The sequence below is a fragment of the Colossoma macropomum genome, unplaced genomic scaffold (genome assembly GCF_904425465.1).
Source record: "Colossoma macropomum unplaced genomic scaffold, Colossoma_macropomum, whole genome shotgun sequence".
Taxonomy (NCBI): Eukaryota; Metazoa; Chordata; class Actinopteri; order Characiformes; family Serrasalmidae; genus Colossoma; species Colossoma macropomum.
Window position 1 is genome coordinate 16,372,992 of NW_023494790.1, and position 72,089 is coordinate 16,445,080.

At 40.3% G+C, this 72,089-nt stretch overlaps 3 protein-coding genes across 3 annotated transcripts in view; 2 read left to right on the forward strand and 1 right to left on the reverse strand.

Moving 5' to 3' along the window:
• Positions 1–1,187: 1,187 nt before the first annotated feature.
• Positions 1,188–32,817, forward strand: nsfb (N-ethylmaleimide-sensitive factor b). Its single transcript, XM_036572366.1, has 22 exons — positions 1,188–1,292; positions 6,348–6,433; positions 7,178–7,277; positions 8,567–8,606; positions 9,778–9,944; positions 10,056–10,163; positions 10,602–10,677; positions 11,094–11,249; positions 15,356–15,555; positions 18,632–18,797; positions 19,092–19,166; positions 19,282–19,469; positions 22,032–22,127; positions 22,343–22,499; positions 23,539–23,672; positions 23,769–23,835; positions 24,257–24,336; positions 26,407–26,541; positions 27,812–27,925; positions 30,271–30,326; positions 30,450–30,522; positions 31,524–32,817. Exons 1-21 carry the CDS (start codon positions 1,281–1,283, stop codon positions 30,478–30,480), a joined length of 2,244 nt encoding a protein of 747 aa, XP_036428259.1. The 5' UTR covers positions 1,188–1,280; the 3' UTR covers positions 30,481–30,522; positions 31,524–32,817.
• Positions 32,818–38,002: 5,185 nt separating this feature from the next.
• wnt3 (wingless-type MMTV integration site family, member 3) lies at positions 38,003–59,851 on the reverse strand. Its single transcript, XM_036572367.1, has 4 exons — positions 59,758–59,851; positions 46,478–46,719; positions 42,023–42,288; positions 38,003–38,772 (listed from the first exon to the last, which is right to left on the reverse strand). Exons 1-4 carry the CDS (start codon positions 59,835–59,837, stop codon positions 38,293–38,295), a joined length of 1,068 nt encoding a protein of 355 aa, XP_036428260.1. The 5' UTR covers positions 59,838–59,851; the 3' UTR covers positions 38,003–38,292.
• A 7,615-nt stretch (positions 59,852–67,466) lies between these two features.
• ormdl3 (ORMDL sphingolipid biosynthesis regulator 3) overlaps positions 67,467–72,089 on the forward strand; it is a 13,877-nt gene continuing 9,254 nt past the window's right edge. Inside the window, exons 1-4 of the mRNA XM_036572369.1 lie at positions 67,467–67,764; positions 68,325–68,570; positions 69,022–69,173; positions 70,072–72,089. The exon at positions 70,072–72,089 is cut by the window's right edge and continues 9,254 nt beyond it. Coding sequence (XP_036428262.1) covers positions 68,397–68,570; positions 69,022–69,173; positions 70,072–70,207 — 462 coding nt within the window. The 5' untranslated portion in view covers positions 67,467–67,764; positions 68,325–68,396 and the 3' untranslated portion in view covers positions 70,208–72,089. The remainder of the gene's footprint in view (positions 67,765–68,324; positions 68,571–69,021; positions 69,174–70,071) is intronic.

Sequence of the window (72,089 nt, forward strand, 5' to 3'; positions counted from 1 at the left end):
AAAAGATAAATATCTTTTGAAAAATGAACTTCGATTTAATTATTTTCTTTTGCTTTCGTAATAAATATTTTTACATTTTGACTTTTAGTATCCTGCTTGTGGATTCTTACAATTTTATTAAAAACTTACTAACTCAGATTACTTTATAGTGGCGGTTATAGGAGCCAGGGGTCTATAACGCAAATTTTACTTACTATCCAAAATGACCAACGAACTTATCTTGAGTTTTTATAGTTCATGTTGATGATGGTAAAATAGTGGTAAATATGAAAAAAAAATTATATATATATATATATATATATATATATATATACATATATATATATATATATATATATATATATATATATATATATAATTTTTTTTTAATATATATACATATACACCGATCAGGCATAACATTATGACCACCTCCTTGTTTCTACATTTTATCAGCTCCACTTACTATATAGGTGCACTTTGTAGTTCTACCATTACAGACTGTAGTCCATCTGTTTCTCTGTAGCCCCCTTTTACTCTGTTCTTAAGTGGTCAGGACCCCCATGGACCCTCACAGAGCAGGTACTATTTAGGTGGTGGATCATTTTCAGCACTGCAGTAACACTGACGTGGTGGTGGTGTGTTAGTGTGTGTTGTGCTGGTATGAGTGGATCAGACACAGCAGTGCTGCTGGAGTTTTTAAATACTGTGTCCACTCACTGTCCACTCTATTAGACACTCCTACCTTGTCAGTCCATCTTGTAGATGTAAAGTCAAAGACAATAGCTCATCTGCTGCTGCACAGTTTGTGTTAGTCCTTCATCAGTGGTCACAGGACGCTGCCCACAGGACGCTGTTGGATGGATATTTTTGGTTGGTGGACTATTTTCAGTCCAGCAGTGACACTGAGGTGTTTAAAAACTCCAGCAACACTGCTTGCTGTGTCTGATCCACTCAGACCAGCGCGACACGCATTAACACACCACCACCACATCAGCATATCTCATATATCATATATATATATATATATATATATATATATATATATATATATATATATATATATATATATATATATGCCTTTTTTCGTTTCTTAACGATTTCATTCTGCAGATGTTTTTAGATCGGTGCAACTCCCCTCTAACTCTATTAGAGACTCTTAGTTTGAATTACCGGCTGATGCTTTTATTTTGACATTCATTCGGTGTTCCGGCTTGCTGGCAGGATCAGAGTCACCCCGCCTGTACGTGTTAGCTTGTGTATGTGTACAGGAGCTGCTGATCAGCAAAAACACTTTAAACATGGCCGGCCGGGTGCGTACTCTTTTATCACTTTAGTTCACTTTCAACAGGTGCATTTTACAGAGTTATATTTACAGTACAGCTCGGTCCAGACGGGGCCTTTAGCTGAAGTTGGCCGTTAACAGTCGGACCAATTCATTGCGTATAAGATGCCGGAAGGCGAGCAGTGCAGCGGTCTTGTGACTCTCCGCCTCTACTTTATTGGCGTATATTACTTTAGTACTGGGTTTGACAGCACTGGAACAGCCAGCGCTATTTTATGAGACTTATTTAGACACTGAAATGAAAGCTGCCACAGTAGTTCTCTCTCGAGTCAGCTTCAGTGACTCCCTGTAAACTCTTCCTGTAGTGAAGCTGCACACTGTCATCCTGCAGCTCCGCAGTCAGACAGCAGCGCTGTTGTTAGGGAGCTGGACTCATGATCAGAAATGTTAAACAGGGCACAGTGTGAAGCTTTCGTGAAAACATGTCAGTATTTGGTGTTTTATATGCCACAAACAGCCCCAATTCCTTTTTACGTGATCTTTTTCCATTTTTGTTTGAGATGTAAACAAAGTCATTAAGAGTGTTTTGATGCGAAACGGTTCACTGTAGAGAAAACTGTTACCATGAATTGATTTAAAAAATGTTTTAAGCCAAAAGCTTATTGCAAAACCATCGTGAAACAATGTCTCAGACAATGTATTCACAACATTTACATGTAGTAACCTAGCTTTTAGGGCAGGGATGTGCAGTCTTATCCACAAAGGGCCGGTGAAGCTGCAGGTTTTCATTCCAGAAAAGCAGGAGATCACCTGCCCAGCAGTTTGAAGACTGAAACCAACTGATCAAACCAGGGGAATCAGGTGTGCTACAGCTTGTTTTGAGGGAAAACCTGCAGCAACACTGGCCCTTTGTGAATAAGATTTGAAACCCCTGTTTTAGAGGCATTAAACTCTTCAGACGTTTGGTTCCTGTCACCACCACTGTGAAATATTCTGACTAGGTACATTTCTCTAGAACGGAGCATTTCACATCATATCGAACTGAATGACTTTGTTGACGTCTTAATGATTTAATTATGCAGAATTAAAACAAAAGAATAGTGTAATTTCTCTTTAAGGGTGCATATATGTAAATTTCCTACATTTTGATTGAATGCCCTGTATTTTACTTCATTTAAAAAACAGTTCTGGCTGAAACCCTCCTAATAACAGAATTGCTGAACAGCGATAGGTGAATTTATATGTACATGTGTTGATTCTTGTGGCATCACAAAAATTAAATTGTTTATGCACCTTTCATTTCCATATATGGACCACATGGACTGAAGAGTAAATGGCACAGTTTTTAAAAATTGTTAAAATACTACATCAAACTATTTTATTCCCATTATTTTATAAGTGACTAACCTTAAAATTTCCATCATATCAGCCCTTTAACAGGAAATAAATGTCTGATCTGAGGACCTTCCTCAGTGCTGAGCGCTGAATTGACTAAATAACTGCTTATTGGGTCAGTTCACAGCAGAGGATGTCTTCTATCTGGCGTATGAGATCACTTGGACTGATAGTAATGTTGTCGTCACAGGACTTCATGCTATTCATAAAGATTATCGATGTTTTACTTCGCTCTCTCCTGGCTGCTACTGAGTTATAGCCTAGTCTACTCAGTGAAAGAGCATCCATCACGTTTCAGATCAGAGTTTCTGCAGGTTGCCTCACCAGTAACAGTACAGCCGGTATGCCCACAGTAAAACCTTCGCATCTGTGTGCTGAACAGGTCCGTGTCTTGCTCATTATAATGTCATTTAGCTCTCATAGTAGTTATATCAAGTGGACAAGGACAAAGGCAGTTGGGATGAGGGTGGCTTACGTGTTTGACGTGGCAAAATTATATGCTGTGGCAGTTTATTAGGGACACAGTGATCTTGGAATCATATCTGTATCTGTATATAACTAGCTAAAAAAATCAGTCTCAGACAGATGTTTAGATTTGACTGATTTTAGATTTGACTGATATTTCAAACCAATATTTGATGATGTATTTATTATATTATGGAAAAACAGAATGTTTAGGCAACGCTGGATTGTTGTGCTAAAATGTCTGCATTTTATTTGTTGTACTGCTTTTGTAAGCCTACGTAAATAGATGTTATGCTAATCCAGTTCCCATTTCTACATTTCTATATATATATATATATATATATATATATATATATATATATATATATATATATATATATTATGTATTGGCAATGACAGATACAGTACTGTGTTAGAGACTTTTTAAACCGAACTGTGACATACTTCTTCATTTAGGGACGAAACAGTAAAAGAAAATAACCTAGGGTTAGAAAGGTTTTTGTTTCAACTGGAATGAGTTCCTCATGATGTCCGGAAGAGTGAAAGTGAGTGGAGAAAGCCTGATTGGTTAAATGCAATATGAGTGACGGAAGAAGATTTGAGTAAGATCATTTGAGCTGTCACTTAAAAACGGTGTTTACTTGAAACATTCTTCCTCTTCCTCAAAATGCAGTGGATTTTGAACTCTAAGTCAGGTACCTCCTGCAGAGTCTACAGCCCTGATCTAATACTCCAGTTTTTGCACTGAAATAGTCAGATTAAAAAAATTATTATAAATCTTCACCCTCATCTAACTTGCCTTATAATGTCCCCTGTTGACTTTAATGTTCTCAAAGTGAAAGTCACCTTTCCCATTCCTTTTCACCACAGACATGTGTTCAGTAAGGAGCGAGTAACGGTTCCTCTGAAACACCGTTCTACATTTACCACAGAACAACAGTAGAAATAAGACAATACAGTAAATACAGACAGTGCGCCATACAAAGCACTACACAATAAACTGTACAGCTGTGAGGACAGGACAAAATAGACTAAACCATTGGTTCCCAACCTGGTCCTCAGGGCCCCCACAGACAGTTCACCTGTTCGCTCCAACTAAAAACGCAACACATAGGCATGGGGGAAAACTGTGGATTATCTGGGGGGCCCTGAGGACCAGGTTTTGAACCACTGGGCTAAACAGTAGACCATGGATAGATAGGATGAGGGGTAAGATAAAATAGGCTGCTTGTACTTTGCCTTATTAAAAAAAACAGACTGGGTTGAAATATTTCTTGTAATTAAATGGCTAAACTGTTGTAGGCTGAATATGTGGATATATGTTATATCTGCAATGAGTAATTATGTATATATATGCATTATTATCAATGCATACTGATGACAGTAAGCATAATAAAAGTCCTTAGAAGCAGGTGTACTGTTTGTGCAGAATGAAATATCTGGTGTATATACAGTTAACTGTAATATAGGTTATTGTCTCTCATGTGCAGTGACCAGATGCATTAGGCAGAGTGCAGAGGTGTGATGATCCACCAGCACTTTGTAACATAAAAAATAACAAAAAGTATTGAAAAACATTCTTCCTCAAAAGGTTCATGTCACTTTAATAGTGTTCAGAGTTCAGGTAGTTAAGAGTCATAAAAAGTCCAGTTGTCTTCTTAATTGTCCCTGTTTTTTTAGCAGTTCTCAGTGTTATTAGCTGATTTATTGTGCTCTACTACTTGTATATTTTTATAAGCATCATCCAAAAGTTGCCAAGTTAACCATTCTTGCTCCCTACATCCCCTGGAAACAAGCTTGCAATATATCAGACATTTTTTCTTCAAATTTGTGGTTATAAACATGCTAGCACTATGTGTACAGTTGAAGAAATACAGAAATGATGCTTATAACTGAAAACTACACGCAAACATGTAACATTTGAAAAAGAATTGGCACAAATTAAAACTGTAGTAGATCTAGGCGTATAAATAGATATTAAAATGTATCTTTATGTATTTGTATTTTAAATAAATGGAGATGTGATGCCATAAACAAAAGACATCCATATCTTTGAACACTAAAAATAGTCTTAACAGTCCTGTAGCATACAGTCCTAATATGGACTGTCATCAGTTTGATGGTCTGAACTGTAGAAAAATGCAAGACCATGACTTGCTTTAAAAACTGTTCCATTTAAAACTGCTGCCAGAGCAGGTGGACAACTGAATAAAGAAACTGCGTTCCTTTATTCTGCTCTTCCTTGTGCATCTGTGATGCACAGACTTTTCCCCCTGCAGCTTGTGTGCTGTCTGCATTTCCATTATTATATTTAAGTCTGAAGGTGATGATTAGTAGCAATTAAACAGTTCCTCCTACTTGTATTTTGTTATTACAGTAGCTGCTGCAGGCCTGGGATATAATTGTATAATTGTATATTTATAATTGTATATTTCCTGCTCCTCTGTCTTCTGTTTGTATATTTCCTGCTGCTCTGTCTTCTGTGCTGCTGTAACACCGCAAATTTCCCCGTTGTGGGATTAATAAAGGATTATCTAATCTAATCTAATCTAATTGAGTAGATGGTGAACTTACTTTATGGGCAAGCTGCGCTTGCTAAGTATTTCGCTTTCTGCACTGAAGTGTTGTATGAGCACGATGCAGGCTTGTTGGATGTCTAGTGGAAGCAGCCTAAAGGTCAAACAAGAACAAGCTGAAAATTGCCGTGTCGGTACCTTTGAGGACCAGCACACTCTGACATCACTTACACAGCATTATCTACTGCATTGCTGTAATGAGCCGTTAGAGAGATGTTTCCATTTCCAGAGCTGATATAGAGTAGAAATGACATTTGAACATCACAGACATTTAGCCTCCATGCCACACTGTGCTCAGCAAGACCATTAATAGAGCTCTCGCTGTGTCTGCCTGACTGACGGTGGCTATTGTAGCGTAAAACAGAACGCCTCCCGATTGTAAAGAACATTTTCTCTAAACTGTTCTGCCCTTCTGATGTGGATCTGACTCTTAACTACTTTAGATATAAAGTTACATCATATAAACATGATTGCCTGTTTTCTCATTTAAAACTGTCTTTTGCTGATTGAGTGGCTTTGTGTCTTCGATTGTCCAGTAATTGTCCAGTAAAGGACACCCAACGAATATTAAAGGTGTTTGTGAGGTGTTTAATTTTCATTGTTTCTTTGTTTGTTTTGTTTGTTTTTTCAAATTTTCTTCTCTAAAGATCATGCAAGCGGCGCGATGCCCGACGGATGAACTGTCACTGACTAACTGTGTTGTAGCACATGAGAAGGACCTAAAGTCTGGGCAGTGAGTATTTTATGTGTTAAGATAAGCTATTTGTAGTTATTTGTCATGTTTACTATTTTCACCACACATGATATGTTGCATGCTAACATGCTAACATGCCAGTTGTTTTTCTCTAATGCCCGGTTCTCATCTGTTTGCTTCTGTTTTGTTATCTGTTTCTTTAAGGAAAATTCCATGAATTTTTCAAACTTTCTGCATAATTAAATAGTTACTATAAGTCATTTAGAGTAGTTTGATGCGAAATGCTCAATTTAAGAAAAACTTATTCAGGGTCAGAATTGTTCTCAGTGGTGGTGTTAGAAACTGGACGTCCAAAGTCTTTAATGTCTCTAAAATGACATCACAAAATTTGAAATGCTTACAAATTCATTGACTGATGCCTGTGACATAGTTTTACGATTGTTCTGTGATCAGGTTAAAATGTATGTTTTTTAAATCCTTTTAGAATAATCTGATAAACAAAACGTTCTAAGGCAGAACAGTACCCATTTACCATTATTTTTACCATTATCGACATATAAAACCCAGAAGACGTGTGGGTTCACTGGTCATTTTGGATAGTAAATAAAATAGCTACATTTTGTGACCTCTGGTTCCGATCACTTCCACTAAGTTTATAATAACTTAGGCTATGATATATTTGTTTTTTTAATCTGTTTTTGTTCATTATTATTATTATTATTATTGTGATTATTATTAATTATTATTATTTCTACTCAACCAGTTTTATGTCTTATTTTCCAGGCATGTAAGCATCAAGACCTCACCCACCCATAAATATGTGTTCACTGTAAAGACGCACCCGAGCGTGGTCCCTGGAACCATCGCCTTCAGTTTGCCCCAGGTACCATAACAATCGCTGTTTTTTTCAGGAGTCACCACATTCCTAGTCTGATTAGATCCGTGAACTTAGAAACAAATATTACTGCTGTGTTCCTGTCTACAATTTCTCGTCTTTAATTTGTTTCTGTCCATTATTAGATTATTGCCTTTTATCAGCCTGTGTGATAAGATTAATACAGTGAAGCTGGTTGACTGGATTTAATCTTTAAGCTTTTTTAACTCTTGGCTATTCAGTCTTATTCTGTGACATATCTGTCCTGTGTGCTCTTAGAGTGCAAAATTAGAGAGCATAGAGATCATTTCCCTTCTTTTAGGTAGTATGTTTTTCCTTTTCTGTCAATGCGGCATGCTTCTTTTATCTTATTATCTGTCACTTGCCTGTCTTCGCCTGCCTCTCCTTCGTCTGTAAACATGACAGCAGCCAGGCCTTTCAGGTACTGCAGTAACTTTCTCACACTGGTTCGGTTTTACAGCAAGATGTTATACTTTCATTTCAGTAGTGTGATGCACATAGTGCCAAGATCTGAAAACTGCAAATGAACTTGTTTTGTATTGATGCTATTGGATATTAACTCTTTTAAACATGTTGCTGTACAATAAGGCCAATAACTAAGAGAAAGTTACAACTGTGTGTTTGTGGAAACTTTTAGGTAAAGAAGACTTTTTCAACCTTTTTATACGTCACATATTAACGATTTAGCCCTCACATAGCCTTGTTAAAGGAGAGTTCCACTGATTTTTCAAAATTGCTGCAGTCACTAAGATGTGAAAGGAAGTAATGCAGAGTGGTTTGATGTGAAATGGGACTGTAGAGAAATTTATCATTTTGATCCATGATTCTTTACAGTAGTGGATAAGAACCAGGGGTCACAATGTCTTCAATGCAAATATGCCTTTATAATTGTATTTGCTATCCAAAGCAATCAGTGAACCAATAGGTTTTTTCTGATTTTTTTGTATGTAATGCTGTTAAAGGTAAAATATTGGGAAATCCAAATAAGCTTTCATTGGGGAACATTTTTCTTGAGCATTCTGAATGGAGATTTTCTATACCTGACCACATGTATGTGTAGTAACTTTCAGTGAGGGAGCTTTTACAGGCACTAAACATTTTGGACATCTGGGTCCACCAGTTCTGGCTGAAAAAAATTCTCTAGAATGCCACATTTCATGTAAAACACACTAAATAATTTTGTTTACCTCTTAACGACTGAATTATGCAGAATATTTGACAAATTGGTGGAATTCCCCTCTAAGTGTAAAGTAACTCTCTTTCATTTTCTTTCCCAGAGGAAATGGGCTGGTCTGTCCCTAAATCAAGAAGTAGAAGGTAACACTCTTCAAAATCACAAATGGCTCTTTGTCAGCATTATTTCTAAAAGTGGTACTTCAGTTCATGAATAACTTGTGTGTGTTATGGTTTCTAACTGTTTCAGATTTTAATGTTTTCTCTACTGATTGTTAAAAAGTCAAAGTTAAAAACCCAGACTGGGAGGTTTGTGACATTCTCGGTCCTGTGACGTTGATTTGGATTTGGTTAGACGATGCTGAAGCAGGGTTGGGGGTGATGAGTGGAAAATGAGGTTCCACATTGAAAATCTCTCACAGGATTGGACCTGGTCGATGTTTCAAGTTCAAGAGGCTTTACTGTCATTTCAGCTATATACGAGTACACATTGAAACAAAACAACATTCCTCCAGGACCATGGCGCAACACAAGAACACAAGTGCAAAACAATGCAATATACACTGTGCAGACGGTGCAGTGCAATAAGTAGGAAAGCTTACAATAACTACAAAACAGAACACAAATATATTGAAAAGTAATCCGGTAATGATGTTTGATACGTCATAATCACCATGTTGTGAAAAAGAACTGGCAGAACTAGAGAGGACTAATTTACATTTAAATATTACAATTACAATTAAATAGCTTGCTAAATATTACTTAATAATATGTACACATAATGTTTTTTTTTCCACTTTTACTGTCAAAACCTTGGGTTGTTATGGAGTAGAGTGAATTCTCTACTGTCTCTGATTAGGGTTTCCCAGAGTGTGATTTATTCATATAGGATTTTCTGAGAATGCATATGTTTGTAGTAACAACTAATAAAATGGTGACAGGTGAAGTGGTTTTCAAAAGATGGTTTACGCAGTTTTGTTTGATATGTGATTTTTATTATAAATTTTCATTAAAACAGTTAATGTTTTAAAAAATATGTAAACTAAAAATAGAACAGAAAGTAGGTCTAAGCTACAGCGGACTATGTGTATTGGTTGGGGAGGGAGGTGGGCAATATGATAGGTATTGCGAAAATATAGTGCTAATTATTTTAAATATCGCCCAGGCCTACACAGGACAGAGAGTGGACGAATAGAGTAATCAGTGAAATTCATCACATTACACATAACAAATGAAGTATCTTCTATAAAGTGTGTAATGAGTAATAGGGTGTTTCTGGCTTTTCAGCTCCATGTTTATTTTCCCTCTCTTGCAGTGAGCATTTACAATTTTGACCCATCAAAGCAGTATGTGGGAACAATGACTCTAGAGGTTGATTTCCTGCAGAAGAAGAATGCGGATAGCAACCCTTATGACACTGACAAGATGGCCATTGAGTTCATTCAGCATTTCAATGCACAGGCCTTTTGCCAGGGCCAGCAGGTATAGCAGAACAGTAAAAAGCAGTGACAGTAAGGCCTGATTATATGTATGAAATGCAGTGTATACGTGACTCACAACACCTGTTTCTTGACTCCATTTTTTTTCTTGCAGTTTGTATTTAGCTACTGTGACAAGCTCTTTTTATTACTAATCAAAGAAATTGAAGCAATGGACCCCAGCATTCTGAGGGGGGAGCAGGGCTCCAGCAAGAAAAGCAAGGTATCGGTCAATCAGTCAACTCCTCACAGCTGCGTGATCTAGATTTCAGTTATTAGAACACACTATTAGCAGATGAAAAACATCAGTAGTGTTTTCTGCATATTTAAAAGTAATTTGTTTGCCTTGATTTTAAACTAGAAATCAAACAGAATTAAAGCTAGTCTTTGGGCAGCTGTCTTTGTTGTGTTGATGGTTCTGATAATAAGAAAAGGATGTTGTTGAGAGCTATCAAATATAAAGCTATATTAAAAAAGTAATTTGATATTAAATGTTTTATTCTTTATCATCAGTTTTACCGTTACTATAGAGCATATAAATCAACTCTGCATTGCTTTCTGGCTCTTATCTAGTGAAAAGTGGAAGAGATTGGTTGTCCAATGTCTAATCTTAGTGTGAGATCTGTTGTTATTCTCTTGTCTTTTTCCTTCCTCTCTGCAGATTGACATTGGGTTGTTGCATGGCAACAGTCAGGTGATTTTTGAGAAAGCAGAAAACTCTTCAATCAGCCTGGTCGGTTAGTGTTTTTCCTGCAAACACACTGCAGAACATACACACAAACAGTGCAGTTTTGCTATTTTCAGATTTTCCAGAACCTCCCTTCTCTTCATAACTGAGTCATTTACATGTTTAAATGGTGCTCTTTCCCTGTGAATGACATAAGCAAGTAAATATGCCCTGCTGTCTTGGGCTTGTTTTTTCAAAAGCAAAAATTTGTTACAGTCCCTTTTGGAAAAACTATGTATTTAAGCCTGCTGTTTATTGGTGTGTGTGTTTACATAACCCTGCCACAAGATGGCAGTCCTTGTATGTAGTTTTGTCTTGCCTTTCCCTCACTGTGCACATTTAGTTTACAATAGCATAGTGTCTGCTTATGATGATATATTTTCAATGCTGGGGTTCACCAGTGGCTTTTTTCCTAATTTCCCCCAGGTAAGGCTAAGACTAGAGGTGCTCGACAGTCCATCATTAACCCTGACTGGAATTTTGAGCGCATGGGGATTGGAGGCCTGGACAAAGAGTTCTCGGACATCTTCCGTCGGGCTTTCGCCTCGCGAGTCTTCCCTCCAGATATAGTGGAGCAGATGGGTGAGTTTCAGTGACGTACACAATGTAACCTCACAATGATTCTGTTTGATGACATTTATGATCTTTGCATCATGTAATCTCATCATGAGATGAGGAATTTCATCATGAAAACAATACACTGAAGATTTTTGTTTTGTTTTGTTTATTTTTTTACATTTAACATTACACTAAATATTCCACTATTTTTTTTCCAAAATATGCATGGTTTATTGGATATTTTGATGGATTCTATGTGCTTGGTTTAATTGATATTATACTAATCAAACCTAATCAATAGAAAGGACAGAGTGAACTGATGGGCCTTTAGTTCAAGATAATGGCTCTTTAGTTCAAAATAATGACAACAAGAAACATTGCTAACTTTACCATTCATTATCAAAACGTAGAAGTGATAGAAAGCTTTTGTCTAATTGGATCAAATATTAGAATCAGCTGTCAAGACATTTTGACACAAATTGGCAATCATCAAAACAAGAATGAAGGAGCTTGAAAAGATCTTCAAATGTAGTGATATATCAGAATTGTCCAGCCAGTGGTCTTTTTTCTGGTTCTTTATGGATGTTAAAGCTGGACAGAAAAATTTGAACTTTGGTGTTGGTGAAGACTTTAAAGATACTTTAATGGCAAAAAAGAAGATCAAATGGGTCCTTTACCAAATCAAGCCTCATCTCTCACAAAAGCCCAGATTAAAAAATGGATTTTAGTTTCATTGGAAAGACACCTATGCTTGGAGCAGTAGAGAAAGAGCAAGACCAGCAACAAGATAGATGGATACAATCAGAGGAATCATGAAGTCATTAAGAATCGTGAAGACCACAAACAGAAGATAGGATATTCTAGTGAAACACTTCACATGGATGCCAGGAATTGGAACTGACTTGACTGTAGTCAGTAATAATAATAACTATGTCACAATTATTTGATGAAAATCAATTTTAAAAAATTATCATTTGGGTTCTTTTGGCACTCAAGTCACTTTTGTGTGCATCGGTGAGAAAGAAACCCACCCCAGCAAATGCAGCTGTGTGTAAATAAAATAGAAGTGTATATCTGTTACAAACTTACATATGTTTCAGATGTTAGTATTTAGGTAAAGCTGACCTAATTATTATTAAATCCTGTTTGAAAATAAAAGAATGCTATTGCTAGATTGGTGCTAATATTACTAGAGGAAATTAGCATTATTGTTGTGGATGATTATTAGCGTTGTCACTCCGGCTACTTATAAAATGAAGCCTAATTATATAAATATATGTTACATATATATGCATGGCAGGGACAAGTTAATGAAGTGATTTTGTCTAAATTCCTCAGTGTGGCATTAAAAAATGACTTAAAAAGCATTACAGTTAACTTGCTGATAGCTGCAGATATTTATTCACTAAGGCTATTTGTATTGTTTGACCTTAAAAAATTATGAATTGCATGAATTGATCATCAACATAGTAAATCACGCTATGACCAATATAACTTGGCAACCCTACTTCTAACATTTAGATTCATGCACCTCAGTGTGTCTCAGTCTCTCTCTCTATCTCTCTCTCTCTCTCTCTCTCTCTCTCTCTCTCTCTCTCTCTCTCTCTGTGTGTCTCATACACACGTCCTTGCAATCAGTGTCTCATTCTGTACGTGCCTCTTTTTTCTCTTTTTCTCACTCTCTTTGGCTGTCTCACATAAACGCACACATTCTCACAGGCTCTCTCTCGCTCTCCACAACTGCATATCTCTCTCTCTCTCTCTGTGACTCTCTGGGAACACACTATATATCTCTCACTTTCTCTCATTTCATGGCCCGTGCTATGTATTTAACTCCGACCGCATCCTCCCGGTGTATGTGCTCAGAGAGACAGAGTTAATACATGTTGTGGCCAGTATGAATCATGCTCCTCTATGGCCAGTGGATAGCAGATCAGGAGTGGCCAAAGTAAACAGCACAGTCTGAAACACTAAGCATCTCTGCAGTTCTCTTCTTAACCATTAATGAGCACAGGATGGAAGATAGCAGTCACCTTTGTTGAAGGCTTTAACATTAAAAGGCTATTTTTTTTCAGTATACTCACCCTGAATCTTAATGAGACTTTTATCATTTTATTTAGGTGCAAATTTGCTGTCATAGCCATTTTCACTCTCGATTCATTATCTCGACACACCTGAAAACCTTTATTTGTACCTAGTAGGGCCATTACAGTATATACTAGTGATACATATTGCAGCGGATATTCTGCATTCTATTGTTGTCACCAGTGGTGGACAGTCACTAAGTACATGTACTTCATTACTGTACTTAAGTACTTTATTCCAAGCATCTGTACTTTCTCAAAGCATTTTTATTTTTTTGAGACTTTTACTTTCACTCCTCTACAATTCACAGTAAAATAACCTACTTTTTACTCCCCTAGTGTCTGCAAGATACGGTGAAGTAAAAACTGAATTTTCCATAATATCCAAAAAAAATGATGCACTATATTAAATAAATCAAATCAATCATAAGGCACCTTTTCCTGAGTCCCACCCCTAAATACTGAATGTCCTATCATAGCTTAGCAACTCTAGCTAGTCCCAGGCACTTCTGATAAGCTATCAGAATTAAAGAAGATTCGACACATTGTGTGGGGTATATTTACATTAGATTCCGGTGATCCCAGGAGTTTGGAGGGGAAGTAGAAATTTTTCCATTTTCAAATTTGAAGGCATAAGATGGTAAATGTTGGATGGTTAGAATATCTCACAGTACTTTTACTTTTGGTACTTAGGTACATTTATTGCATTTTATTTTTTCCTCTGAGGTCCACTTATGATTTTTGCATGGTACCAAAAACAGCCATAAATAATTTTTACGGTACCATTTTCCAACCTCTCTTTATCCCGTAGTATTAAACAGGATAAACAGGTTGTTCTGTTACCGTGACTTTAAAACTAATATGTTGTTGCTGTCAAAAAAACAACTTTACAGGAAAAGATAAAACATTGTTAAGTTTTAATGTATCTTAATGCAAAAAGATTTTAGATTTTAGTATTTCTGTTGGTCGTTCATCACGTTTTGAAAGTTCAGTGTTTATGTGCTCCTTTGGACTCTTTAAAAAAAATTATATAGGACCTTTAATAGTAAGTACTTTAACTCAAGTAAATAATATAGATAGGGCAGTTATATTTTGACTTGAGTACTATTTTACCAAGGGTGTCTCTACTTTCACTTAAGTACTGCACTTTGTCCTGCACTGGTTGTCACGTCAGCTCTTTATCCTGAAGCTTTTACTATTTAGTACATATGATGTCAGCAGGGCTACCTTGATGATAGTTTGTTTGTCTACACGTGTATTCTGACGTACACATTCCGAGAAATTCTCATCTCCTGTGTCTCACATCTCCTCTTACAAATCACAAAGCCTAAAGGGCATCATGCTACCACACACCGAGTGATGTGCTGTGTGTGTGTGCGTGTGTATGTGATGACCTTTGTGAGCGGTGATGGCTGTGGGAGTTGGCCCCTGGCTCTGGCAGCTGCCTGCTCTAATGAGATGGCGGGCCCTGATAGCATGAAGGTGAGCTCCTAATTGGGGTGTGTTAGGGAACCCAGGTGCTGAGAGAGGGAGTGTGTGTGTGTGTGTGGTTTTCAGAACGCATCTGGGTGGGAGCACTGAGGACCTGCACCAGAATGCTCAGCTTCAGCTAAAACTCCCATCACCCTAAAGGTCAGTCAGTGAGGTAGGCAGGCAGTGGCGTCCAGCCGAACCTGCAGCGCTGCCCTTCGTAAAGCACTGTCTGTCAGCAGGTGTAAATGGCCATGCTGATTCTCATCTCTGGCCTGGTGCTTATCTGCAGCCCGTCTGCTCTCTGCAAATGGCAGCCAGCAGCTGCCGCTGGCCAGAAACGGGCCACTGTCTGTGAGTCAGCCTGGCCTCACTCACTCTTGTCCTACCCCCTGCCTCACTCTTGTGAAAACATTTGTATGAAAAGTCAGCCCGCTGATTTGGTCTGTCAAGGTAAATGGGCCCCAGTCTTATCTGACATTTCTTTAATGGTGTATTTTCCACTCTGATTTTAGTCAGTACAGGTGTCTGCTTTCCTGACTGTCTTGAGTTGGCGTTCTCTCTCTTTCTATCCAGGCTGTAAACACGTTAAAGGAATCCTGCTGTTTGGGCCTCCTGGCTGTGGAAAGACGCTGATGGCCCGTCAGATTGGGAAGATGCTGAATGCCAGAGAGCCCAAAGTGGTCAATGGCCCTGAGATCCTCAACAAGTATGTGGGAGAGTCAGAGGCCAACATCAGGAAACTGTTCGCTGATGCAGAAGAAGAGCAGAAAAGGGTGAGAGTGTGCTCAGAATGCACATACAGTTGTGTGCAGAAATATGAATACCCTTGGTCAAATTACATGTTTTGTTAAATCTTAAATATGATCTAAAATATAATGCTAAATATATCCCTCTACAATTTCTGTTTATTTCCTGACTTTAACGTATTGGAAAAAGAATAAAACGTTCAATATAAGATGTTCCATGACATGTTTACAGGCTGTATTATATGTATTATTTTTTCCAACATGTTAGATTCACCAAATAAACAGTATTTCTACATTAAAAAGTGCAATAGTGTGTTCTCAGTAGAGGATACATATTTATTTTCTCTAAGAAAATCAACAAAATGTAGTTTGACAAGGGCATATGACTGTACAGTCCTATGAATGTTAAATACAGTGTAGAGGAATGCACACCAATCAGTAATAATAAGTGCAATTTATATGGTGGCTTTCACAATCTCAAGAACATTTTGCATCAAGGCAGAGAGAAGAAAAAGATTAGCGTAAAGTAAATACGAAGGTCTTAAGTTGAGATTATGTTGAGAAAGAGTAATGCAGTCATGGAGAGGTTGTGGTAAAGAATGCTGTAGCACTGAAAGGTCTGCCACCCAGTAAGGTAAGTCTATCAAAGAGTATCGAAGAGTTTAAGAGTACAAGGAGCTACAGGGAGGGAATAAGTCAGTAAGATATGCAAGATCATTTGAGAGAGCTTTGTGGCCTTTGTAATATTCTAAGGAGGCCTTGAACGTTAATAACGTTTTATTAAAGTAAAGGTGCCAGAGAATGCATTTATTTAGTCAGTTGTTCTCTGATGTCTACATAGAAGATATGGGACTTTGGTCCAGTTGAAAAATGACCTGGTGTGGTTTTACACACCCATTTCCAACCCTATGATTTGGCCCTAGGATGAAACAAGCTGTTTTCCCTTTGTTGGTGGGCTCATGAATAATTTGATGAGCTCTGTTGGTTTACAGCAAGGCACCATGGCTCACGCAGAAGCAACATGTTGAAATAGAGACAAGCAGGAAAATAAAATGAATTTCTGTGTAAATAAACTAGGTTGTCATATTATTTAGTTGCTTGGAGCTTGCTAGTAGCTAATGTTACCTATACTAGCGATGTGCTTTTGATCTCAACAACAACACAAAGTAAATTAAAGTTGTTAGTTCACTATGAAGCTTTCAATTTATGATGATCTAGCTTCAACTGTTAAAAATGAGATATAGTCACATAGCTTGGCTAGCTACTTTCGGGTTGCGGTTGGGGTTGTGATTGTTTTCATAAAGTTTGAACTGCCCCTGTCTTGAGTGTCAAATGCTGAGCAAAGCCTGCTCGATATTGTCCAAGGTTTGAGAAACTATCTGAAGAGAAATGTGCAGAGCAAACTAATAGCTTTAAATTAAAGTTCTCTTTTTAAAGATGTGGGAGCTGTAGTTGGCTTCCTATTTGCCAGCTTGTTTGGCGAATTTTCTGGTCCTCCTTAAATGTTGCTGCGGTTACTTTCTGGTGCCTGTGCAAGTTGTAGCATTTAAGGTGGAACGGGAACATCAGATTGAGAAGCTGGCGAATAGGAAGCCAACTTCAGTATCATTTAAAGATGAACATTAACCATCCTTGTTGACAGTTCTGTTCCTAGGGAAGGATATGAGAAGTACCAACATCCCCTTCACAGCCTCGAATGGTACATTTGTGCACATAGTCTACCATTTTCATTGTGTTGCTCTGTTGTCGTTGTGTCGTTGTTTTGTTCTTCACAATACTTAATGGGTTACAATGTGGGCTGGTGTATGTAAATTTTTGGGGCATAAATATTATGTTAATATTAAGTCAAGACTGTTGTTTAACAGTTTAGGAATTTGGAATTGACACTCTTTTGCAAACACAGGATTTGCGTTTGACAGAGGAGGCAACAGTGTTTGAGGTTCACGTTGTGTTAGTTCCATGTGCCAAACTCTTCTTATTCAACTATGCCAACGTAAATAGAGGGTTTAATTCTATGGCACCTTTAAAAAATGTGTATATATGGTTTTTCGTCCCACAGTACATTTTCCTCACAATTTTGAAATAAGTGTTTGATGTAGTACGCAAACATTTTAAAGTTTTGAAACATAGCATTCATTCCTTGGTCTATACAGTCCATATATTAAAATGAAGTTGCAAAAATAGCCCTTTTTGAAATGATTGTTTTTGTGATTTTACAGAAACCAACACATTTTCATATATGCTTCTATTCAGCTTACAGCAGTTTAGTTTGACCCATTCGTGATGAACTTATATGGAGTTTTTCAGACTGGACTGCTTTTTTAATGAAGCACAACACAGGACGTCCATTCAGAACATAGGTCACATATATCAACCTTAATAGCACAGTAACAGAAAGAGGCTGTTCAATTCTAAGATATAAACAGAGGTGGGAACAGAGGTTGTGTAGAAATTAACTGTGTTTTTGGTTCATAAAACCACACATGTTAAAAGTGCACCGGGGAAAAGTACAGGAAAATGTAAAATATGAGCCATTTAAGCTTTTCTCATTGCTTTTAAGCCTTCTTCTAAAACAGACTTGAAGCAATTGAGTGTTGCTGTGGCTGTGGGTAGTTAGCATAGCCGGCTGGGTCTCAGCAGAAAGGGCAGTGGTGCAGACTGTGTGTGTGACAGTGACGGCCTCACTCCTCACCTCCTAATGAGAGTGTGTGCTATCACTGGGCTCTCACCCTGAGTCGCGGGAGGCCACGCCGAGCCCCTGACCTCCCCACACTCATAACAAGCCTGTATCTGTGTGAAATGTTAAGGCTCAGCTCTGCAACAGTCACAGATTGAGCAGATAAAGCTTAATTGTGGGCTAATGTTGCCATGATAACTTGGCATTGGCATGACCATGGACAGTCCATATAGGATTAGTGGTGGTACCTGGCATTGGGCTGTGGCACAGAGGGTTTGATGTCAGTTTTTTTGCAGAAGTAGCTGTGAATATGCAGTATTTCTCAGTACAGATTTGTACAAATGTATTAGTGAGTAGGAGAATAATGCAATCTTGTTTTTAGTCAGTTTTAGTTGATAATGTGCCTGTGTTTTTTTTCTTCTGAAGTTGGGAGTCAATAGTGGACTGCACATCATCATTTTTGATGAGATTGATGCCATCTGTAAGCAGCGAGGGAGCATGGCGGGCAGCACTGGCGTTCATGACACAGTGGTCAACCAGCTGCTGTCCAAGATTGATGGTGTGGAGCAACTCAACAATATCCTGGTTATAGGTGAGCACTTCATCTTAGCTTAGACCACAGGTTCCCAAGCATGCTCCTGGAGTACCCCCTGCTCTGCACAATGCTGTATGTTTTTGTACTATAACACACCCACACTAACTCAGGAAGGGCTTGTTAATTCACTGATTAGTTGGACCGAGTGTGCTGGGGGCAGGAAAAGCACTACAATGTGGATGAGGGCCTACATTTTGGCATTTTGTAGAGTGTCAGATAGAACTTAGATAGAGCTCTAATCATGCTTTGGTGATTGTTCATTTCATTTTTACCTATCAATCTCTTTTTCAGGTATGACTAATAGACCTGACCTCATAGATGAAGCTCTCTTGAGGCCTGGAAGACTGGAGGTCAAGATGGAGATTGGTAGGATTTGTCTCTGATTTCAGAGTGGCTGCATCTGTTCAGCACACTGTGGACAAAGTTTCATCTCATTGGTGGAAAGGAAATCATCATTACACATACTTGGTCTCTCCTTCAGGTCTACCGGACGAGTCGGGCCGTGTTCAGATCCTAAACATCCACACGGCCAGGATGAAGCAGTCAAACATGCTGGCCACAGATGTAGATATTAAGGAACTGGCTGTGGAGACCAAGAACTTCAGTGGAGCAGAGTTAGAGGGGCTAGTGCGAGCAGCTCAGTCCACCGCCATGAACCGTCACATAAAGGTCATAGCCTGCTCCTCAACTTACTGCTCAGCCTGGATTACTTCTCCTTTTCTCTTTCAGTCTCATTTTGGTTTAGGCAATGGTCAGAAGAAAGGCATATCCTATCATGTATAACCATGAAGGACTGTTAAGGACAGATATATTTATAATACAATTATAGGATGCCTTTTTCCCCCCACATTTTACATAGTCTGTAGAGCAGCTGTCACCAGCCCTGCTCCTGGAAATCTACTCTCCTGCAAAGTTTAGCTCCAACCCTTACCATTGTGACTGATTCCTGTATTTATGATGGAAGTAAAACCTACAGAAAGGTAGATCTCTAGGAAGTGTGTTGTTTCCCCAAGCTGTAGATTAATCCACACAACGTGTGAGGTACTGTAGTCTAAGGTTGACATATCGCTGTTGTCAGAAGAAAACCTTGTAACTCCAAAATGGAAACCTTACAGGAGAAGGAAAAAACCTACTTTACTTTTAATGTACATCAATGGAATCAGACTTTTTTCCGAGTCATTTTGGGCCAAATCTCTTTGGTCCATTCTTCATGAAATTTACACATAATGTAAAGGGTAACAATTTTCAAATTATGACAAAAACTGAAAAATGACAAAAATGGAGATACAAGGTTTTCTTCCCACAGCAGTGATATACTGAATATGAATAACCAGTTAATGCGTTTTAGTGCAGTTTGTTCAAGCCATTAGTCTAATTTACTTGATTTGGATTTAAGCCATGCTTATGTACCAAACAGTAGATTTTGATGTGTTTTGCCTGGGGCAGAGGTTGCTGTATTATATTTGCATACAGAGAAGCTAAGATTGCACCTTTTCAAAGCAGTGGTGTATTTATCACCATCTATCATGCAGGCCAACACAACAATATAGCTATGTAAGGTGTGCCGTTTTCCTGCTTTAGACAAAAAATGACAAACTTAAGCAATTTAATTGTTTTCCTGAAGAGGAGACAAGTGAATCTTTCAGAAAATATTTGTTGATCTCATAAAAGCACCAAATACACAAACATGTTGGTGAAGGAGACTAAATCCACCTCTTGTTCCCTACATTCCATGAGTTGATATTGCACAGCTTTCATGTATTAACAGGCTCTGTCTCTTTGCATTAATTCTTTTTGTCTTATTTGAAGACCACATCTGAAACCACATGGAATGATTTCAGATGCCACCCAGTGTGCTGTTTTAATGGGTTTTGAAATTAATGGTAACAACCTTGGATTTGTTACAAATTGTGCACCCTGCCCTATATTTCTTATTATAGATGCTTTAGTTAGCTTATTAACATGCAAGTGGGTATTTTTTTACAAAATCTGTTTAACAGCTGTTTTTTGTCCAGCTACACATTTTTTGCTGCACCATACCATTCAACGTTCCCTATATATTTGTATGCAAAAGTGGGTGCCCAGGTCAAATTAAACGTTTTGTTGATTTTCTAAGTGAAAATAAGTTAATACATCCTCTACAGAGAACCCACTTCTGCACATTTTCCTGCACAATTACAGTTTATTTGCTGAATATAACAGACTAGGTAAAAAAATAAAATGTAAGATGTGGCCTGTGCAAAAGTTATTGCACATTTTATATTTTATGTTTTATTTTTGTCTGATATGTTAATCCCAGAAAATAAATTAAAATGTTCAGAAAAATACCATATTTAATTTACTTTCCTGTAGAAAATGTGTTAGCTTATTTTTATTTAGATTAATCAGTAAAACAAATTTGGCATGGGGTGTTTAAACTTCTGCATATGACTGTAAATATCTAAAAAAAGATCTCTAGATGCAGTTGAATCCAAATGAGCGCAGACAGATCATGTTAAATTCTGTGCTGCACAAGCTATACCGCCAGTGGTTGTTTAAAGCTGGAGGGAGCGTCTTGTTTGTCAGAAACACAAGTACAGCTAATTGTAGCTTCGACATTAGGGGCTCTTCTTACTTTCTTCCTTGCGGGGTCCTATGCTATACCTGCAGTTCCCTATGCCTGTTCATAGGTGACAAGAGACAGATGTTTCCAGGCTGTATTCTCTTACCTCCCTTTTAACTATAGGATGCGACACATTCCACTGCTGAAATGTACACCTTCAGTCTCACTTGCTCAGTCACTTTATCTTAGTCAGGTTTTCTGTCCCCCCTTTCATTAGCCACTGTTTCTCTTTCTCCCTTGTTGGAATGTTTAATTCTTTATACCTTAAAGACTCTGAATTAAATTCCTTGTGCCACTTTAGTGAGATTGAGTAGGACTTTAGTTTTCATTTATTCAGGTGTTATGAATATCTCTGGCACAGTGTGTCACACGCACAGCTATAGCTAAGGTGTATGTGTGTGTGTGTTTGAGTGAGTGAGAGAGAAAGAGAGAAAAGGAGGGATAGAAGTGACTTGGCCCATTCACTCGTGTACGATATTTGATGGTGTTGAAACATATTGACAAGAGCTTATACAGGTGGGGAGGCACTAACTCTCTCCCTCACTGACCTTTCTTTATCATGTTAGGGATGAGTAATGTGTTTCTGTGTGTGTGTGTGTGTGTGTGTGTGTGTGTGCGTGCGCGCGCAGGCCAGTACTCAGGTGGAGGTGGACACTGAAGAGGCCCAAAAGCTGCAGGTCACCCGAAGTGATTTCTGGGCATCGCTGAATAATGACATCAAACCCGTGAGTTTACTCTCCAGTGCTACATCCCGTCACTCGCTTCATTATTTCCCATCCAAATGTTTTCTCTTGAGAACTCTTTCCATTGTCATATCTCATTACTACCTGGTATTGTTTAAAAATAGGTAATTAATTTAATTGTTTTTTTTCTTATATTAACGATTTAACACTAAAAGTCTTTGACTGACAGTCCTCACTGTCACTCTTCCGGTGCACAGGCCTTCGGGACCAATCAGGAAGACTACTCCAGTTACATCCTGAATGGCATAGTGAAGTGGAGTAATGCTGTGTCAGATATACTGGGAGATGGAGAATTGCTGGTGCAGCAGACCAAAAACAGTGAACGCACACCGCTAGTGACAGTGCTACTGGAGGGTAAGTCTCCCTCACAGACAAAACACTCCATTACCACATCCAGAATCTCCATTACCACATCCAGAATCTGCATTACCACATTCAGTACTAGTAGGTTGTAGACGGTGCTACTAGGTTGTGGATGTCATACACTCACACAAACACATGCATACTCATATGTACAGTATTGTACAAAAGTCAGAGACAACCCTTCATTTATTTAATTTCCAGTCAAAATGGTCATTAAGTACAAGTTATTCATTTTTCCCATTAAGTACAAGTTATTAATTTTTCATTAGATATTTCTGAGGAGATATACATTAATCCACTTGCATAATGGCAAGAAAAATAAGTGGGGGGAGAAAACAGGAGTTTCCAAAAACTAGTCATTAAAAGTAATTAATTAAAATTATGGACTCCTAAAAACTGTGTGAGACCTGGTAGACCACCAAAACTGTCAGCAGCAGATAAACAGCACTGAAAGCTTTCATCTTTGAGAGAGCGGAGAAAATCAAGCTCCACTCTTGCTTCAGATCTGAAAATCCATGTGTTTCTGTCCATCCTTTCACTGTGAGAAGACAACTCAATGCTATGAGTCTGAGAGGATGTGTAGCTGTCAAGAAGCCCTTGCTGAGAAAAGAAAATAGTCAAAAAGAAGACAAATTACAGGCCTTAGCATCATTGAATGTGTTTGAGATAACACGGGTTGTAAGAAGGAGGAAATGCAACCAACTTCTAAGGCTGAACTTTGGAGGTGTGGAAGTTTATCCCTGCAGATTTCTTCAAAAAACTGAAAGCAAGTCTCCTGGAAAAGAATGAAAGCTGTTACAAAGGCAAAGAGTGGACACACTAACTACTGAAAAAATTGTTATATTTATTTGTAATATATTTATTTGTCCTGTGTGATTTTCTGTGAAAAATATGTTATCCATTTTTTCCCTTATGCTGAAAAATTAATACCTTGTATTTTTTGACTGGAAATTGAATAACAGTACTGTCTAACAGTGATAGCACAGTACTGTATAAATGCATGAATGCAACAAAATTGCTGCTCCTGCAGGTCCACCTCACAGTGGTAAAACAGCATTGGCAGCGAAAATCGCAGAGGACTCACAGTTCCCCTTCATCAAAATCTGCTCTCCAGACAAGATGATCGGCTTCTCCGAGATCGCCAAGTGCCAAGCCATCAAGAAGGTGACAAAACTCCTTTAACAGATTCAGGTTATCAGGATATAGTGACTGATTTCTGGTCCATCAGAGTGCCTCACAGCTATGCTATTTTTTCTGTAGATATTCGATGATGCCTACAAGTCCCAGCTGAGCTGTGTGGTGGTGGATGATATTGAGCGGCTTCTGGGTGAGTTCTGCACACAGCAGGAACCATAAATTCAGTCAGATTGAACATATTTCATGCAAGAGCATTGCTTTCATTGTGTTCAGTACATTAAATCTGATTTATTTTTGGCATTATCATACATGTTCTGGTGCACTACATGGGCTGCTAGAAATGTTGTAGTAGTTCCTGGATCAGAAGTGCCCACGTGAATATATCTCGCCACAGACATCTGCTTATTGTCCCTGTCATAGAAAAAATCTTGTATCTCCAAAACAGTAACTTCACAGGAAAAGGAAAAAACGTTAATATCTGTTAATGTATTAAGATTTTATTCCAGGACCATCCTGATCCTTTGAATGTGCACACAATATAAAGTTAGGTGTTTATCTTGTATCCTCTACTGTGTGCGTGTAATCTCATTCTTTGTCTCTCCACTCCTTAGACTTTGTGCCCATCGGACCCCGCTTCTCTAACTCCGTTTTGCAATCCTTGTTGGTTCTGCTGAAGAAGACACCTCCTCGCGTGAGTCCATACACAACTACTGCTGCAGGGCTGGCCCTAACAGATAGGGGGCAGCAAACCCTCTCCTCAGGACCATTCTGTTCTTTGCTTTTGTGGTGCGGCCTTGAGCATGGCAGCACAGAAATATGTATTTGTGTTTTGTGCTGTTGTGCTTCACTTCATGAGAAAAAGTCAGAGTCTGAAGGGTCAATGTTGAGTCCAGTCCACTCTGAATGAGTGGTCACATTTATTTTTGGCTGGGGTGGCGATTTGAGGTTTCGTGGCATGTTGGTCACTGATGGTGGTTGGGCTTTGTGTCAAAATCTTGTTTTGTTAACTTCTCAAACCCTAAGGGCCTGTGTGTTAGACCACATTTCAGTTTCTACATAAATTACATATTAGCTTAATAGCAGTTATTGAATATTAGGTCTCAATACTGATGTCTTAGTAACAGGAGTAGCATTCATAGCTTCAAGTGGTTTGAAATGGTTTCTGAATGTGTTGAGCGACATCCCAGTTACAGTTGTATATTTCTCAACACATTATTAGCATAAGCAATGTTCCTGTGATTCTTAGTGGAGCAATTTCGGAGCGGCTCAGGAGGTTGTGTTGTTCTGTTGTGGTAGAGCCGTTAGTGTTGTAGTTTCCTCCACACAGGCAGTGATGTGTGTTGTTGGTATTTTGTTTGTGGTGTGGTGTTTTTGTGCTGCGGGGCTGAATGGCAGCGGGTCTGTTCCTCTGGACCGGGCCTGTGTGTGAGCTCAGCGGGGAGTCCACCATCAGGAGAGGCAGGAGTGAAAGGCCTTGTGAGAGAGTGGGGACCCTGGCAGGTCTGCCGCCTGTGTGGCACCTCATCTACATGCACTGGCACAAACCCTTGCGCCACAGGAGGGCGACCCATAATCCCCTCTGCTCGCCAGGGCCTCTGGGAATGGCCCACCTCCTCGCCCTTGCCGCATCTACAGCTGTCCAGGAGCATGTCTTATGGGAATGTTCTGGAAAGTTCTGGAACATGAGTGTCATGACTTACTGTTCACAAGGGTATCAGAGTCGCATTTCATGCCCTCCCTGAGGGCTCATGAATTTACCTGAATAATACAGATGACAGAATAAACTGAAGAGTGTAGGTTAAGCTTGTGCTTTGTCTTCTTATATATGTGTTATGAAATATATATAAATATATATATATGGGATGTATGTCTTTGATATCTTAAGAGACTTGATAGCAACTCTTTAGCAAACTATTCAGAATCATGAAGTGTGAAACTTCGCTGTGGCTTGATTATTGTGGTTTGATTAGATTTACTGATTTTTTAAAATACCTTGAAGTGTGATCGGAGGAACCATTTACACAGTAGTGGAATCCAGAAAGTAAAAACAGTGCACCAAGTGGTGGTGCAGTGGGTAGCGCTGTCACCTCACAGCAAGAAGGGCCTGGGTTCGATTCCCCAGCCGGGCGACCAGGGTCTTTTCTGTGTGTAGTTTGCATGTTCTCCTCGTGTCTGTATGGGTTTCCTCTGCGTGCTCCGGTGCATAGGCTCCAGCACCCACTGTGGCCCAGGAGGATAAGTGGCGTAGGTGATGTGTGTGTGTTTGTGTAACATTACATAAATGCAGTCAGATCGCCACCTTTATTTTTACAGCGCAGAGAGTGATCCAGGCTCTAATGTAAGCCTAAATCACTCAAGGGTACACTGTTAAAAAAGATGGTTCTTTATTGGTTCTTTAGTAAAGAAAATGATTCTATATAGAACCATTGATACTCAAAGAACCTTTTGCATGATGAAAGTGTTCTTGGCATCATGAAAGGGTTCTTTAGATCATTCAAGTTCTTTGAGTATTCACGGTTCTATATAGAACCATTTTCGTCACTAAAGAACCCACGAAGATCTATCTTTTTTAAAACTGTAGTGTTAATAAGGCTACATGACACCTAAGACATAGGCTTAAATAAACATGTATAAACACATATTCAAATAGGCGTGGTCTGTCATAAAAGTTGCATTTGCCAACTTTGATGTTAAGTTGGCATAGCATCTATGTCAAACATTTAGGTTTTGTCTGGACACTTTCTGCTCATTTTCTCTGCAGGGTCGTAAGCTGCTGATTTTAGGCACCACCAGCCGTAAGGACGTGCTGCAGGAGATGGGCATGTTGGACTCCTTTAGCACAACCATTCACATCCCTAACATCGCCAGAGGAGAGCATCTGATGGAGGCCCTGGAGGTCAGTGAGACTAGTGAGAGAGAATTTGGTTAAAAGGACAGAGGTCAATTAGACCTTAAGGTTCACCAGTTTTTCAGAATTTCACATATGTGTACTTGTCCTGACATACCTCCGTGTGAGGATTAAGAACATAGTATGTTCTGAGATGTTTATATAATGGTAGTATTCTAAGTGGACTTGCATCTTTTCCAGGTCAAGGGTCCCGCAAATCCTTAAAACGTCTTAGAATAGAAAAAGGCTTAAAATATGTTTGAAAATTTATGAAAATTATAAAATGTCTGAAAATGTCTTATTTTTAAGGCATTAAAAATTCACTCCTGCCATGTTTTTCTCTTGTGAGTTGTGACCGGTTGAAAATGAAACTATCGCAGAAACATTCAGCTCTAACGGTCTTACCACACTGAGATTATAGTAGATAATTCACTTCCTCAAAAGGCACATCCTTTACCAAGTTGTGACTGAGTTCTCTTCTAGTACACTTTCAGCATGCTCACAATCATCAGATTCATCCGCTTGTTGGGGCTCGAAGCACAACCAACATTACAAAATGATCTTCCACACATTGTGCACAATTACACATTTCCACCAGAGGTGTCTCCAAATCCCCACATTTTACATAGTGTAGCTTTCATTTAATTCAGAACAGTCCACCAACCAGAATTACCCAGTAGCGGCGTTATGATCAAAAATTGACCACTGATGAAGGACTAAAGGATAAGCCTGGTAAGTCAAACATACTGAGGAGACAAGAATCATGCAGTCTCAAAGGATATATCCATGCTTTTTCAGCTAATCTGTTTATATAAAATAGACATGAATACATGCCATATTTAAGTTTGTGTGCACTGTTGTGTGATTCAAATGGTATTATTAATATCATTGCTTTGTTGAGGTCTTAAAAAGATATTAAAAAGCGTTACATTTGATTTCAAATTGTGTAGCAGCCCTGCAGTTGGCAACTATTGCCATGATGCTTACTCTGTCGTCCCATTCCCCTTTTCCACTGTATGCATATTAATGGGAATATGTTTTTAGTGCTCTCTCTGGTGAAGTAAAGGTTTAGTAAGTTGTATGTCTCATGAGAAAATAAACCATGAGTTTATCAGCTGGGAAAATAAAAAAAAAAAATCACTTTTGTATAATGTCTATGGCCCAAAAATAAGGCATGTAAACTCAAGTTAAGTGTTAAAACAGCCCAGACAGTCTGTGCATGAATTTTATTGAACTGTGTGTATGTGCGTTTTCATATGTGTCTGTTTTTGCATGAAAGCTGCTGGGAGGTTTCCAGGAAGATGAACGCACAAAAATTGCAAAGGAGGTCAAAGGCAAAGGAGTGTGGCTCGGCATCAAGAAGCTTCAGATGCTCATCGAAATGTCCCTGCAGGTGAGAGAGAGGGAGAGACTTATTCCTTCTGTGTCTAGACGAGTCCCTGAGTCACAGCTCTCGCCGTTAATCATGTGTGGTTTGAGTCACTTATCAGTTTTAATTATTTCGCGCCATGTGCCAAGTGATAATGAAAACAAGGCAGTCCAGATGTGCTCTCTGTGGAGTAAAGCTTTCAACACATTCACGTAAACAAGGTCTTCCATTCCTAAAACAATGTGCAGCTCGCACATTTGACTGCTGGTGTTTATGGCAGATAGCTGGTCATTCTTTTTTGCATTCTATATGACAAGTTGTCACTATACCGTCTATATTTACAGAGTAGACAATTTTTGGTCTTTTGAAAAACTCTTTTTAGCAACAACAGGTTGTGATGATTAGCACTGATTAGGGTATTTCATTTCGGTGTACAACAGTGTTACAATGCCTTTTTTACATAACGTTAAACCTGTGCAAATCTAGTTGCATTGTAGTCTTCTTTTTTATTACATGTCAGGATAGAGGCATTTCAGTCCTTCTAACCCAACCCAACTCACTCATGAAGCCTCATCCGGCTGAATCGGCTCTTCTGGGATTTGATGAACTTTTAAAGAACCATTAAATTTAACAATTTAAGTAAACTTTGGTTAGTGTTCCATCTTATCGCAGTTATAGTAACTTTATGGTTTAGTCCTGTGGTTGGAGTCCTGTCTGAATGCTGTAGTGGGAATTGTAGTCTTGTTTGTGGTGCAGATGAGTGGCAGTTGTAGTGTTGTTTATGAGTTGTAGTCCTGTTTGTGCTGGATGCTCAGTGGTAATTGCTGTGGTATGTCCCCTCCCCTTACCCTCCCAGAGAGGTATGAGGCTAAGTCTGCCAGGACATGCTGCACGTAGCCACGTTGCTTCAACGTGACAGCCCTCCTAGATTTTGTCTCTTTTCACCTCTTTTCCTCCCATTCCCTCTTTTTTTCTTCAACAGTTTTTGCTTCTCCTGAATTCTAACTCTAACAGCCACAGGCAATGTGAAAGATAAGTTATGGCGTACACAGGCAATAATTTTCCTAGCTAATTCCTCCCTGTGCAGAATTCACCTCTCCTGCCATGATCACATGAGCTCTTAATGCTCCTCAATCACCTGCTCATGACATTCATGAGTCTGTAGGCAATCTGTATGGTGATACTTAGTCCCAAAGTGTGAATCCAGATGTATTTTAAAGCAATAGTTTGGGTGATAGCTTGGTGAAAAGTGATTTACATGTTTTTCCCTTAACCCAAAATTTTGTTGATCTGCAGTATCATGTCTGGTGTCCAGAATTTGCTTCTTTAGTTTTGCACTGGAGCAACAACGCTAATCTAGCTAACAAGCAGTGGGAGCTTATTCCTCACCAGTTAGCATTTCTGAAAACAGCAAGCTTAAATGATCACATACTTGCATCGAATTGTGCTGAGTTTCAGTAATCACAAATAGACTTGCTCATGTGCTCTCTGAGACTGTGTGACATGCTGTTATCCATTAAAATTTGTTAAAGGTTACTTGCATAGTTAAAAACCTGTAATAGCAGCCATCTTGAAGCCTAAACTGTGTCTATACCTTTGTCTATGACTTGGTAGCTGCAGTGCTCCATTACTGAAAAAACTCATTTCAGACATCGAGTATGTCTTTGCTGATCAACTAATTTTGGGGTGTGGAGTAAATTGCATAAATTTGATTTTTAGCTGAGCTCTCTTTAAGCACTGAGCTTATATGTTTGTCATACATTGCAACGCCTCTGAGCACTTTGGAGCGGTTTTAAAACCATGATCTCTAACATATAACAACGTTGTCTGTAAGTTTAGAAGTTGTGTGTGTGGACTAGGTAAGCTGCAAATTGCCCTTTTGGGATCAATAACACTGCCTGAATCTGAATATGAATCTGAATGATAATATCCGACCACTGTCTCTCGACAATTGGGGTACTTGAGTTAGGGGGCAGTTGTGTCTGTCAGCCTGCCCACCCTGCAGCACCTTTCTGCAGGCTGTGAGTGAAGGCTGCTCCCTCTTTTGGCACTCCTTAGGTAAGCAGCAGCTTCAGCCTAGATTTATCACCCGTCCTGACACTTCCCGTTCTCAGCACTCCCCAGCCATTTAGTTACTCTGTCTCTCACACTCACACACACTCCTCTAGACCCTCTAGGCTTTTACCAAGTGAACTTGATTGTTTTACTTTTTTTACACTCTTTAGAACTTTCCAGAAAAGGGTCATTCAAAGAATGTAGGCTGATGTTGCCAAACTTTTATTCTTTCTTTGTTACCCTGTTTCTTTTCTGTAGCATTCACTCACATGTGGTTCCTGTCTCTTTGTGGTGTGTGTATGTGTGTGTTTTAGATGCCCCCTGAATACAGAGTTGGGAAGTTTTTGGCACTGCTGACAGAAGAGGGCGCGTAAGTCCTGCTGCAGTTGATCACTTTTCCGCTGGCCTAAAACACAGCTATGTCTTTTCTGTCCTCCATTTGACCTCTGTTATGGTGTGCTTTAGTTTACCTGTTGCCCATGTTCATCTCCAGGTTGGGTTCTGATAAGCATGTGGCTATATAGGCCCATATCACTGGAGTGTGACCACACTCATTGGCTTTTATGGTAAGAATATTTTTTAGTTTTACCTCTTTCTTTGTCCAAGAACCAAAAATGGTCAACATTACAGTATGTCATCCTAATGTCTGATGAAAATGCTTTTCTCAAAGCTTAGTACTGTCTCTAATACATTACATACAGGCTCTAATAATACAAATATTAATTTAGTGCTGCACCCCTTTTTAAAAAAACTCAACCTTTGTTTTTGGCTATATTGAGCCTTTATGAAACAATTAAAAGGGAATTCCACAGATTTTTCAAAAGCATAAATCAGTCCTTGGAAAAAAAAGATTTTTTTGAAGAAAAATTATATCTGCAGTGCAAAGATATTCTTTTTGTTTGTTAAACAAAGTAAAGCCACATTTGTCTTCTGTGTTTTTATACATGATACACAAAACACAAATAGTGGTAAATTCATAAAAAACGGTCTTCTTTAAGGACTGTATCTTTACACTCTGCATGTAACTCTGTACCCTGTATGTACAGTCATATGCAAAAGACCCCTGGTCAGATTACATGTTTTGTTGATTTCCTAAGTGAAAGTAAGTTAATGCATCAAATACAGGGAACAGACTTCTGAACGTTTTCGTGCACAGTCTCTATATATTTGCTGAATTTAACGTATTGGGGAGAACATTTTTTCCAATATGTTAAATTCTGAAAATAAATAGAAATTATGCACTAAAATTTACAGGAAAATTCAATTTGCTCCCTGTAGAGAGTGTATTAACTTTACACTTAAAAAAAATCAACAAAACGTTTAACCAGGTGTCTCCAAACATTTGCCTAAGACTATTTTTCTCCTAGCTAGGATAGGTGAGGTTTTGATTGCTTGACTAAGTAAACTTCTTTGTTTCTTTGTTTATTTCTTGTTTAAATAACGCTGACAATTTGAAAAAATGGTGGAATTCAGCTTTAACAGAGTCCAAGTGCATGCATTTTCTTGGCACAGATGAGACTGATCCACTCTTCCTCAACCTTGCTCCCCCATCCCTCATTCTTTTCAGCCGTGTTGTACGCTGCCTGCTGCCGTGGTGACGACCCTACCTTTCCGTCCCATTCAACACTAGCTGTACTGGTTAACAACTCAATTGAACACTGCACAAGGGGGATGGCTTTGTATATACACAGTATATATTGTTTTGGTGTTAAAGGCTGCCAGCCCTCCATGGAAACTGGATGTGTGTGTGCATAAAGGTATGCTGATGTACATTACATGCATGTATATGAAGGCCTGTTGTGTATATGCTTTTGCATTAAACATTCCTGAAAATAATGCCTTAATCTTAATGACTCTTGCTCTGTCCTTACTTTGAATGTGTGAGTACTTTCATGATTTTTGTAGACTGTAATCATGGATTTTTTTATTCTGACTTTCAATGCTGTCATTTTTTCTGACCAAACTGTATTTCAGAGACTTCCATCTCATTGTTACAGTTTGTATTCTTTGGTATCCTGAATTTGCACATTGATATAATTTTTTTTTATTCATACAAAAGTAAAGCACTTGTGCATGTTCATTAAAGGGAAATGTCTTTCTTCCTATAGTGACCTTGTGGAGACCATATGTAGCAGAGGTAGAAAGATCTTAGCTGATCACTCCTGCACCCTCCCTCATGTCAGAGGCCTTCATTATCAGCAGTGAATAACAGTAAACAATAATGATGCCTGTTAGCAGGAATTGCAGCAGCTAGCGGACCGAGGTTTGGTACAACAACGCTAGAGGTTATTAAAATATAAATGTTCATCATGGTTAGCAGGTAAAGTTGGAGGTAGATCTGAGGGCCTACCAAGGAGGAGTTCAAGCCTTATGTACACAAGAAAAAACATTGACCTTGACAGCCCTTCTATCAGTTTAGTCCATTTCTTTGTCATTCTTTCTTTCTCTCCTTTTTTGTACCAAGTGACTTCACCTTGAATTAAGTGAACTAGCTCTCACATGGAGTCAAAATGTGTTGCTTTTTATTTGAAGACATTCTGATCTCTCTCTCTCTCTCTCTCTCTCTCTCTCTATATATATATATATATGCTCCATATATGTACATTTACAAAGTAAGAACTGTGCAGTTAGTTTGAAAGCACATGTGTGATGTTTGAAGTATTTAATGTTCTCATTGGAGTTGTGTGATTCTGATCTAAATTATGTGTTGCAGATTGAGTCTTGTATCATCTTAAGTGTATGTGAAAGTTTTATTGAACTTTGTTAGAACTTCAGGTAAATGCACTGATAAATGCATTAAATAAATGATTTGAATCCAACAGATACATATGCTCATAAAAAATAAAGGTTCCTAAATAGTTCTTGGCTTTGATGTATGGTTCTATAGAATATTTAGGCTACGTTATGCTGGAGGTTCTTTTGTGGTGAAAAAAAGTTTCTTTAAACTGTATCATGTTTCAATGCAGTCATTCAAAAGAAGTGTAGTAATATCAAATAATAACTGATCTCTAAACTATTCCAGTCACCCTTCGTTTATTTTTGAATGATCCTAATGCAGCCAAAAATTCAAAACAAAGATTTCTTTCTCTAATTTATCTTGACTGATGTGCATCTGTTAGTTCTTCATTTTAACTTTAAATATTAGGCCTCAGAATTCAGAACTTAGCTGGAATATTGAGGAGGGAAATACAGCAGACATGTTTTAGCCCACTGTAGTTTCATGCCCACCCTGCTTTAGTTATCTTTCTCTTCACTCACTTGGTGTGTGTTAGCTTCTGTGAAATTTCTGCTTCCACAGACTGTGAGAGACTCTTGGGTGGAAAAAAAAAAACTTGGTTAGTGGAGTTACACTGTAAATCATCAAGATATCTCTGTGCAGAAGCATGAGAGTAAAAAATAACAGTACTGAACAGTCAATCAAAAGAAAAGCAATTAAATACAAATAGTAAATGCTAATATAAGTAATCAAGCAAATTGACAACAATTAACCCACATTGCTATATTGGAGAATTAAAACCATTTGTCCTTAAAGTCCTCCTTTATAATGTCTTTGCTCAAATTGATGCATGACGGCTGTTTGCTAGCTAATAAACTACAACAACCGTCCCACAACCGCCATCTTTTTTGTTTAGTTCTGACGTCAACATCATGTGCGGAAGCCCATTTCCGCCACTGGAAAGCTGTTAGTTATGATAATAATGAGAAAGTTCTCCATAGTAATGACATAGCATCTCATAATAATGAATTTGTGTAATAATGAGAAAATTTTCTCGTAGTTATGAGATACTAAGTCAAAATTATGAGATAGTCAGAATTGTGGAAAATGTTCTATATGTTTTTTTGCCAGTGGCGGAAACACTTCCATACACATTAACGGGTGACCGAGTTTTCTCCGCGGAGAGACTTGCACTTGAATGCATATCTTTTACGGTGGGGCTGTCGCTTGAGACATCCTTATCACCTTCTGAAAGTGCCCCGTTTTGTCCCTACTTCAACAAGTGGTGGGAGTAAAATAGGACATTTCAGAAAATCTATTTTTTGTTTTGAGAAATGTCAGAAAACCCATACAGAGAGAAAGCGTTTTCCAGTACATTAAAATTATGACTTGATGATGGCCAGATAGGTACCCTTAATGCTAAGATGCTGCTTAAAGTATTTCTTATTTCTTGAGTTTATGTGGTTGAAATAGCGTTTATCCAGCGCAGCAGTAGCAAATGTAGTCCGGCGCGTGCAGCATCACGCTCACTTCAAATTCAAATTTTAACGGAAAATCAGCGGATCAGCTTTTTCCCAGTCCAGTGGGCATTTAGATCGATACAGGTAAAGAAAATTATTCAGTTTTTGTTCTCAAAATAAATATCATCAGACATTATTATTATTATTATTATTGTTGTTGTTGTTGTTGTTGTTGTTGTTGCTTTTGTTAATTCAGTTTAAAAGGGCTCTTCTTTGTTACAAGTTTGACATCGTAACAAGAGCAGAACCCTTTTTGGTGTCACTTAAAACCATTTTCAAAAAATAAAACACATACAACACATTCTCCATCACTTTGACGAGCCATAATCAGCATGAAATGGTTCTATACAACCCATGGTTCTAAATGGAGCCATTGCCTTTACTTGAAGAACTCATTAGCAGCCATCTTTTTAAGCGTGTATCGTTGTTCCATAAAGTAACATGTTAACGCGGATGTATATGTGCTATTTTCCTTCAAGTGTTTCAAACAATTGTGTGATACCGAACTAATCTCAGGAAACCAGTGGTAAATTGACAGATAATCTATCTTCACTTGCTAAACGCTAATTTAGCTAACGCTTCTGTCGGTTGCTGAAGGGTAAGTTCACCAAGATGTTGCGTATTGGGGCGAGTTCTAGGATCAGATGCTGATCCTGTTTCCAGCAACACACCTGTCTATTTTTAAATGTTTTACTGTGTAATCATTGTTGTTGCAGATTATGAATCGATGCGCCATCTGTGTAATGTTACCAGACCACATCAAGTGAAGTAGTTTTATGACAAACAAAAGCTGCACATGACATAAAATATTTCACCAAAATGTGAGAGTGGATTAATCTGGGACCATATTAGCAGAGTTCAGAACATTTTTTTTTGTTCGTGAATATGATTTTGGCAAGGGAACCATTTGGGCTGAGACACATTCAGGCTCACATAAAACAATTAAATCTATAACACAAATCTTAATCTTGAAGTAAATGAAAATACAATTTCAGCAATTTCATTGCCAGCTGCTCCTCTTCTCATCGTGAGTGTAAAACACATACTGGAATCTGCCTTTTAATTTATCAGTCCATCATTATAGCCATACCCAATGAGCACCATCAGTAGTGAATCTTCCTTAATCATAAAGCAAAAAGTCTGAAAGGCTTTATGTACCAGAAGGTGTTGTTTTGTAAAGACAAAAATTTGTTTGGTCAGTTTTAAATCTGGTAACTTGTGTAGTTTCTTGCAACAGCCTATTTGGAGAGTATCTTTATTTAAAGAGTGTACTGTAGGTGGGGGTCAGACTTCTCAATAGGTCTCTTATCTAGTGCTTACTGTTTTGAATAGGCCTATCTTACCATTTGGTTGAGTGAAGTCAATCCCAAAAATACTCTGTTTGTTGTCTGTTTGAAGTGTGCATATTGAACTCTCTGACGTGCCATCAGCGTTGAACATAAAGTGTCATTGAGTCCTGTTCAGGAATTCCCAGCTTGTTTAAAGTCTGTGTTTTCGCTCACCCCTCTCTCTGTCATTTGCCCTAGGTGTTATAGATGCCGCAGCCTCCTGGGCCACAGACTGACGTAAGTGCTGAAATGACAGTTTAGATGCAGACATGGGGATGAGATGGTAGCAAAGAGGAGGATCATTACCCTTTATTAGAATTGCGTGGGAAACTCACACAGATTGGGACCACCATTCTTTTAACTAGTAAGGAGAAATAAGTTAAACGGTGTTACTATGTGCAGCGTATTTGAAGGTTTGGTTAGGAGGCAAGAATAGTATTTCACCTTACACTCAGCATAGTTTATAGTAAACGCATCCATAAACTATTAAAAAGAAAAGTTAATGAGAACTCTTAGAAGCAAAAGCATGAGACAGTAAATTGTTCTTCAAATATATAATCTTAGTTCAGTCATACAGATATATACATTGTATAATAAATAATATTTATAAAAACATAACATTTTCAGATGATAAAATAAAAAGGGAATTATTAACTTTAAAACTTTTTGTACAAAACTTTGGATATAGCGGGGGGAAAACAGAAAAGGAGTGCAGAAATGGCCAGTGATGGTGGGCTCCTCGCAGAATGGGGTGGATGCTAGGCTGGGACTTAGGGGACTGCGCTAATGTCTACCTTCTGCTTTTGTAGTTCAACTTAATTAATGGGATGTGCGTAGGACTGTTAGAACATGTATGGAGCCCTCTGCTTGTCTGTTGCACCACTGTGAAGCCCGTCTTTCCTAACCCTCAATATTTACCATCACACACAGTTGGGTCAGGACACCCACACCTCTTCCCCTTAGTCCAAAGAGCAGCTAAGAAAATCTTCTTCTCATCCTCCTTCTCTCTACTCTCATGTTCCTCCACTCAGTCACACTTGCTGATATTCACAAAGCTTCTCAGAGTAACAGTGCTGATCTAGGACTAGATTTCTCTCTTATGTACAGTGATTTTTCTGACACATCCCAGATCCTAAATCAGCACTACTTCTCTAAAAAAACCTTCCTGAATACGGCCCGTTGACTCTGTACCTCTTTTCTGTAAAGCCTTGCCTCTTTTCTATATAGCCTCTTCTTCTGTGTTTGCTTTAATACACATACACAAAAAAGAAAAAAAAAGGGGCACCCACGCCATCTGCGGATCAGGCTTAAATCCAGATTTTTTCCCCAAAATGTTTGTTTGAAAGATAAGATGGTTATAATTCCTAGCATTAGTGTTATTAGTCATTCATTTCTGTAAGTGCAAATATTACTGTGTGAGTGGATCCACCTGAGGTTCATGGGGGATTCTGTTTTGTTTACAATACTTGGGTTTGTTGTTGGTTTTACTTATACCTGGAAACACATTGGCTTTGTTTAGACAGGCAGTCATTTTTACACACTTGATCTGTTCCTTGATGTCTCATCATCATCATCATGATCATTATCTACAAAAAAAAGGACAACACATGATGGAAGATCAAGTTGAGCTCAGAGCCACAGTCATATGGATGCAGTCATTTCACTGAGTGATTCCATGCTGATAGCTTATCTAAACACAAATTCAAAGACAAGAACCAAATCAGAATTCAGCAATACTGACTGCTGTCCAAACGTGGCCTTCGGGTTCCAATTTTCACTTTTCTCCTGGAACATATAACAACATATAACATATAACATTTCTGTTGCATGTCCCTTCTGTGACATAGATGCGGTAGATGATGTCTAGAAGCAAGTCATGTTTTTTTTTTCCTCTCTTAACACTTTTTCTGCTTGTTGAACCATGAACACATTAACTGTGGTGGACGCAGCTGTAGGTGTGTGTGTGTGTTTGAGAGAGATCAGTGGCTGGTCAGCTGATGCATGTCGGCTGCTGTCACCTATTTCTGTGCATGCCTTTAGGCTTGAACCGTGCAGCAGATTTGAGAAATGCAGGGCTATAAAACAGGCATACTGTAGCTGGCAGGCAAAACGTGGCTAGCACAGCGGGATTGGGAAAATGGGGAAGCATGGGGATTGCGTCAGTTTCAGTAGTCTAGCAGGGCAGAAAGACCCAGCCTTCAGTTACACTGCAGGCTCAGAATGTTCAGTAGTTAAGTAGGAGTGCCTCCCTCAACCCCTCCTTCTCTCACCAGCCCCCTTCAGTTCTTTCATGTGTGCGTAGTGTGAGAGTGTGTAGGGCAGATTCAGTTTCAGCCGCTGGGCCTTGTGTAGAGATGATCAGAGAGCTAAGTGTGACAGGTAGAGTCTACATGATACCAGAAGACATTGAGGGTTTAGGTAATGCGTTATGCTTTTTCACACAATGTGGCTGTGTGACTTACAAACTGAAATAAATAAAAAAAAGGAATGCAAGTGGAATGATAACGGTCATCACACGATTATTATGTGATTCTTCCTCGGACCTTTGCTCCAGTAGAAAGGGGTTGGCAGTCATTGAAGGATGTTAAAAAGTTCCAGTACAGAAGTGCCACTACCTACTGTTTGTGTGTGCTGTGTTCGTCATGGTGATACTTATGAGCATGAGAGTGCGATGTGCAGGGGGTGCCTGCATTCTGAAGTCCTATGTCTCACCGTCCCTTTTTCACTCTCTCCATGTCCGCAGTCTCCCACCCCCCGCCACTTTCCCAAGCCTCATTTGCACGTGTGTACATCGTAGACTCGTACACACTCCTGGCAGCTGACATAGCAGCACCAATGGAAGATGCAGTGGCACTTCTCCTTGCGCTTCTCAGTTCGTGTGTTGTGGCCGCGGCCACAGCAGAGCAGGTCGCAGCCTTCAATACCATGGGAAGAGACATTGCAGACGCGATCGCGTGTGCCGAAGGAACCAGTCTCTGGGTTGGGCTCACAGAAGTTGGGTGAACCCTCGTAATACACCAGGTCTCGCTCGGTTGGGTGCTTGAAGAAGGCGTACTTCGCCCGCAGTGTCTCTACCCACCCACGTGACTCCCGGTGCTTCTCCACCACCATTTCAGATGCGCTGTCGTACTTGTCTTTCAGGTAGTCACCCAGCAGCCGGAAGTCAGGCTGTGCCCACCAGCACGTCTTCACCTCACAGCTGCCCGACAAGCCGTGGCATTTGCAGCGTAAGTGCATGTTCTCCAGGATGGTCTGGAGGGGAAAGAAGAGACACATGGGAAACTAGTACAACTAGTACAAACAGTACAGTACAATGTTCATTTTTCAGTTGAAAATGAGAGCTGTCAGGTTGAAAATGGTATGATCAATTATAATAGAAAATAAGTGAATGGCAGGTGTAAAAAACTGCATTACTGGAGTGGTTTGCCTCTACTTTACATGTAAGTATTTTCCTGCTTTAACCCCTTAAACTCTATGGACTTTGGGGGGAGTTTTTCACACTTTTTAGATAGTAGTAAATCACTGTCTATAATAATAATAAGAAGAGTGGTGATAAAGTTAAACAGAAATACAAGAAATGATTCATTTAGAATCATATAAGAAAATGACACAGATCAAATTAAAAGGTTTTGTACTTCAAGTTTGGCATATGAAGCTAACGAACCAAGTTCCTCATTAAGCAGCTTTCTGTTTTTTTGTATTAACGATCAGTATTTCTGTTTTCTCGTGATTTAATTGTAGAAAATTTTGTGACATCCACCGAGAAATAACTGACACCCAGCTGGTTAGTCTGTCTACAGAGTCTTGATGAACAGAAGGAATGGAAATATATAACAGTGTCATCAGCATAGCTATGAAAATTTATGTTTCCTAATAACATCACCTAGAGGGAACATGTACAAAGAGAAAAGCAAAGGCCCTAAAACTGAACCTTGAGGGACAAGAAATGCCAAATCTAAAAGGACAAGTGACAGAATTCCCTGCCCATAGATACTGAAATGATAGTTAACTAGCACAGCTTACCAACAGTTGTGATGCTCCTGTTGCTTAGCAACTGAGAGACACACAGCCATCATTTCCAAAAAATGCAGGGTGAACCCCCAAGAAAAGAAAAGATGTACGCCTACATTTTTCTGTCTACTGAAAACGTTTGAACCCTGTCTTTGTCGTTCCAGACATCTGTTCCTCAGGCTTTTAATTGCATAATCTACATATCAGTTGTAAAGTAGTTATATCACTTTTTTTAAGATTAACAAACCTACGGTTCAAGAGGTTAACTTACTTAATATAAAGATTCTAAAAATTTGCTAATGAGCTAAATCACAGTGGAGACTGATTTGGTATGGACTGATTGGAACTGAGCTGTGGAGTGCAAGGAAGCTGGCTGGAGGGCTTCTTACAACCAGATTTCAGAGAGAATGAACCTGTTTAAGTCTCCAACGCCAGACCATAAGGTCTTTCTGGAGCATGAGATATGTTGCCTTCACTATTCACTCTGGGTAGCATGACGTTTTGCCTCAATGTGTTAATTAATCATGGCATGTAATAGCTCAGGTCAAGATTTACATAGGATATGCTGCTTCTAGATCGGCACAGCTTCTGATTAGGGTTGGTTTAGTTTTGGTCAGGCCCTGTTTGATGGGCCCAGCAGGATACAGGTGTTGTGCAGCTGCCAGGCCCACAGACAGGCCTTTGCAGTGCTAATTCCTCTTCAGAAGTCCCGCTCATGCGAGTGCGCCGGTGGCACTCTGCGCCTTTGTTTTGGTTTGTTTGCCTTAATTCCCTGGCTATATTTAGCTGTAGAATTCCCCAGCTGCGGCGGAAGGCAGGTGTTTTTGTGGGCCCCTGGGGGGCCAGCCGGGGCCTCTGACATCATGTCCCGAATTCGTTGGGCTCACAGCACCTCTTGCAGCCTGCTGGGGAACAATAGAGCGTGAGAGGCAGGTGGGGCAGCCTGGGGTCCTGACAGGGCTGCCTGTCTCGGTGCCTGCCCCTGTGGTCTCTCCCTGCTCCTGTCGAGCACAGATCAAAGGGCCGGGCGTGTTGCAGTGTGGTCTCGCCAATTGCCCCTCAGCAGCCTCAGCACTAATAGACTCCAGCGCTGAGCTCTGACAGCGACAATGATGAGCGAAATCCCGAGCCTTTCCTCCCTCCCGCCCTCAAACCACTAACTGCGTTTACACCTCAGTCACGGAATTCAGCAGGGATGCGAGACATGTGAGGCATGAAAGGATCAGGGAGGTAATTACCCAGTAATTTCAAATAGAAATACTCATTTTTGGGGTTAAAAGGCTCTCAGAAAAGAGATCAGGCGATTCCTGACAGTTGATCTGTCATGCATTAACACCTTGAACTGTGGCCGAGACCCACCCAGGAACAATAAAAGCAGGGCATTGTTCATTGTTATAGGACTTTAGTACCTTTTTATTGTATTTTTTGGGCTAAAAACTGCTTTGAAATGTACGTCTAAATCTCATCTTATTTTATGTCAAGCAGTTCTCAGTTCTGGTCCTGCATATTTTAGTGTTTCCCCTGCTCTAATACACCCTCTTCAACTTAGGAAAGGCATGTTAATAGGCTGATTAGTTGTATTAGGTGTGTTGTAGCTGGAAAACACCAAAATAAGCATGGCAGGAGTTTCCCCAGAATTTATGCAGGGTGGTAGACCTTTTACACCTATTAGAGTTGTTCTGCTGATATAGTATTACATAGTGATTAGAAGGCCACAGTTAGTAAATTTAAATCAAAACAATTCATGTGTGACTTTTGAGTTTACTGTTCATTCTGGACCAAAGAGTAATTTGCATATATTTCTATGTAAATGTATATTAATAGTGCTAATAGTTCATTAAAACAACACTAAAATACTGATTTTACTGTCATGTCTGCAAGTAAACTAAAATAGATGTGCTTTTGATTATTAAGGCTCAAATAATTCTATACAAAGTTCATGCTTATTTCTGCAAACATTCAGCTTTTGCTAGTTTCCTTGTCAATAAGCTGGCATAGATGAAATACCATGATGAAATATTTTCCACTATTCAGGGTTACAACACCATATTTAAATAAAACTGTCCATGATATTTCAGTTGGCACTAAAACATTTTGAATCTGAAAGGATTTGAAATTCTGTGATTAAAGCCTACTGTGACTAGACACTAGAAGACTCGAGCTAAAGAGTTCGCTTCTGACGCACACTGCTATATGAATTATCAGATGCATACTGGATTTGAGATCTCTTAGTAAATGCATCTTTCCATTTGAAAATACAATAATAATTTTATTTTGGCTAAAATATTAGTGCATACCACATAAAAGCCAAATGCTAGGAAGCAAACATTAGCCTGTATGTGTCCTATCCAAGTCAGGTGGCGCATGAGTTTGGCCAAGTTTGGCCAAGTTTGGCTGTTCAGCCTATTTATGGGTGGGGAAACACAGGGTAATGCATGCTGTTTGAAAAGAATTTAATAGATTAATCAAATGCTCTGTTTTTTGAGCTTACCATTCGTCCAGCTTCATTATTGTGCCGGTTCATGGCTGAACGTGCATCTGGTCGGTTTTCTCTGGCGTCAGCAAACTCTCGAGACACCAAAACCCCAAACTCAGCATCTTCGCTACAGCCACCCCACTTCCAGCCTTCACCTGGTGGCCCTTTGTGGTGTGAATCACAACCACACATGGTGGAGGTGCCCTCTGCGCATGAGCGGGTCACTGCAAATGCTACCCCAGCTGAGGCAATTGCATGGACAAATGCAGACTCTCTAGTGGCTAGAAAGAGAGAGGAGGGAAAAAGACGAGGGTGCATTAGAAAGAATACCTTGTAACGTATTTCTAAAGAAGAAGACCATGTGCCATGACTTTATCTAGTAGGGTTATAGAAATTGAGACCGGTCTTAAGACAGCAGATTGACGGTCCTGATCTTGTTGCGGTTTTCAACATTATTCCTGTCGTGGTCTTGAGGTAAGGAGGACACATAATGTTTTTAGAGACCAGTTGAGTGGAAGGTCTCCTTTATAGTATTTTTTTTTTCCAAATCTGAAACTGCATCACTGGCTTGTTGCTTGCATTGCACTGTGGCCCTTTATACCAGCTGTGTATGGCAAGCACTGGAACAGTTTTTAGCTTTGAGTCAGTTTTTAGATGCTTCCTATAGAAACTTGCGCAATACTTTCCTACTGTGAGATTATTCATTTGTATGTTCAAGGAACCTGTGAAAAAAAACAAACAAAACCAGAAACACTATGTTCTGCCATGTCACATTTGGATTAAAATAAGCTTGTGTTAGCTTCGTTTGTACTGTTTAATATTTATTTTCAGCAATACACGTTATGCAGTAGGCAAAAATTTCTAGAATCTAAAGTTTCACTAATCTAACGGAACTATTTAGGCATGTTCCTTTTGAATTTATTTTTAATATTGAAGTATTAAATACCAAAAGTTTTGAATAAATCCTAGCCCACACACACACACACGCGCATTGCTATGTAGATTCATTTTGCTATACAGCAGCCTTAATATCAACAATACATTTAAACAGAACCAGTCTTTTCTGTACATGTTCAAAACAAAGGCTGCACTCTGATTGCCTAACTGCGAAAACTGCCCCTGGGCATACAGCAAGACTGCAGGGGCAGTGCGCTGCTCTTGAAAGTAATGTGTTTTATTTCATATAGCCTAATGTTAAGATTGAGAAGATTAAGCAGAAGGCACTGAAATATATTTGAACCTTGCCACCACTTTCCCACAAAATTTAAAATGCAAAGTTGGACCAATACTGGTAAATAGGCTAGGCTAAGCATATATCATTATTATGGTATCTGTCATGTATAATTAATGTAAAATGTTCTCGTTTTCTTTTTTGATTATTCTGGTCTGGCCTTGTCTTGGACCACTACAAAGTCTTGGTTTTGACTTTTTTACAGTTCTCAGTGCTGACTCTTACCTCTATTGGTCTCAACTACAACACTGGGATCTACCTCCAACTGTCCCTTTGACTACTTTCCAACAGCATGCCTTGATTTTTTTTGTCTTTGTCAAAGACAGTGCCGTGTCCCTGTGGCTGTGGATAATGCAGAGACATTCGGCCTGCTTTTCCATCTGAAGGCCTACTGAGAGTCTCCCATCAGACAGTATCTTAAGGGCATAGATTGTTTTCTGTGATGGGCTCTGAAATATTGATGGAACTCAGCGCCGTAAAGACATGGACCTCTTTGACTGGACAGGCTCAATTGTTGGACATGCCATTTGCGTCTAATGCTAGCTGGGGTTTCAGTGACACTATGTTATCTTAAAGGCGCGCTGCTTTCTGTCCATATAGTGTTTCAAGAATGCCCTCCCTGGTTTGAGCCCTGCGGCCACGTGTGTGAAAGCTAGCAATAAGCCTGCGTGTTTGCTTTCTGAAGGCATGTGCTGAGAGATGGTGTTACGCCTTCTTTGAATGCAACAGCTTATTATGTAACCAGACACCATTGTTTCACAATCGTAGCACACTTACTTGTGGCTCGTTCAGTTTTTCTTTGGACCCTCTTCCCCTTTCCCTAAAGGCCCAGAGGAGAAACCTTGCTGCTGCTGCTGAATCTACACATAGACGTTGCAACCCAGCCAGGCTCTCCCTACTGATGCCTGATCACACATGCACACGCATCACATCCAGACACTCTTCCCAAATACAACAGACATTCCAACACCACCCACCCACCCGCACACACACACACACTCACACACTCGCACACTCACTTCGACCTCCCATCCCGAGAACATCTGCACTTCTCTTAAGGGTTCCCAGATCTCAGCCTGGTTTCTCAAGTCTTAGAAAGGCTTGAATGCTGTACGGTTTGCCGTATGTGAGCCAGCGTGCACAAAATGCACTGGGAGGAAAGCAATGCACACACATATGAGTGTTCCAGCACTTTTGTGAGAGGGGAATTTTTCAGTACAACAAACACGTGTTGCAGCATTTAAGTGTTTACTACACCCTGCTTCTCTCGTACATTCCTGACCTGTGTGTACCGTCAGTCTCCAAGGTAGTGTGAGAGAGAAAAGGTGAGTGGAGATGGCCCTCACTGACCAGGCTGGGAGTGTGACTCATGATGTTGTCAGGTGATTTTCCCATGATGCTATCTTGCTGTCACGCAAGGGTTTAGGTCAGCCTTTACAGCTGACTCATTCATTTCACAATTTAAATCACATTTATTTTTTACAAACCTGCATAATAAGATATGGGTGGAGCCTTCTTCAAATTAGCATGATGCTGTGTATTTGCTGAACGTGCTAAATGTCTTTTGTTTTGTGTTTTTATGTTGTATTGTTATGAAGCCTATGCACACACACACACACACGCACACACACACACACACACTGCTCTTTTCTCCTGATGTTTGTGTGTTTGGGCACACACCTCTCAGGGTGGGAGGCCAGAATGAGGCCCAGTTGGTTCTGGCAGGCCCAGCTGGGTTGACTACAACAGAGTGCTGTGAGCTGAGGGCCCCAGGAGCTCTGGCCCCGAGCCAAACGGAGCGCTGCTCCCGCTACCTGCTGGGCCCATGAATCCGCCTTTGTCTCCCTGGTGTCACACTGTATTACCCACACAAAAGGGCCCAGCACCCCCACACCCCCACAGCCCAGCTTAGCTTTGCCCAGAGCCGGCCTGGCATTCCCAACAGGAGCAGCCCCCCCGCCCCCCCACGGCGACATGCACACACCAACCATGAACCCTGAAGCCTTCCTTTTTCCTTCTTGCCCCAGTTGGATTGTTTCTTAAATAAACCCTCAAATTAATAAACGTCTGTCTCTAACATTTTCGTAAAACCACTGCCTTCCCAGTGTCTTTCCTTTCTCTCTCTGTCCTTCTCAGTGCCTGACCTCTCCCCCTCCTCGTTCACCATGGCCAACCTCCCTCTGCCCATCACTGCGACCCCCCCCACCTCTCTCCCTCCGTGATGGGGAAGGATGGGAGATTCCCTTTCAGCCCGTTTTCATGACACAGTCAAAAGGGCGTGTGAATGGGGCGTTCGTGGGAGCCGGGCTGTAAGAGGCACACAGAGATGGCTCATGCTGGCCTTCACGCACAGTAGGGGTTGAGCGGAACCCCCCACCACCTCCCCACCCCAGCCCTTTTCTATTGCTTGTAATCTCATTTGGCCTCAACTCTCTCTTTCTCTCATTCATTCAGACACTCACTGCCTGGCTCCCTCCTGATACATAGGCTAACACTACTGCTGATCAGAGGGTTGCACATCTTCACCCTCAGGGACTGCAAGAGAGAGATAGGCCACCTCAGCTCTCTATCTCTCAGCACTGTGTATGCCGTTTTAGGTTCCCCATTGTTTTTCCTTTTGTCTTTTGTTTAAGAAGTGCAGTGGTAAATGAACTAATTATATTGCCTTTCACAGTATTAGTATTAAACAGTGGTTATAGAGTGTCAACATATATCCGGAGAATTTTCAGTGACACCAAATGATGGCGCACGTACAGAGTAAGCTCTTAATTACTTCATTTCTGAAGTGAGATTCTGAGATTATTTACAAGATTTCTATTATTTATGGTATAGGTAATGCCTTTTTCTACATAATTTAGGCATACAATATGTATGTAATCATCTGTTTAAAAATCACAGAAGTGAATAATTACTGCATATGTAAATGCTCTGCAAGAGTAAGAAGTGTTTTGATGAGATTGCTGCCAGCACTTTTCACCAAGGGCACCACCCACTCTGAAACTTGTCTAAACCCTCAGTAGCTGCTTTATTAGTGCCGTATCACTAGTGAATGATCATTCTGTATCATCTGTGCCTCATTCCAATCACACAGCCCCAAACTGTGTGTATTTTCTACACTAAATGTAACTTGACAACTACTTGCATATTTTCTGCATCAGAAACTCTGTACCTTTGCTGTAGTGTTCCACAACATAAAATCCACAGATAGACAACAGACATTCTGATTCCAATGCTTTTACCTTTGTCTAGAACAGGGCCGAAGATGGCCAGGTTGTCCTTTATGGTGGTGCAGTTCCATCTACGGCCACGGAACTGATGCTGGCACTCTTGGATGCCCAGTTTGACGCCCTCGGCCACGCTGGGCATGATCTCGATGTAGTTGCGGCAGAAGCGCAGCTGCTTGGGCACCAGGCCAGGGATGGAGCCACACAGGATGGGCTGGGAGCCCAGGGATGAGTACTGCTGCCCCAGAGCTAGGGACCTGCAATAGGTAATGGGGGCACATGCATTAGATCCATCCTGCAACCCTTCTTGAGTGCACGTACTAACTGTGTACCTCTTAAAATAGGGTGCCTGATGATGTATGGAGTAGGATTGTGACTAAATTGTATTTTTATCATTAATGCGAAACTCTTTCTGGATTTTGGAGATACATATTGTTAAGGGATGCAATAACAAATGAAAAATGTGCAGAGTGAAAGGACTGAGATTTAGTGAAGGCATGTAAAGGATGAAATAGTACAACTGTTAGAGGACACTGTGTAATTAGGGCTAAAATTTGCAGTTTCTGCAAATGAAAAATATTGGACTGTTCCTCTAAATAACAAAGATGCCTCTACAGATACTCCCTGTTTAAAAAGAGAAGCAAGATTAATTCAGTTTAATAGCTTTTGTGTTCCTCACAGACTGAGACACCATGGTCAGAGTTAGACTCCATTAATCCAGAAAAAACAGCATGGCTATCTTACATACAGCTGTGTTCCTATGTTGATATTAGAGCACAGTTTCATCCAAAGATGTTAATTTGAAGTCATTGACTGAAATATTTTCATTCTAAGCCATCTTTTTTATCAGCTTGTATTTAACTCAGCCTCACTTTAACTCAACTTTCACTGAGGTAACTTAACATAAGTCAGCCGTTTGCTCACTTCCCTCCATTGCCTTATGGTGTGTGCGATTTTGTGTGCGAATGTGAGTGTGTGCAGCAGCTGAGTGATAGCTGACAAAAGGCATTCCTGGGAGCAAGCGCTGCTCCAAACGGAGGGCTGACATCTGCCTAAACACGGCCTCTGTACCACCACACCAAAACAGGCATGCCAGAAACCATTACGCTTTCATTCACATAATTCATTTTAATTGCCTTATTTTTTGCCCCTATGTTAGGACAAAGAAGAAAAGAAACCCTATGACATTTGCCATACCTGTGTTTTTACATGCTTGCTGTTATGACAGGCTCAAACACAACTGCACTCCCACCCTCTTGACAGCGCTGCTGCTTTTGCCATGAAATGTGTGTGAGACATTTTTTTTTGTTTTGACTGTTTATTCATGTATGCTAAACACATTTTCACACCCCTCTCATTCCTCTCTCTCTCAAAAGTGTTATCAGTTGTATACTCAGTGCTGTAAATTGTATATGAATAGGGAAGAAAAGTTGGAAAAGGCTTGGCACTAAAGTAAAAGAATCTATCATGAATTTCACCTCGTTCCATCCTCATTCCATCTAAATTCAAACTCTTGGCAGCAACACATGAGCCTAAGGTCACCATGCCCAATTCCAGCCAAGCCTCAGCTAGAGGGGTATAAAGCACCCCAGCATTGGGCTATGTAGCAGTGGAACTTCGTTGTCTGGAGTGATACAGCACCATCAGTGATCCTGAGCAAACCATCCAACAGTAGAGTAGAAGCTGTTACTTTGGCAAATGTGGAAAATACTCTTGATTTTGGAACAAATATTGGATAATCAAATATTTTGTTACTTATATATAGTGTAACTTTTGGACATGTAGTCTACCTACCTACCTGCCTGCTTGCTTGCCTGCTGACCTACCTACCTACCTATTCATGTATTGTTGTGTATTATGTATTGTTGCTGTGGATCGTTTCAGGTAGCATACTAGTGCATGTCTATATGTGCATCTGAGCCGGACCCTGGGCCTCTCAGTGGTGACGCTAAAAGTCAGTATCACTGTACTCTCAGCCACAGCATACAGACCCTGTTTGGGACCTGAGGGGTCTCCCAGTGCCCCCTGTGGCCCTCTGCAGGATCAGGAGTAAACAACCCCACTGATCAGAGAGCACTCACTCAGCATGACCTCATGCCCCCGCAGGGCGCAACCCTATCGCCAGCACCAAGCCTACTGACAGCACCACTGCAGTCGGCCCACACAAAGGCCTTGCCATTGAAGTCAGGAGAGAAGAATCCACCTCAGAGGCATCTCTACTTCTTCCCCCTCCCCCTTTCCTCACTCACTCCATCCATCCATGTACTTGTCCCCGTGTTTGATGTCGCAGAGCTGAGCATTGTCAATACCCTACCATCTATCAGAGAGTGAGCAAGAGAGAGAGAGAGAGAAAGGGGAGTGAGGCTTTGTGGAGTCTTGACTGCAGCTTTCACTGAACAAAGCTTTGATACCTGAGACTTGCGTCAGCTGGGTGTGCCGCCACCTCATCCACTCCTGCAGTGGGCCAGTATAATTGTGTATTTGGTACGCGTGTGAAAGAGAGAAACAGAGAGAGTTGAGACTTTGTGCAGATAACCCACCAGTGGGCCCAGACTTCCATCCATCACTCTCGTAACTACTTATGTTTCATATTAGCTTTGTTGTAGTTACCAAATAATTCGTAGTAGTTACTCATTAAGAAACCTGTAATTTAATGGGTTAAACTCTTTTTTTCAGCCAAATGCGTTTTAGTGCCTTTAGTTTTCCAAAAAGTGACCCCTTCACTCATATTTAAAGGATTTTAATTCCTCTGTTTAATCGCATGCTGTATTTATCAGTTATCCATAATCATTTTCTTGGAGCTATTACTTAAGCCCATACAAGTGCCAGATGAGCCCCTGCAGTGGTGCTTACTGGAAGCAGAGCTCCCTCACCCTCTGTGTTTGCTGACTGAGTGAGTAAGTGGCATAATTACACAGTCTGCTAACTGTGTAACTGTCCATTAATCTCTCACCCATATGCATGACTGCTGTGTATGTGTGCGTGCTGAGCTGAGCTGTGGATGCAGTGTGAAGTAAAAAACAAAGGTTAAATGATGCCAGATAGATAACATAGTTACCAAATTAAACTCATTTTGTTTTGCACTGTATTTTTCCCTTGTTTATTTGTGTAGACTGGTGAAGTAAAATTTTGTAATGTGTGGCGTGTATCTTTTGGCATAATAACAGCTGATATTTGGATCAAGCTTGAACTAATGGTTTAGGCAAAGGCATGTGCATGCATCTGAGAGAGTCAATTACCAAACCGCACAATGCTTTTGTGTGGACAGGAGCGTGTTTGAACTGCGCACATTGTGTGCGTGCTGTGTTTTGTTTGGGAGTGACGCGCACCACTGATCCTGAAGTGGAGGCGAACGGGGCGTCCTGTTTGTGGGCGCACTGCGTATGAATTGCAGAATTTCTTCAAGGGAAACGCCTGTCGATGTGTGTGGGATGCTGTCTCCGATACACACTGACTGACAGACGTATACAGGTATACACTGGTATACATTGGAGGTGTAGGCCTAGTATACGTGATACACAGGTATATACTCTATGGCTGCACTTCAAGAAACCACTAGAATTTGTGTATATTCACTGAAAAATGTACAATAATACCTAAAAGAGATTTACATATTTGGCTGTTATTACCATTGAATGTGAACAAAAAGTAATTGATTATGTTGTAACACAATTCTGAACTGCCATGGAAATAAAATTCTGCCTCACTATTCATCAGGGTGGCTGGCAAATTGAAAATGAAAAAAGTTGTTTCTTTTTTTTTTGCATTACACTGGCATTACAATAAAGTAATGGCAGGAATGCCTAATAAGAAAAAAAAGTTTAGCTGTTGCCAGCCCAGTTGCCTGTGGCAGAAAAAGGTCAGCACACCTTTATGGTCTAGTCCAAGGCTGTCCGAATTTGGCCCATTTTGGGAAATTTGATTTAGCCCACTAGAGGGTCACCCTAACCCCACTGCTTCATGCAGTAAAATATATTTTAAACTATATTTAACTTTATTAAATTCTTATTTACCTCAAAACTTTACAAAATATAGTGTAATGTTATAAAATACATTTTTAAAAACCTACCTAATTTCTTAATTTGTACATTATTTTGTCTTTTTGACCCCCGATTCACCACAAACATTGGATTTTTTGCCCCTAAGACAAAAGTTTGGGTACCTAATTTTTGTAGTTAGGCAGACATTTTTAAAGTAACACAGGTATACATTTTTAGTCATTATGTGCGCTCCGTTGGAATCAAACCTTTGATTTTGATGTTGTTGGTCATACTGTACCTGTTGAGCAATAGGACCACTATTACAAACTACATTGCACCACTGGTTACACACACATGCTCTCCTGAAACGGTTCAGCATAGATGATGAGGGGCAGCAGGCCTTGACCAAGCAAGAAAAACATTTACTGGATCAGCGCTGATTTGGGGTATCCGCCTCAATGAGGAGGGGCTGAAAAGCTGTAAGGTCTAACAGGTGCTTGTCTGAGCAGGTCAGAGGGCCACCTCCAGCCTGCAGGCTTTGCCACCCTCTCTTTCCCTCTGTCTCTCTCTCCCTCACTGTCTTGCTCTCACACATCTGTGCCTCTCTCTCCTTTCCCTCTTCTCTGTTACAGTTCCTGGTGCTGGGTGGGTGGCAGTTTTAGTGCTGTAAGAGAAAAATAATGACGCAGACTCATGGGCCATCGCAAACCACAGAAATGAAGTATATGAAGAGAGGGGATTCCTCTGTACACAAAACAGATCAGGGTGTCCACGCCAAAACAATCAGCTCAGGATTAAGGCAAGTCCTGGCTCTCATAGAAAGACATAACACGTAATTCCCCAAAAGTGCTCAGCGTTCATTCATTCATTCAGAGAGGAAGAGTAACACTTTCCCCTTAGCTTTTAAAAAGACAATTAATTATGCATCCTTATTTGGAGGGAGTGTATAGTGTCTTGTGTTAAAGTATTTAACGCCTGTAATCAACTCCTTATGTTCATATAACCCAAACGTTTGACAGGGGTTTTTACATTTATCATTTCATCCCAAATTTACATTTATAATGTAATTTTTTAGGTCAGTGAGTTATGTTCAGGTCAGCTGGCTAACATAAACCGTCCCTCGCTTTGCTGTGTTCACTCATTCCTGCTGAATAAAGGAGTGTGTGTGAGAGGGCTATTTAACTCTGTGTCAGGAGAATTCAGAGGCTCTTTGAACTTGTGGATTGGATTTATGACATTTGACCCTTGCAGCTCTCAAAAAGGATGCCTTGTTAAAGTAGTGCTTAAGTTCATTACAAGGCCATGGATTGGGACTGCTCCCGCAGGCATTAGACAGGTCAGAGAACAGTCACCACTCACCTCTGGCGATCTTCTGCTGACCTCTGCAAGCTAATACATGTATACACATATCATAGACATACAAATGTTTGATGTTGGATATACAGTAAAGATACACTAGATTTTTTTAATATATATTTTTAGATGGAAACTTTTAGTCTGGAACAGTGTTCCACTTTGAGAAGCATTAAGTGGGCCCTTGAAAAGAACCCTGTGGACTATTCCTCATTTTTCATATCTTCACTCCTCCAGAACAACATTATTTAATAGAGTCCAGCACCACCCTGTGTTCCTATCTGAAACTATAAATCATTACTGATTAACACATTAAAATGCGTGCCCAATGTACGGCACTCTAAAAATGCTGATGTATAATTATGTAGTTGTATTCATTATAGTATGGAAAGCAAAAATGTATTATAATTCAGCATTTTACTCTTCTGATTATTGTACAGATGACCCCTGCTGCTTCTCTGAATATCCCAAGAGCTGTTTCTAAAACTTTCTATTGACAATTGATCAAAGCATCAGTGTGTGCACACATCCCTCAATAACAGCAGACATCAGAAGTCACAATTACATACTGAACAATCTGCCACTGTGTAATGTGTTTTGTGCGACGAATCAAGACAGAAAGTTAAAGTGGAAGACTGTGCAACTGTGCATTTTTGGGCAATAAGGCACCTCTGCATGTTTTAAAAGTGAGGAGAGTGGGTTTGCCCTAGGCTGCATGACCAAGATGAGGCCCAGAGAGAGAGAAGAGAAACTGAAAAGAGATGAGAGGGATTAGAGAGAGAAGCAGCCTGTCACAATCCATTTCTCTCTCTCTCTCTCTCTCTCTCTCTCTCTCTCTCTCATTTTCTCATTTTCCCGAGGCACTGTTTGAAGCTTCATGGAAAGTAGGGTGGTGTGTTGTTAGGAAGGGTGAGGGTGGGGGGGTTGTTCTGTTGCTACTTGCACTCATCGGCACTCCCCCAGCTTGCAATGCTACATAGAAAATAGTATATAATCATGCTGCGCTACAACAGACTACAGACCCTATAAACATAGAGCCAGATTCATCTAGCATGATGCATCATTAATTGTAATAGCAACAACCTTCTCTTTGGCCTTTCTATAATTACACCTCATTGTTTGGCTCCTTATAATGAAGGGTCACAGAGTGTATGGTGTCTCAGTAACACAAGATTGGCTTTAGTGCTAAAAGTCATGCATAGCTGTAATTTACTCCACACAGAATGTTTCGCTCAGTGCCGGTGGCAACATTTTTTGATGTGACAAGGCAGGCGAATCAAAGAGGCCGTCAACTGTATTTTCACTTCGTCGCACTTTAATAAATGCCAGTCATTCTCAAAAAGGTTCCTGCATGAATGCACTGGCACTTCAGGTTTCTAACACACCCTAAGTGCTAAAGTTAGTCTGCAGATTATTCTGATCCATTACATAGAGCCGGAATCAACATGCAGGCCATGGCATAACCGATCAGAGTTTTCTTCATGCTTGTGACTTGTGTACAGATTCATAAACTGTATTGCTATGGACCTTTGTCCAACAGTTATGGTCACATTCATACTTATCTCTATATATACTACTATACTAGTGAACTTAGGAACAACAGTGAGTGAAAGGGTGAGTATGGTGTTAAGAGATGCCGGCTGGCCTGAGGACGGGGTTTCTCCTTTGTGGTGCCAATCGAGGGTGAGAGTGCGAACACAACCTCTCAACTGTACTCAGTTGTTGTGTTGTGTTTTTCTTTCACCTCACTTTTGATTTGCAGGCCAAGTGCTCAGGGCTGATCAGATAAAAAATGACAGAACTCCTGAAAAATGTTCAAACCTGTTTTCTCTCCCTTCCTGCTAAATCCCCTCCCTTCTGCGTTCAGCGGAGACTCAAAGTTAGCACTCGGGACGGGGATCCCCTCCAGTCAAAACAGTGAGCTTCTGCCTGCCCGCCTGCCCATGTTGCTGCTAACCGCTGAATCTGTCAAAGAACTCGCAGACTAACAAGGCTGACAAACTGTGGAGCAGCCTGAGAAGGCACATACTTTTGATTTGTGCTCTGATTAGAAATGCACCTCCAAACCTTCTTGACTGATATATATAATAGGCAGCTTTTGAAAGGAGGGGATGCCAGAAAACTCATCCTGTCGATGTGCACTGCCCATCAAAAGTTTGCCCTGCCTTCTTTTGAAATTTGAATTTTCACAGTTACTTTTCAATTAATTAAGGAAACAGTACCTATAAAGTAGGAAAGTAAGGTAATAATCCATACAAATGATTTGGTGATACAACACAGCTGTTTATTCTTTATTTATAATTTGTAACATTCTGCGTCAAGTTAATCAAAGTGTCGTCCTTGGTGCAGAGAATAGGTTGTGCCTAAATAAGGATTTGACAGAATTTTTCCTAAACTGTTGTTTAAATCACATATTGAAAATCTTTTGATCAAGAGGTGGTTTAAACATCTGAAAGGTGTCAGTGCTTGTGAGTGCTAACATGACAACAAATGTTAAAAATGTGTGGGGTTTGGCATTATTCCCAAGCTAATACTGTCACAAATACAGTCTCAAATATTTACAGGTGTGATGTCATCTCAAAATAAACCTGGTTAGTCTTTGATGTGATACATTGTTGTAGACCAACCAAGAAAATATGCCCATTTGTATTGAAAACTTTTTGAAATGCTAAATGTCCCCTAATCTTTTAATTGGCAGTGTATAAAAGCTTTCACTAAAACAGTGTGCACTGAGACTGGGTTATGCCGGTTGTAACAGGTGCCCATCTTACTATAGATGCCGATCTTACTCCTTGCTTTGAGATCAGTAGCTTAGCTTAGGGATGACCGCTGGTGAAGACACCGAGGCATTTGTGTTATGAATAATTGGTTGTAACATGACTTGGAGCTTTACTTGCTACATAATGCAGGCTACCATATTACCATAATGCAAGTTTTGGAAAATTGATATTTTTAGTTATATTTAATCACTGCTTTCCTGAGCCTCGAATGCAGCTGGGATGATGGCACTTGAACAAATGTGCTCGCAGCCATGAGGTTTAGAAGCAGTTACTGCGTGTTCCTGTGTGTGATTATCTCTATTCACTGCTACTTTTCTCATGCTTTTTTCTGTTTCTTTGGCCTCCTTCTGCTTCTTTTGCCTCTCTTTATAACCTCCTCTGTGTGAGTGTGTGAGGATGACCTAAGTGATAACCCTGTAGGCCGGGATGATGCACGGGGTGCAGGTGTAGCTTCTTAATCGTCAGTCCCTGAATGAGGGTCTGTGGGAGTGTGCCTTCTCACTATTATTGACCCACCGTACTTATGAGGCCTCCACTGTGTCTGTTATACATTTTGTCTGCATATCTATCCATCCATCTGGCATAGAAGCCTTCTGTTGAGTCATTAGCCCATATTCATGAAACTTCCCAGAGGTAACAATGTTAGGATCAGTCTTTGCAGCAAACACAATTATGTGGGCTGGCCAATTTAGAAAATAGCAAAAAACAGTTAAAATGTGCCCTAAACACAGACTGTCTATCCATCCAATGGCAAGCTCAACTTAAGAAATTAGAAATTGCAGTGGCATGTATTATATTGTTTGATGATTCTTGTAGTCATTAACCTTGTGCTTTTATTCATCAGGCTTGTGGAACTAACAACTGTAGATAGTAATTCCTTTTCCCCGGCCACTGTGGCTCTATCTGTGTCTCTGGGCATTGATAAGTAGCTCTCTCCCTGTATGCTGTCTGAGAGCTTTACCCCGCAGTGCTTTTCACCCTCTCCGTGTGACCGCGCCACTCTCCATAACCTCCGTTATTGATATTGAACCTATAAGTCTGAAGAATAACATTCTTTATTGCAGCTTATCTGTTAGCGTTCACCCTCCCTCTCTGAAGTGGCCAGACTAATGCCTAAACATCCTTGATCCTTTTCACACCGAATTGCAAACGGAGGATTTTCCCGCACTAGGTATCATTAAAGCAGTCCCACTGGCTGTCATGCAGGGGGTGTCGGGTGGATAATGACATTCCTGAAACCCAGAGATGGCTCCTTAAGTCCTATTGAAGGCAGCAGGAGCAGGTCAGAATCCCCAGTGACTCCTCAGGGCTATCTGCTTCACTCTGTCGCTCTCACCAAAAAGGAAAAGAAAAATCACAACTTTTGAAATCCTGTCTTCCTCCCTGTCTGTCTCCCTTATTATCTCTTTTGTCTTCTCTCTTACCTGTCCATCCAACACATATTCAACTCCACCATGATACCATGATATACCTCACAATATACCTCAGTACAGTGGGAATGTTCTATAGTAAATGATTTATATAGTCCCTACTGACAGGAGATAAATCATCATGTACAATATCTGATCATGCATTTGGCTGTCAATTGTTCAGCAGGGTTGCAATCAGTTGCTCATTTAGATGTGTAAATGGCATGCTGTTGCATGCAGCACTGCATGTAAAATGAAACATCAGCTCACTGCTTCATCCATCGTGAATGGTGCCTTAGTCAATTTGGAGATAATAAAAGCTACCGAGAAGAGACGTGCTTACAGGTCAAGCCTTGACTTGATGGTTTCGGGTCAGTTCCCTTTGTTCGACTGTGTGGTAGCAGTAGTCATGATTGATAACAGATGAATAATTGCCTTAGAGGCCAGCTGGATACGAACGGGTGAAAGTTTTCGAGGTGCTGTTATGGAAGAAAGCCACAAATGTTCCTGTCTATCTGGTATTCAGAGACATTTAGAACGACTGCTTGATTGAGTTCTAGCATGAGCACTCAGTCATCATCTGTAATGCATATGTAAACAAACAAGGCCAGGCGAGCTGACAAGGTTCAGTAGCTTTCCCTTCTTAAGGGATGAACGTAATGAGTCTATCTGTGTTGTAGAGACACACTGTGCTGTTAGCTTACTGTTTGTGTTTTGATAAGGCTCTCCCTCTGCTTATTAATAAAGTCTTTATCCAATAGAGGTAATAGTCTAAGGATTGAGGGAGGACTTAATAGTTGTTATGGATGTAATGATCCAAGGCCTTCTCTGACAATCCCCGAACTCTATACTGATATCTCTTGTATATTTAAATAAGTATGTCTCACTATGTGGAATCATACTTCTCTGTGTGAAGCCGTATGTACATATTTACATTTTAACTATAAACAAAAAGAAAACGTGATATGAGAAACAAATGAAGCATGTGAGAAAGTAGGCTACTGGATAATATGCAATTTTAAAATGATCATTGTTAAAAAGCAGTAATGATTGTGGCTCGGTCATGCCTGATCCATTTGTTAAGGTCAGTATCAGTGCCTATACAGATCCTAATTATTCTTAAGAATGACCGAAATAGCTATTAGTTTTTGATTAATTCACTGGCTATTAGAGGAACCTTCATTTTCTCATAAGCTGACCAGTTTAGGGAAATCTTAGAAACATTTGTTTTCCTGTGTGTTCAGTTCATAGGCACATATTAACTAGTTTATGTTAAGTCACATAAAGCATCATGTAAAGTTAAAGTCCATAACCAGTCTCTGCATAAATCACCTAACACCCAGATCCTAATCAGTTTTATGTTTGGTCTATTAAAATACAACAACATGCCATTCCTGCCCTGCCTGTTGGCAACTGAACTGCAAATTTTAGAACTTATGTAGTATTTACAGCCTTCGACTCTGAAAAAGAAAAATGGATTTGTCACCTACTAGGTATAATCTCATACGAAACGATATGATGGCAAACACTGAGTACTTTGTAGTTTCTTAGAATTCCTACATCTTGAGAAGCGTATGACAAATTATGTATTATGACTGAAGAATGACTAATAAGCTGGAGGTCTGAGGTGTTTTCTGAGACACGACTCTAAAAAGGTTAATCAAATCTGTAGGTCTGTTATTCTGTATTTGTGTCATTTTTATGAATTTTACCAAGGTTGAGGACTGACTTCTATCCCTGAAATTTCATTGAGTGATTCGAATGTGATGATTTTTCCTATTTTTTATGATCTTAATACTTTTTTAAAACACAATTCCTGAATGATTGTATGACTCAAAAGTGATGTACAAGGCATTATGATCAGTATGAGTACCTGTATTTTACTATAAGTGTTCTTATCCGGCAGTTCATTACTTCATGCAATTGCAGATTTACTTTTTGCAGAATTGTTTTCACCTGCAGTCACAACACATGCACACACATGCTGCTGTGAAAATCAGATTCTCTGTTTAGAGAGCATGTGTGTGTGTCCTCACTCACCTCCACACCTCACAGCCCTCTGCTTCCCTTCCTTCCTTCTCCAGCCCAACAGCTAAAGAGTTTGCTTTGACTCTTCAGCACCTGCCTACTCACCTGAAGCCATGTACCCCTTTTCATCTCTCTCTCTCTCTCTCTCTCTCTCTCTCTCTGTCGTTTTTTCTTTCCCTCCACTTCAGATGTGTTATCCAAATCAAAGAGACCGAGCATTGTTAGCTGGGATGGTGAACCTTATACTACTGTCACATCTGTAGAATTTTGAAAGGCGCAGCTTCAGGTTGTTCACATACACATTGTGCCACTCTTTGTCACGGCCGTCTCTTGGCTTTGAACGCCGGTGCCGGTGTAAATTCGTGCTGCCATTACCACTTCAGCCCTGTGGCCTGTGTATGTGTGTGTGCGTATGTATGTGTGTGTTTGGCAGCTCTTGCACAGTAAACGAAACCAGAAGATGCTGGTGGTTTGGAATAGGACAGGAGTGAGGATCACATGCTAACTGGGACTATTAGGGCACATTAATCCTGACAAGTATTGTATTGGGAGCCAGTGAGGCTTTTGTCATATGCCTACGCAAATACTTTTGCAAAAAGCCTCATGAGGTCAGTAGCATACACAGACCACTAGGATACATTTATCCTGACATGTGTTGGGAGCCAGTGGAGTTTTTTGTCATAAGCCCACATAAATATTTTCAGAAAAAACCTCATGAGGGCAGCAGCATATAGAGAAAATGAATTATATATATATATATATATATATATATATATATATATATAAATATAATATTGCAAATAACCTACTATTTGTTTTCATTGAACATCAGTATAAGTAAATTTTGCACCATTACGTTGGTAAACAATACCTTGGAATACCGTTGCTAAAAAATGTCATCTACACTAGTAAACTGTTCAGTATTAAATTAACTGATTCTGTTTGAATTTAAAGATTAAATCTGTGATTATCTATGAGATTAAATCTATGATTTTAATGTTTGAAGCCTTTTAAAAAGTGCAGGTTGCCAAGTAAAATCTAGAATATAGTAAATGAATTCAGTAAGTGAATTATGAATGTTGAGTTCCAACTGAAAATCTTTTGTTAATTTTGTTCATTTTTAAATTTAATTTTTGTTTTATTGACATTAAATAATCAGAAGAGCTCAATCTACTTTCACATTAAATCTCAGTGTGTATGTTGTTGCAGGATCAAAGACAAATTCGGATGCAGTTTAAAATCATGGAGTGCTGAGGAAGAAGTTGAAGTGCACTTAAATTGTTGGGCTACAGAATTTAGAAAAACTAGATACAGGGACAAGAACTAATACCCCAGTTACCACTCCTAACACGGCAGGAGCGCTGAGGCTACTCGCGAAGATAACAATATAGCCTCCCTCATCAAGCTCACCACTGTCTCAGTTCTCAAGTCTGACCAAAACTCCTAGTTCGTCACATCCCACCTCCAGCTTCACTAAACAACACTTCTGCCTTTTTGCCCAAAATATTAATGTGTGTGACAAACAGACGTGAGAGAAAGTGAACAGCGAGGAAAAGACAGGCTAGCCTTTTCCGTTCCACCAGAGACTGAGGTTAAGATTCTTTGGACTGAGCAGAGAACATTTTTCCACGCAGTCAACTGAAAGTGTTCTATATTTTCTACCCTCTGAAAAATGATCATTGACCACCACTCTCCCTATGCTGCCGGAGAAATTGATGCAGAAAGTGGAGACTGTAGCTACTCACCACCAGATGGGATAGCCTCCAAGCACCCGAGAGCTGGACAACCACATGCACATTATATATCCAACAAGGTACAAATCCATGAGGTATGTCTTGTGTCGATGGCAAGGTCTATTGATCAGTACATAGGATTTCCAGAGAGGGGGAGAAAATGAAGTCCCAGTAGATCTTAAGGAAAGGCTTTGACGGTTAGAAATTCAAAATTTTAAATAAAATAAGGTAAAGAAAAATCTTCTTGGTTTATTTGCTTTTTTAAGTCGGGACAGGAAAGTGTGTCTGTCTCCCAGTAGTTAGAGGAGTAAATGTCTCACACACTCGCACACACGCTCCTACCCGTCCTCTCTATCCCTCCCTCTCTCTGAGCTTCTTCCCTAAGGTACATATCTTTTTCTCTCCCCACTTTTTTTCCCCTCAGGATGTCTCATCCAAAGGGCCAATATTAGAGAGAGAGAGAGAGAGAGAGAGAGAGAGAGAGAGAGAGAAGATGAGCGAGGTTTGGAGATGTCAACTGGCAAGCCAATCACAGAGCATGGCCTTAGGTTACGCAAAAAAAAATTATTATTCCTGCCCATCTGTCAATCACACACCACCCCTGGTAATGTAGAAAATAAAGAGAGGGAGAGAGAGGAGGGAAGGTGTAAGAATGAAAAGATGGCAGCAATTGAGTTTGACAAAGGTTGATATGCCTCGCTGAGATATATATGCATGTAAAGGAGACAATATTTACAGTTAGCTGTGTTGACTTCAGCACTTTGGAACAGTCCATTGGTAAGAGAGCAAATGGCTGCTTAGAGCTTTTAATAAGCTTTTATCTCAACTAACCAGTCCTGATACTTGTATATAGAAGGATTACATGCATACATACACAGACACCCTCATGCACCCTGAGAAATCCTGGAAAATTTGGATGGTGCCCCCCTCCCCGTATGAGAACAGAACACAAAGGGAACACAATAAAGCAATAAAAGGTGGTGGCAGGGCCAGGCCTGCAGTGATATATGCCCCTGTGGCCTAAAGGCAGCACATTTTACATGAACGCTATTGTCATTCGGATGGGCAGAGGTGCAGACGGTGCTGGGACAGAGACACAGCACTAAAAGATGACATTGCATTGTGTTTGAAACAAGTTTTTTCCTTGGGCTTGCCCACATTAAGAAAGGTGAAAGAAAATCCAGTTTTTGCTTGCTGCAAACAGGTCTGTTAACCACACCTGGAAATATAGCAAGTTTAAAACATAGGTTTCATTGTGTAAATGGGTCAGTGCTCCATTTAACCCCTTAATCCCTAGGCATATTATTCAGTTATTAATATGACAGTGTATTATTTGGTAACTACTGTAAATCATGTGGTTCTATGAAACTAATATGTAAGTTATATAATTATGAGAGTGGTGAGTTTAGGGCTTAAAAGCATAATGTTTGGTGAGGCATGACAATTATATCAGTTTTATTAGCAGCTCATCAATAAACTTCAGTTTTATTATTAACTTGATAAAAAACATAATAAACATCTCTTCAAAAGAGCAGAGAGGTCCGCTTACAGTCCTGGAGGTGATATGGCTATACCTCAGAGATGAGAGATTCCCTCTGCTCTCTTCTAATCTGTTCTTCTCTGTTTCGAGGATTGGGCAGCAGGGAGCTGGGAGGATTTGAGGCTCGGCCTCCCAGCAGGGAGAAGCACTGTGTGCAGGCAGCACAGGGGCAGGAGAGAGTGAAATCTCTGACCACAGTCTAGAGGTCATTTTCCCAGTGCCCCACATTCTTCTCCCCATACCCTTTATTCTTCACATCAAAAGGGCCTATAGCTGCCTGTGGCTGAGCTTCTGCCATGGGGGGCCATCCATTCGGAGATCCGCTATGCCTTTTGGTGGACACAGCCCTTTTACGCACTTCTGAGGACATTTTTGAAGCTTATCCTTTGAGAGCAAAGGTTTAGAATGAGGATAAAAGTTACCCTTTGTGATGGTCCAAGGACAATTTTTCCGTGGCTAGTTGTACATTTTTGAGAGGAAAATCCTTTGACTATATTAAGACTAAAAATTGAGGAACAAGTCTATATGGCTAAAGGGCCACCATAACTATGCATCCATCCCGCATGATGAAAGAAGTGACTGGAATGTCTCTGTACAGTCATAATGCTGCAATGCAGATGAGAACCTGTTAGTGGGAGCACAGGTTGAGGCTGTGTAAGTGTATGTGTGTGAGAGAGTGAGAGATGTTCCTAATAGAGAAAAAGCACAGGTCTGCTTTCCATCAGCTGCGATGTCCCGCGCCATAGTGCTGCGCGGTGAATGTGCCGAGATCAGCGGTTCAATCAGGCTTGCAGCATTCTTGAGAAGTGACAGCCAGGGCCCTTTGCGCCAGGAATGGCTGGGAGAGCGTGACAGGAGCGTTATTTACAAGTAGAGGCGGGGACAGTCTGCGGTTGGCCTCTCAACAACATTGAAACCACGTTTCCCAGGTCAAGGCCGCAACATGATAAACTGTCTGTAAATGAACTCACGATTAGAAACTGGTGGATTCATGTCCCAGCATGCACCGCCACACAATGTGAGTGCAGAACGAGACCCTTCAAGATGCATGATGTAGATAACGTAAGTACTGGTGGGGCTGTTCTCTTTATCCACCCATTTTTGTGGTAAAATAAAGCTTTGGAAACAGAATCGATTCTCATATCAGTTGCATTTAGTGGGAGTGGTTACTACAGCATGGAAATGAGAAGCAGTGGCTGATCCCTCAGGCCTGTCAATTGGAATAAAGAGACTGGGTCTGGAGCTTTGACCCTGAGGTCAGGAGTCCCTCATCCTCCCTCATTTAACTGTGTTTGTGGACACTCCTGCTTTTTATTAGTGGATGGGTAATACATCACTAACAGCACCCTTATCCAGCCCCCACAATATGGGAAAGCCACGAGTTTGGATGCCTTTTTCCTCTGTTATGGTCTGACATTCATCACCACTGTTTGTGAAGCTGAGGAAAATCGAAGATGAGTTGTTACGTCAAAGCACAGATGAATAATTCTTGATAGATTTGTGGACATTTTGAGCAGACTAGGCAGGAAAAAAGATTTAATAGATTTACAAAGTGTTTATATATAAAATGAGGAAAGTATGGCATACGTATGCCAAGTATTCCTGAGAATTATTCTGACATTTGTGGTATCTGTAAAGAGGTGTATGTGTGTCTTGCTATCTGCATGCACATACAAGGTAACATAGAGGACCCCTGCAGTGCAGGTTTCTAGGGCGACCCAAGGAAGGCCGTAACCAGGTCCAGCTCTTTCTCAAGCCTCTCTGTCTCTCTTAGTGGCTCGGTCAGCACAGTCACAAAGCACAACATGTGTAGAGCTCCCCCGAAAGCCCCTCACACACACATACTTACACATTCTCAATCTGGACAGTGTGGCCGGACATAGGCAACCAATAAAACCTGGATTAGCAGAGCATCCACACACAGCACTACAGCAAGAAAGTTTCTTAACCCGCCTGGCCCGCCCTCTGCTCACACATGGCTTTTCTCTCTTTCATTCTCTCAATCTCTCCTCCTTTTGTATCCGTCCCTCTGCCCTCCTCTTCCTCTGACCCCTTTCTCCTAAGAATTTCATTATTTGTTATTTCCACGTTTGGGATAAAGAGGATCTCACGAATTAGCTTGTTCCTGCTAGTTGTATAAGAAGTCTGGTTAATACTCTGGGACCCATAATCCCCTGCTTCTTTTTTGACTCAGTAGCTTCTCCTCTGTGCCGTTACCCTGGTAAAATCCAATACGTTATAGCGAACATGGTTATGTATGTCTACATGTCATTTTGCATGTAAGTGCATAGACATTGAGATGCAACCAGTAAAACACTAGCATAATCATGTAGCATGTACAATCAGCTGTTAAAGATTGTAATACTGTGTAGTATATCTGTAAATATTATTATTATTATTATTATTATTATTATTATTATCATGCTTATTATTATTATTATTACTATTATTTTGTGGTGGAAATTCAGTGTGGCTGAATGCATTAACATTCCCTTTCATAAGGCTCCTTAAAGGTTCTTGAGCCATCTGCAGGTCCTGGTCTCAGCACCATGTCCTGGAAATGGGAGCATTTGTATAATATCACTGCTTTTGTCCCTACTTTGTAAGCTGGGGACAAAGCCTAGACACCCCCCTCCTCCTCTCCCCCTTCCATCCCCCAAACAAACCTTTTTCATTAGAGCAGCAAACACTTTCTCCTTCAATAGCTGAATGCTCAGCATCAACCGTGAGCCCATTGGGTGAGTGCAGCATCTCCACAGGCACTGGGCTCTTCAAGCCACTGCTCTCTCCTCTCAGGACACACAGCCTGCTTAATTAAACCTCACTTAAGCCGGACAATAAGCTTTCGAGCAGGTCTGGGCTTGGTGGGGCTCTCTCTATGGGCCGGCCCCCAGTATTCATGACCCTCGTAAAGCAGAAGCTCAGCGAGAGAGAGACAGAGAGAAAGAGAAGTGTGTGTGTGTGTGGGTATTACGTGCCAGAGACTTTGTTCACACAAGATGAAGAGTCAACAGCCACCCCCTCGCCATCTCTCTCCTAATAACCACCTTTAGAAATCAGCCCCCCCCACCAAACACAATGCCCTCCTACTCCCCTCCTCTCACTCTCAACCAACCTCCAGGACAATGCCCCAGGCCTCACGGGCCCTCCCCAACACCCTCAGCCTTCTAACAGACACTTCTTTTATTGAAATTCTTTGGTGTTCTAATCCTCAGCTTCCTCTGTGGGGCAACAATGGCGTCTTGGGGGCTTCAGCCTTTTCCAGCGGGGTGATCGTCAGACTGGCCTGGGTCACAAAGTCCTCCACTCACTCTCCTCCTCCTCTCTTCTTCTTTCCTCTCCACCCAGCTACACACACCTTGGTGTGACCTAAGAGGATGTACAGAACAAATGTGACCAGCAACCTTAAATCCTGATAGCCTATATGCAGGTCAACACTTCAGTTTCACATTCTCGTTACTACATAGAGACACAAAGCAGACTGAATCCAGTCGTTACTGAATAATTAATAGTAGTTACTGAATAAAGAGTGTTAAGATTTAATAACTGAAAAATAAATGTTAAGGACTGAAAATAGCAAGTATTGAAGTCATTGTTGTCTGTTTTAAATGATAGACATTACACTTGTTTTAACAGCGTGATCTGCTCTTTTATTAGTTTCTCTTTCCTTGCAGATTAGGCAGATGTGTTTGCATTTAAGTCTAATAACTCACTGCTGAATTTGCCTTAATGTGAATTTTTACTTTCCTGAAAGGCTAGACATACATACATACGAGTAATTTTGTCTCTTGCAGGCAAAGACACTACTACAGTAGATGTGTGTATTCCAGTTGAGAAGAGTTGGCAGAAAGAGACACTGATGTGATGATAGTGACATCTGTTGGTTACTTTGTGCATTGTAGAACATCAGACTAAAATTAGCTACTGACTGCAGGGGGCTAAAGATTGGAAAGACATTTGTTATGTTTTATTATGACTTTGTAATAAACATGAAGGTTTCTTTCCCATTCAGACTTGCCAGTGTATCAATATTTCAGTGTGATCAGGACAATCACAATTGCACTTCTTTGATTTTTCAGCCCTATCTTTGTCTGCTTCAGACATTCTGTGACAGAATTTTTGATTGTTCTTAAATAACAAATGGTGTTGAAGTCTGTATCATGAACTAACATGTACCCTGAACTAAACTGAGAATAAGGCCTCAGAATATTTTCAAAGGTCCTGGCATAGGCTGCTAATACAGAAAGAAGTTAATTAAGTGCTCTCCCTCTTTCCCTCTCTTCTCTTTGCAAACACATGCAGATTTGTATGTGGCAGTTGCGGTGGTACTTTGTTCCAGACAGCCATTTGCAACCATGTTGTCTCGAAAACATTGTCCAAACTACTGCCAGATGTGTGCAATGCCTTCATTGCAAAATTTATGTTACCAAGTTTGAGTCCTTGGGCAAAAGAAAGACAATATTGCTACAACACAAGTATTAGTGCAATGTTCTCCCCAAAGGTGTTTGATAAAGGCAAGACATCAGATTTCATCTGGAAACACAGATCCCTGGGCCTGAGGGCTGCAACTGTGGAGAATCTCAGTCACAATGGTGTTCTGTGCTCTTAGACATAATTAAACAGGTTTTAAAATGTTAGCCAAGAGGGCTATGGAATGAAAGAGGAGAGACCACAAGGCTTTGAAGTCATGTGCCCTTAGTAGAGTTAATTATCAGTAAAAGCAGTGAAAGCAATGCTGAACTGTGACTCATATTTCTGTTCCCACTGGGCATGATGACTGGGCTAGTAGAACACGGATGATAACTAGTGTTATGTCTTAGGTCTGGTAATAGCCACAATGTTTGATTCGTTTTAGTTCTACAGTGTGTTTAATTGTTCACAAACTGGATTTCATAGCCTGCTCATCACTTAAAATAATGATAGTGAATATTTTGGTTTTAGACTATAACTTCTGCTATGTGCAGGCCTAACAATTTTTTATAACTGCTTTTAAAATCAGATGAAGCATATAACTTAATGGGGAATTTAAGTTATTTTCCACATTTTCCACATTTCTGTATAATTAAAGATATGAAGAAAGTCATTCAGAGTTCTTTGATGTGAAATACTCTGTTCAAGAGAAACCAAGTCAGACATCTAAAGTGTTTAATGCCTCTAAAAGCTCCCTCACAGAAAGTTATTACACTAAATGATTATGAATACTCTGCCTGAAGCCTGAGACATTGTTTTTACATTAGTTTTGAGATTTTGAAGTTTTGAGGTTTTGGCCTAAACTGGCAGATGCAGGGTGTTGTAAGACAAAGTAGAACCCAACAAAAACATATTCAGAATTAATATTATTTTACATAACATTACATGTAGAAACCCAGAGTCGTGAAGGTTCGCTGGTCGTTTTGGATAGCAAATATAGTGGCTATGTTTGCATTGTAGACATTCTGACCTCTGTGACCACCACTGTAAAGAAATCTAAGTCAATAAATTTCTCAACGAAGCACCATTCCATATCAAATCAATCTGAATGACTTCGTTTATGTCTGAGCTATTGAATTATGCATAAATTTTGAGAAATTGGTGGAGTCCCCCTTAATGACGTGCAACATAACCGATGTAGAAGAGGATTAATGATTTCTAAACTAGAGCTTAGAATCTAGAACAAGACACTCTTGACCTTTTGCCTGATATCAGGACTTCCGTATCTGTGCTGCTTCCACTATGTCCAGATTTGTTCAAGTAAACACTCTAAAACCTCATATGGTACAAAAAGTCTCATTTAATGTGGACTAGTTGTGTGAAAGCTCACTATTTAAACGTGATTCTGTCCTTTCTGGAAATTCAACACTTTTCATTCGTCATTGGTGATTTTACAAGCTCAACAACATTACTCAAATCTCATTACGTACACAAGATAGTCCGACAAAGGGGTTTGCATAACTTTCTAGACAAGTCTAATTCATTCTGGTAAAAAAACAAACAACATGACTACAGTTCCCATAAGTCTCAAGTTGGGCTGACAGCTCTGATTGGTCCGCTTTGTGATATTAAAAGGGGGGCGTAGGGCCTTTTCAGCTAATGAACAACGCAGTCGGCAGTGATTGGCTCACACTTTCCACGTGACCTAACGAAGCCAATTGCAGCTTAGTGTGCTTGGAAGAATAAACGCCCATTTTCGTAAGCATGAAGCCCAGAAAGTGATGACGTGCAGCTGGGAGGTCGCGCCGTGTTGGTCAGCAGCTGCTGGCCGCAAATTTTCTGTTTGTTAAAAGATACGAAGCAGGCACGAATTCACTATTAGGGGCCACTGGCCAAGGAAACCGAGGACATGTGGAGGATGAAGACGCGCCGCTGTCCGCTCATCTTCACTGACTGATAACGCGATAAACTTTATCGAAACGCTGTAGCAGAGGAACTGATGTGATAACGGAGCAGTGCATAAGGAGTTTGACCCAGTCACTGGCTGTTTATCATATTCAGTCTTATTCGTAAGTAGTGTATGAGTTATGCTGTGTCCATGATTACCATGTCTCTGATAGATTCTCAACACTGAATTTGCCGACTGTTGGGTTGCGTAATAGTCTGATATTACTCCGTAATAGTTCTCCATTTGCATGCTGTTTGTTTATTACTGCGTCACTGGCTTTCAAACCTCTTTCTACGTTTATGTTTCATTGCATTGTGAAAAGAAAGACACCAAGGCGCGCAAGTTATTTACTTATTTTTGTTTGCTGACATTTATTGATCTATATGAAAATCTGTTGTACATAAAATATTTCAGTATTCAGTTAACACCACCAATGTTTTTGTGTGCAGATTAATATTATAGCTATGAATTCAACAGTCAGTTTATTCTCCACCGTAGGTATTACAGTATTAATGTTTATGCAACACTGTAGATGTTAATGCAACAGTTTGAAAGGTAATTCAACACTAGGTGTACATTGAGCACTGTAAGTACTAATTCAATACCACACTCAATGTTGAAAACACTTTAGGTGTTCATTCTGATTTTCTGTGTGAACTGAACATATTACTGTTATTCCAGGTCTAATGAGTGAAGCCACGCAGACCGCTTGCAGCTCCTTTCCCTCACAGTAACGTGGGACTTTGTGCCAGGATGAACGTGGGCACAGCTCACAGCGAGGTGAACCCCAACACGCGGGTAATGAGCAGCCGGGGCATGTGGCTGTCCTACCTGCTGGGCATCGGCCTGCTTCACGTCATTCTGCTAAGCATTCCCTTCGTGAGCGTGCCTGTGGTCTGGACCCTCACCAACCTCATCCACAACATGGTGAGACACATGCTTTTTATTTATATTTTTTTAAACTATGCACTGTTATGCATCTTGAAACACTGAAGTTATGTGCTGTTGCGCACTAGAGACCAGCTGCCCAGTTTTGTACTGTGAAATTTGGCTTAGCTTGTAGTTACTTACAGTGAACACAATAGGGGTGCTTTGACACCGATTCCCACCTGGGTAAATTTTGTAACTCTGAACTTTTTTTGCTGAATTTTGGCATGTTTTGCTGCTGACTCAAGGCTCTTGTATTTCAGCCACTGGCAAAGTTAAGAATGTTGTACTGTATCAGCTTTCTAGTCTTCCTGTGCCCAAAGCAGATCAGTGCTCCTCACTGTTCTGATGGTCTGGCTACGTCTACAGATCGGGTCTTTCTAATGTGTATCAAAGATGGTAATAAGCCCTTCCTCTCTTGGTAAAATTTAGGCTTGTTTATGTCTTGCAGTGCATGTATCTACTCCTGCACACTGTAAAAGGGACTCCGTTTGAGACTCCAGACCAGGGCAAGGCTCGGCTTCTCACACACTGGGAGCAGATGGACTACGGGGTCCAGTTCACCGCCTCCCGCAAGTTTCTCACCATTACCCCAATCATTCTGTGAGTATCTCCTTTCTCATCTCCATCTTCAGTTCTAAAAACAGACAGACACCTTTTCTGTCCTGTGTCTGTCTGGTTTTGTTATGGCTGCCCTCCTGCTTAGGGTTTCAGTGCTGACTTCCTGTGGTGTGTGCTGCTGAGAGCAGCCTGATTTAGAAACATGCAAGAAGTCAGGTCAACATGCTTAGCTCTGCTTCTCTTTCCCCTTTGCTGCATAGAATGATGACGTAACCTTCATATACTGCTGTTTACTTAAAATTAGACAAGGCTACCTGAACATTGATTAAGATGATAAAAGATTAATGTCCTGGGATGTGTTTTGCAAAGCAGGATTTCTCAGTTAACCTGAAAAGCTAAAAGTCAAATGTGTCAAACAGGAGAAAAGCTTTTCTGCATTTCTGTCTATCTATTCTTTACTTTGGGTTTAACCCCTTAAATTGCCAGAACTCGCTTACAGTTTCAAACCTTTCTTCCACACTGTTTAGTTACACACTATTCTATAACCTAAAAGCAACTCAACAAGTTTATGTTGTATTCCATGTCGTTACTGGATACAGGATGTAACAACTCTTTAATAAGTAATACATTATACAGCTTTACTGAGAAACCTTGCTTTACGAAATATCCTCCTGCTGTTTGCCCTGTGTGATTTCATGGAGGTAATGTTTGTGCGATTGATTGTTGACATTTTTAATACCTTATTTTGAGAGTTAGCTATAGCCCCTATGGTTATTCTTGGTTATTGTAATAGTAAATCAGTGCATTCGGCTCAGTAACATACAGTACAGTTTTGTGTTTTAGAGTTTGAGAGATTGTCTGTTGGATTTGTATGCCTCTCATGTTTCTGTCTCTCTCCCTTATGTCTGCCACCCCTTGTCCGTGGCCCTCTTCCTTTTAGGTACATTCTCACCAGCTTCTACACCAAGTACGATCGTGTCCACTTCGTCATCAACACAGTCTCTCTGCTTACTGTGCTCATTCCCAAACTACCACAGCTGCACGGTGTCCGTCTCTTCGGAATTAACAAGTACTGAAGGACTGCTCTCTCCTCTCTGCTCTGGGCCCTGCTTACTCAATGGCAACCCTTGTTTTGGTCTTTTGCCCAGGCGTTATTGATGAACTATGCACCAGGGGACCCAGTGTTGAGAAATGAAAGGGAGGAGAGACAGAAGTGCTCTCTCTTCTCTCAGTCTGCAGGCTCCAGTGGTTTCTTACGATTGAATGAATAAGATATTTACTACATTTTGATGTTCACCACTTTTTAACAGCAGATTTGGAGTTGTCAGGTATTAGTTCTTCTGTGTTATAGTGCAAAGATTTAGTGAATGCAGATCTACTTTTTGGTACTCTAAGTCATTGAAGTCTTGCAATGACTGCTCTTTCACTCAGTTGCTAGGAAGACTGCTTGGATGTTGACGTTGGTGAATGACAACGACTCTGCCATTCATTACACAATAAGTTAAAGGAGTGCATTGCTTTTTCTTAACTATGTTGTGTCTCTGGCCTGGCAGGGCACATCCTGTGTCTTAGCAGAGAGATAACACGAGAAACATGGTATTTCTGAACAGGAGTGGAGGCTGGCAGCTATTTTTAGATTCAGGCACTAACTGTATCTTCTGTTAGAGTGGAAAATGGTCTCTTCCCATATTTAGGCAACCTTGCTTTGTCCCGTAAAAATTGTGACAGAAAAAGAAAGCAATGACATTGGCCAGCCTTTCATTTTTTATCTTTCTTCCTAAAATTGGTTTGACGTCAAGCCAAAGGAGGAAAAAAGCAAATGTTACAGTCTTGGGCACTCAGTAGCTGGACAGACTGGGTTAACGGTCAGTAAGTGGTCATGTGACTGATTACTTTTGGATGAGGATGTGAATACGTCTTTTAAAAGCAGGAGAGACCACAAAATCAGTGTTTTGGCAGAAGTATGGGTTTACATTGAGCTATATATTCATGACGTATGAGTAAGTTCCAACATCTGGCTAATTTTGCTTTGAATTACCCCAACAGTAAGGAAGCACATTTGAAATGATGGATTATTTAGTGTATATGACTCAGATAAAAGTCACACTTTTCGCAACAACATTAATCTTGAGGTCTTCATAGTTTAAACTATCTGCACACATATCATTTCAAAGAACCCAGGCATTATTATATTTGGTTTTTAACAGACTGTTTAAGTATTTTCACATTGATGCATGTGTTTGCCAAGCAGAAACATAATACATGGTTTGGGTTAAACTGAAGAGGCCTCTGGACTCTGAATTAGACATTGATGAGAATATGCATACAGAAATATGTATGACAATGTTAAGAGTCATGGTGATGTCTAACCTAAGTCCTGTGAAACTGACAGTGTTTTCACATGTAGTTCGTTTTAAAAGAACCGAACCGAGTTCTGTTAAAGTGAACCTGGAAGGGAACCAACTGCAAGTGACCTCAGTTCTTTTTGTGTTCACAATGTAAGTGAACTGTAAAGAGGACTCAGTCTTCTTTCTGGTCCATTGAGATCTCAGACCACTTCTTGTTCAGACCACAACTCCATTAGAACTCGGACCCCTTTCCCAGCACTCACGGTGTGCACAGCGCTTGCCAAGTGGGCCGCTGAGAATTGCGTTGCGTGCCCAGCTCGAGCCTTTAACACGGTATAATCACGCGAGCTCTCGCGTCTGATCGCTTTAATAAGTCAGCGTTGCTGTCTGTCTCAGATCACGGACAGACTTTATCCTGAGTAGAACCTTATAAATGATCCTTGGTCTGTTTACCTGCTGAAGTAAAGACTGTGGCTGTGTGTATGGCGAGTATCGAGGTCTTCACCATAAAGCAAAGCTAAAGCGAACTCGGCCGTTTTGTTTTCACAATGCACAAATTAATCGAACCACAAAACGAACTACAAACGAACCGAACTGTGACCACCTTGAG

What these genes read in the sequence shown, in the direction of transcription:
- nsfb (XM_036572366.1), top strand. An exon ending in CCTAAATCAAGAAGTAGAAG is followed by an intron (nt 8,607 to 9,777) that starts GTAACACTCTTC and finishes CCTCTCTTGCAG; the next exon opens with TGAGCATTTACAATTTTGAC. An exon ending in TCATCGAAATGTCCCTGCAG is followed by an intron (nt 27,926 to 30,270) that starts GTGAGAGAGAGG and finishes TGTGTGTTTTAG; the next exon opens with ATGCCCCCTGAATACAGAGT.
- wnt3 (XM_036572367.1), bottom strand. Translation starts at nt 59,837, where the DNA reads ATGGATTTGTACCTTGTTGGATATATAATGTGCATGTGGTTGTCCAGC. An exon ending in GGAGGCTATCCCATCTGGTG is followed by an intron (nt 46,720 to 59,757) that starts GTGAGTAGCTAC and finishes TACCTATTGCAG; the next exon opens with GTCCCTAGCTCTGGGGCAGC. An exon ending in ATAATGAAGCTGGACGAATG is followed by an intron (nt 38,773 to 42,022) that starts GTAAGCTCAAAA and finishes TTTCCCCTCCAG; the next exon opens with ACCATCCTGGAGAACATGCA.